Source organism: Microtus oregoni, unplaced genomic scaffold, assembly GCF_018167655.1.
Source record: "Microtus oregoni isolate MIOR12 unplaced genomic scaffold, Mior012 000150F_ref0000365, whole genome shotgun sequence".
Classification (NCBI taxonomy): Eukaryota; Metazoa; Chordata; class Mammalia; order Rodentia; family Cricetidae; genus Microtus; species Microtus oregoni.
In genome coordinates this window covers 1,243,623-1,315,540 of record NW_024544800.1, presented here as the reverse complement: position 1 = coordinate 1,315,540, position 71,918 = coordinate 1,243,623, and the positions used below count along the sequence as shown (strand labels likewise).

The window sequence follows — 71,918 nt, the reverse complement described above, 5'->3', positions numbered from 1 at the left end:
CTCGGGCTCCGGCTCGGGCTCCGGCTCGGGCCCAGGTTCGGGCTCCGGCTCGGGATCTCCCTCTGGCTCTGGCTCGAGATCTCCCTCTGGCTCTGGCTCGATATCCCCCTCTGGCTCGATATCCCCCTCTGGCTCTGGCTTGAGATCTCCCTCTGGCTTGAGATCTCCCTCTGGCTCGAGATCTCCCTCTGGCTCGAGATCCCCCTCTGGCTCGAGAGCCCCCTCTGGCTTGATATCCCCCTCTGGCTCTGGCTCCCGCTCGGGCTCGGGTTCAGGCTCAGGCTCAGGCTCAGGCTCAGGATCCCGCTCAGGCTCAGGCTCAGGATCCTGCTCTGGCTCAGGCTCAGGCTCAGGCTCCCGCTCGGGATCCCGCTCTAGCTCAGGCTCAAGCTCAGGCTCCCGCTCGGGTTCGGGCTCAGGCTCCAGTGGTGGTTGTTTGGAACTTTTTCCAGGGGCCCCTATTTCACAAACATCAGCAGATGAAGTAGCCCCAAGAACAACACAATCAATTTCTTTTTCGAGAACAGGCATTTGGCACTCATCACTAGAAACATCTTTTTTCTGCTCAGAACCCTTTAAATTGGGACTGTCATCTTCATCATCGATAACAATTACTTGAGACTTCTGATCGCTGGAGCCCTTAACGTTAGAAGACTCATCAGAAGAAGACTCGTCAGAAGACTCATCTGAAATTCAAGAGACATCTATAAATATACTCCTTCTATCCAACCCACTCTGTATATACAGACATCAGCAGGTTATTGAGCACAAATTAAAAAAACTGAGTGTTTGGACATTCTGAATCACAGTTAAAAATTATACTTATAGATTGTTTTCCCTGTATTTTGTGTTTTACTAAGAGTAATGACAGATAAATTAGCAATGAAAGTATTATGTATGCTATGCCCACTTTAAAATCACATTGTCTAAACAACATGAAGTATTTGCTCAGTTGTTCCTAAACACAAACCTGCTGCCTTGTGGTTCACAGCAAAATGTGGGCAATTACATCAATAAAGTGGTATCTCATTTATATCAAGTTAAAGTTCTCTAGCTTAAAAAACTTCTTTATTTAGTCCTATGACGTAGCTGGACTTTTGGTGATTTCTACCTTATACAAATAGTGTATAGAGTAGATAGTAGTTGGTACCTCCCCCAGCTCCAGTCTCCACCAAGCTGGAAAGAGGACTGAGCCATGCCTCTCACCCTCTCCTCTTCCTTGTCATACCCACCTATAAAGGATGGAAGGAGAGGAAGATGGAGGAGTGGAGTCTAGGCAAATAGAACCCTAAGGCAGCAGAAGAGTTGCAACTGTGTTAGGAAACAGATCAAGGTGAGGAACCCAGCCATAGTTGGGCAGTGGTGGCTCAGGCCTTTAATCTCAGCACTTGAGAGACAGAGGCAGGTGGATCTCTGTGAGTTTGAAGCCAGCCAGGACTGTTATACAGAGAAACCCTGTCTCAAAAAAAAAAAAAAGAAAGAAAAAAAGAAAAGAAAAGAAAGAAGAAGGAAGCCAGCCATACTGACATCCAGCACATAATGAAAAAAGGGCGGCACTGGCCTCAAGGTCATTATAAACTTAAAAATGTGCAGAGTCAGATCCTAAAACTGCCACATGTGACAAGGCTTCAGAGCAGCTATTTCTCTAAGCAAAGATGATACTTGCCTTCACTGCTTATTTCACAGATCTTAGATCTCTTTTCCTCATAGAGAGAGTCAGAGTCTGAGTCAATCACCACACAGCTAAGTAATAAGGTGGAAAAAAACAAAAGAAAAATATGAGCATAAATATTCTTTCCTTCTGGGCAGTTTCCATATTTTCTACAATAAGCAGGATTACTTGTTAAGTTTTGGTTGTTTCCTACTACACTAACGCTATTCCCCTTTATTGGAACTACAACCTTTCAATTATTCCAATTACTCTATACACCTTTCCCCTTTCTTACAAACTTCCCAAAGGAGGCGTCTGTCGGCTACAAAAAGTAAACTGGGTCTTGTCAGAGTGCAAGTACTCAAAATAGTTTTGGTGGCAGGGAAAAATTCATTGGGAGCTTATCATTCTTCAACTCTGAGATGAATTTGTGTAAGAGAGCCAAAGAGCAAAGGTTCTCACTGACCCCTTGTCAACTTGACACAAAGATATCACTGGTAAGATAAAACCTTTCCTTTCTTGTTCATCAACAAGATCACATATTAATAAACATTACAATATAAAACATTACAAAATTTACAAGTCCCGGAGTATTTAAAATTCCAAACACTTAAAAAAATTTTAGTATCTTTAACATATCAAATCTCTTAAAATCCAAAGTCTTTGTAAATTTTCAAAATCTCTTTAGAAAGTTCAAAGTCTCTCAACTGTGGCCTTCTGTAAAAATCAAAACTAAGCACTATCTTACTTCAAGAGGGAAGAACCAGGGCACAGTCACAATCTGAATAAAGCAAAACCAAACTCCAACTGTGTAAATAATTCAATGTCCAATATCTGGGTTCAAGTCACGATCTTCTGGGCTTCTCTAAAGGACCACTTTTCTGGCTCCACCCACTACAGCCCACACAGATTGTCTCCTAAGATCAGGACGACTGCACTCCACTACTGTTGTTCTTGGTAGTTGTCCTATGGTACTGGCATCTCCAAAATGCGGAGGTCTCTTGCTACAATTGCGCTGTAGTTTCACCAATAGCCTCTGCTGGGCTCTCTTCAGGGACTTCAGCCCTGCCACACAGTGCCAAGTCTCAGCTGCTCTCCACGATACCTTCATGACTTCAAAACCAGTACCACCTGGGTGACTCTTATACACTACCAGGTTCTGCTGCCAACACAAGGTACAACCTAGGTCACCTCTGGAGTACCACTTCTGTGTGCTAATTCTGAGAAAACACTTCCCACAAGATTTCACCTCAGCGATGGTGTGTTCTTAATCACTGCTGATTTCTCAGCTCTAGTTGTCCAGCATCAATTATCCCAGCAAAGCAAAGGTTTTTTTTTCACTTTAGTGGTTTTGGTATCTTGATAATCACAACCAATTCTTCCACACACAGATTCTTAACACAAGATACGTTAACAGCCCTAATGAGAGTCTTTAAGTGATTTCAAATCTTCCCTCTGGAACTTCAAAAACCACACCTCCATCATCTGCATTTCTCTCAACACTAATCTTTCAAGTTCCCATAGAACATTTCACTAGGCTTTGAACACTCAATGAATTTTCTGGCCCCGAAGTTCCAAAGTACTTTCACAATCGACCCCCAAATGACATGGTCAGGTCTGTCATAGCAATGCCCTATCCTGGCACCAATTTCTGTCTTATTGCTGTGACGAAACACCATAACCAAAGCAACTTGGGGAGGAAATGGTTGATTTGGTCTATACTTCCACATCAACGAAAAGTCAGGACAAAAAGTCAAAGGAGTTTGGAGTCCTGGAGGCAGGAGCTAATGCAGAGGACATGGAGGAGTGCTGCTTACTGGCTTGCTCATCATGGTTTTTCTCAGCCTCCTTTTTTATAGAACATAGGACCAACAGCCCAGGGATGGCACCACCCACAATGAGCTGTGCCCTCCCACATCAATCACCAAGAAATGTCCTACAGGCTTGCCTGCTGCCCAATCTTATGGAGGCATTTTCTTAGTTGAGGTTCCCTCCTCTCAAATGATTCTAGCCTGTGTCAAGCTGACATAAAATTAGCTAGCACATACTCTTTATCCCAAGATATAATACTGGAACTCAGAGAAACTCTGCCTCAGCCTTCCAAGGGCTCTGATTATAGCCACAAACCCTCTGTATGATATACTTTTTAAAAAGTCATCATTGTAGGGGAAGTATATAATGTGTGTGGGTGTGTGCATGTACCACAGAACACAATTGGAGGTTACAGGACAACTTTGTGAAGTCACTTCTCTTTCACCTTTATATGGATTCTGACGATCAAACTCAAGTCATCAGGCTTCTGTGGCAAGTACCTTACTTAACCCAGTGATCCATCTCCTGAACATGAAACATTTTTATGATGAATGAAAAGCACTCCAAATACCTGTTACTATATTTTTTTGTATCCATTATAGATACCAAGGCTAATCTATTTCTACTGTACATGATCTCTTTTTTTTTTTTTAGTTTTTCGAGACAGGGTTTCTCTGTAGCTTTGGTGCCCGTCCCGGAACTAGCTCTTGTAGATCAGGCTGGCCTCGAATTCCCAGAGTGCTGGGATTAAAGGCGTGCGCCACCACCGCCCAGCTGTACGCGATCTCTTTTAAGCTGCCAAGTTGATGGGCCTTTGCTATCCTATTTACTATAACCTTAAAGAACCTTTCTTTGAGGCTGGGTGGTGGCACATGCCTTCAATTCCAGCACTCTGGAGTCAGAAGCAGGCACTCACGTGGTAGCCTGTAACTGGTTGTAATTCTGGTTCCAGAGGGTCCAACAACCCTCCTCTTGCCTTCATGGGTACAAGGCACACATACATAACAACAGGCAAATGCTTATACACATAAAGATAACTAAGTATTTTTTCTTTTTAGAGTCTTTTTCCTGGTCATGGTGGCACATCTTTAATCCCAGAATTCAAAAGGCAGAGACAGGTGGATCTCAGTTTGATGTCAGTCTGGTCTACATAGTGAATTATAGGACAGTCAGAGATACATAGACTGTCTCAAAAAAAAAAAACTAAAAACTAAATGGCTTCTCTTAATTTCTAGCACATGGTCATCTTTTGGTTCTCACCCGATTTCTATGCATTCCTTACTCACTTCTTTTCCTACAACTTACTGGGCCAGATCATTGAAAGCTCTAACTGCTAGGTTAAAAACCTTGATTTTTATATGATGAGCTATTTGAATTGGGCATCAATATAATTTCAGTACACTCAGCATATTCACCTAGAGGCAAGATGCAGACTAGATCACAGACAAAACGTCTTTTTGACTGATGGAGACTAAAAAATCATGGTTCAAAGACATTTTAAAAATCAAACTAACTGAGCATTCATTTAATCCTAGCACTTAGGAAGCAGAGGCCACAAGTTCAAAGTCAACCTTATCTACATAGTAAGTTCCAGGTTAGCCAGGGCTACATAGTGAGACCCTGTCTCAAAAAGCCAAAAACTAGCCATGTGTGGTGGTGCATGTCTTTAATCCCAGCACTCAGGAGGCAGAGGCAGGCAAGGCAGATCTCTATGAGTTAAAAGCCAGCCTGGTCTACATAGTGTTTCAGGAAAACCAGGGCTACATAGTGAGATCAAGTCTTAAATAAGCTAAAAACTATAAATAAATAAAAGCAACAAACAGCTAAACAGTTAAAAAATGGCCCAAGACTAGAATCAGATACTTTAAAACTGGTTATAAACTCAAACAACCATCGTGATTCTGTAAGTACCATATAGTGTTTATTCTCAGAGAAAATGAAATGTTTACTCTTAAATTTTCTTACCCAGAATAGTGGATACTTCTGATAGATAGATAGATAGATAGATAGATAGATAGATAGATAGATAGATCATGTTTCAACAATTCTCCTTACCTGGCTTCTTTCTGTGGCAATTTAGTCACAGCTATAAATCAAAGAAAGAAAAAGCATTAAGAAGCATGATAAAACCTAATAGCTCATGTCTTTTATTCCTGAAAAACAATTTATAAATTAGAGCTAGTGAAATTTACATTTTCCCAAAACTGGGGACATAGGTCAGTGGTAGAACATTTGCCTACTACACCTTGGGCTCTTTGTCCAGCAATGGAAAGAAGGTCAAAGAAAGGAAGAGGGGGAGGAAAATAGAAAAAAATAAAAGAATTTATACCCCCAAGAAAGATTGAGAAGAAATAAAAGATGACCCAGGAACCAAAAAGGAGTAAACAACACATTAAACACACACACAAACAAACACGAAGATCTGCTCTTGACACCAGGGAAATAAACTTCAACATCCCAAAGAGAACAAGACTAGGACCAAATCAAGCTAAGTATCCCAAACCTCATTTCAGTCATCTACAAAGATGCTCGATGTGCATTACTGTGGAAAGAGCGGGCTACTTACAGGTTTTGCTGCTGCTGCTGGCGCTGCTGCTACTGCTGCTGCTGTTGCTGCTGCCGCTGGTGCTACTGCCGCTACTGCTACTGCTGCTGCTGCTGCTGCTGCTGCTGCTGCTGCTGCTGCCACTGCCGCTGCTGCTGCTGCCACTGCCGCTGCTGCTGCTGCCACTGCCACTGCCGCTGCCGCTGCCACTGCTGCTGCTGCTTGAATCCATGTTAAGAATATAACTGGGGAAAAAAAGAGGCTTTTACAGTGAGGGCTAGGGAGGCAGAGGCAGGCGGATCTCTGTGAGTTCGAGACCAACCTGGTCTACAAGAGCTAGTTCCAGGACAGGCTCCAAAGCTACAGAGAAACCCTGTCTCAAAAAACAAAAATAAATAAATACAAAAACCCTGAACCTAATCTTTGGGGGGTGGGAGGGCAAAAAAAAAAAAAGAAAAGAAAAAAATAAAGTGAGGGCTACCAATAACACAGGCCATATAATATCAAAACTCTCCAATAAATGCTAAAAACAAGCAACTTCTGAAATGCAAGGGCATAAAATACTTTTAAGAGCTTATGTGCCGGGCGGTGGTGGCGCACGCCTTTAATCCCAGCACTTGGGAGGCAGAGGCAGGCGGATCTCTGAGTTTGAGGCCAGCCTGGTCTACAGAGTGAGTTTCAGGACTGGCTCCATAGTTTACTGAGAACCTCTGCCTCAAAAAACAAACAAACAAACAAACAAACAAACAAAAACAAAAAAAAGCTTTCATGTGTCCAGGTTGGCTTCAATAGCAAAATAATAATCTATTACATTAGATACTGAGGTGGCATTAAACCCCATGTAATATAGAACAAGACCTTGAAGTTTTTATCCTCCTGCCTCCTCCCTCTTGAGGATTGGGATTACAGTAGTATGCCTGCCATGCTCAAGTTTATGTAATGCTGGTGACTGAACCCAGAGTTACATGCATGCTAAGGTAAATACCAACTGAGCTAGATCACAGCCCCTATATGCACTTCTTTTTAAAAAGATTTTGATTTTTTAATTGTATCTGTCTGTCTGCCTATATGTGACTGCAAGTGCCTGTAGTAACCAGAGATATTAGAACCCTCTAGAGCTAGAGTTACAGGTGGTTGTGAGCCATCCAACACTGAGTTCTGGCAACCAAATTTGGGATCCTTTAAAGAGCAACAGGCACTTCTAACTGCTACAACATCCTTCTCAAGTCCCTATATGTATATATAACTGTCATCAAATGTAAGATGTGCAAATTTCAGAAATATGGAGATATTTCAGAACTGAACGGTGAAATAGCTTGATTCAGACCTCTCCAACTATGCTAATAACAGTCTGCTGTAAGCCGGCTCACCTAGACTTTCACAAGACAGGCTCTTGAGCAGTAGTTATAAAAGAACTGTTTCTTTCATAGGACTACTGTAAAAAGTAAACCAGAAAATGGCTGTCCTCTCTCTTCTCTACCCCTATGGTACTACCACTTCTGCCCATCACATTTTCTTACCACAATTCACTGTAAATGCTTATATACGTATCAATCTGCTACCCTAAACGGGAAGCAACATAATTAGGAAGTATTATGTGTTTACTTTTGGTCACTACAAAGTCAGAATAACTGATGCATCAATATCAAGGAGTGGTTCTAAAATCAGGTGGCTCATGTATATAGCCTCAACACTTGGGAGGCTTAAGGAGGAGACTGTCACAAGTTCCAGCCCAGTCATAGCCATCAGAGAATTCCAGGTCATTTTTAGTTATGGAGAAAGAATATTGTCACAAGTTCCAGGCCAGCCTTTAGCTATGGAATGAAAAAAAAAAAAAAAAAAAAAAACTTAATACTTTTTTTTTTGGATTTAAAACTTTTTTTTAAAAAGTGATTAAAAAATTTTAAAGTCTAAAAAGAAAAATAAAAGTGATCCCCTTTTTATTTATGATCTTCTAATCTTCATCACAAAACCTCAAGGTTTGAAAGGTTACTTTCAAGGTTTTTAAATTTTTATTTATGTCACTGTTTGCCTATGGCACAGTTTACCACCAAAAGAGCAGGTTGGATTCCCTGGGGCTGGAGTTAAAGTGGTTATGAGCTACCCAATTCTGGGGTTGTAACTCTGAAAAAGTAGCAAGCGCCCTTAGCCACTGAACCATCTCTCTATCCCTGAGAATCTTTGCCTACTAGATTCTACTGAGTACTCAATTTTCTCCAGGTGAATCTTTGCACTTCTCACTTCAGAAACCCAGATCCTCAATCCTCATCAAATGCTGGAGGTATGCCTGGTGTGGTAGCACACACCTTTCATCTTAGCACTCAGGAAACTGAGCAAGAACTCAGTTTGAGGTCAGTGTAATCTAAGTATTAAATTCCAAGATAGCCAGGCTATAGAGACCATCGCAAAAAATAGAACAAGTTGAACCTATCCCAGCACTCAGGCAGAAGCAGGCAGATTTCTCTAAGTTTGAGGTCAGTGTAGCCTATAGAGTGAGTTCCAGGCCAGCCAGTGAGACCTTGTCCCAAAAATACAAACACACACACACACACACAAAAAAAAAAAAAAAAAAAAACCCAGGGTTTCTCTGTAGCTTTTTGGAGGCTGACCCCTGGAACTTGCTCTATAGACCAGGCTGGCCTCAAACTCACAGAGATCCACCTGATTCTGCCTCCCAAGTGCTGGGATTAAAGGCGTGCACCATCACAGCCCAGCATAAATACAAATTTTTAAAAGTAAAAAAAGAAACGAGATAAAATAGCTTTTTGAGTTAAAGAAAAAGTACTAGTAGTGGAATTGCTGAAGAAGATTGTGAATATTTAAAATGGGGTATGGTGGCCCTGATCATTAATAGTAGAAATAAGGAGGCAAAGGCAGGTAGACATCTGTGTTGAAGCCTGAGAGTTCCGGGCCATCCAGCTCTACATAGTGAGATCCTGTACCAAAAATTGGGTAGAGGTATGGGTATTTAAAATACTGGAACTGCTGAACTTTCCTCTAAAAAGCTCAGTTTATATTCCACTCAATTCTATGGCTATAGACTACATAATGAGACTCTTAGGTCTAACCTGGGCTACAGAGTTAAAATTCTCCAAAACAAAATTCCCCAAATTATTGATTTTAAAAGTTTTTGTATTTTTAGGAAAATAGCCTATTATAATATAAAATGCAAAATTCACCTATCTTTAAATTTTTCTTTTAAGTCAAGGTCTCACACAAGTTCCAGGCTGGCCGGAACTCCCTGTGTAAGTCAGACTGGCTTCAACTACTTTAACAAGCTTCCCATCAACATAGCCTTTCCAGTGCTAGGAATTACACCATACCCATTTTCTTAAAGTTTTAGGGTTTTTGTTGTTTGTTTCTTAATATCTGTGTGAAACTTATTTTGGTATAAGGAGTGAATCAAGTAAGAATTACAACTTTTTTGACAACTTCATACACAGAAATGTAATGCACTTAGACCACATTCCCCTCCATTATCCTCTCATCTCCGTCCTCCTCACACAGAACCCCTTCCTTTCCTCTCCTACTTCCACATCTTTTGGGGGCACTGTATTTAGTTAGGGTTGCTTGAAAAAGCATGAGTGTGTAAACTTCAAGTTAGCAGGACTAATTCCCCAATTCCAACTTTTTTGAGTTGCTTTGTTTTTCTAACGCTAGTGATTAAACCTAGGGCCTTGAATATGTTCTAATTTGTTTTTTTTTCCCCAAACAGTTCATTGACTATCAAATTGCCTGCTGACTTATCTACTGCCTCCACTCCTTTCAAATATCATTTTCACCATGAACTAAACTTTCTTTGTATTTTATCTATTTCCCACCACTCTGCTCTGTACCTCCCTCCATATTTTATCCCCACGGACTGACATACTGCAGTATTTCAAATAAGAGCATTCAAAGAATGCTGAAGAGACATAGCTATTTTAAATACCTCTGTGATCATGATGAAAATCATTTTTCCTGAGTCTCTCTGGGGGCAGCACTATCAACAATGGAGTGGAAAAAAAAATCAAACAACATTAGATATGAATTTCAGAGTGACTTTGCAGGAATTATTCATACTCAATAATATGTTGTATGACCTGGGCAGTGGTGGCCCACACCTTTAATCCCAGCACTTGGGAGGCAGAGATAGGTGGATCTCTCTGAGTTCGGGGCCAGCCTGGTCTATAAGAGCTAGTTCCAGGACAGGCTCCAAAGCCAGAGAAAGCCGGCCTCGAAAATATATAAACTGTTGCATGCTTCATAGAATTATGAGTTTCTGGCCACTGACAAAGATATGTAAAACTCTGGAATTATAGAACCCAAGATTCTTATTTCTTTACAATTTTAAGACCAACCAAGTCCAGGCAAGTGAAATGGCCCAGCAATAAATGGTGCTTACCACGAAATTTAACAACCTGAATTTAATCCTAGGGCCGAATTTAATCCTAGGGGCCTACATAGAAGAAAACGAACTCCTGTAAGTTGTCTATCTTCTGCTCTCCATACATCCACCATTGCACATGCACGTCTACACAAAAATAAATAAATGCAAGTTTTTAAGAAGATTAACTGAGTGGTTCGGTGGTAGCACACACCTTTAATTCCACCACTGGGAGGCAGAGGCAGGAGGATCTGCAGAGTGAGTTCTGGCACAGCCAGGGCTAGCAAGCAGTGAAACCCTGCGTCAAACAAAAAATAAAATTAAAATTAAAAATATTGAGATAGTAGGGTATGGTGACTCAAACCTGCAACCTCAGTACTCAGGAGGAAAAGACATGAAAAGACATAAAGATCCCAAGGTAAAGGTAGGCCTGGTCTACAGAGCAAGTTCCAGGACAGCCAGGGTTACACAGAGAAACCTTGTCTTGAAAAAAAAAAACACAAACAAAAACCCCACACAGTCCCAAAAAAAAAAAAAAAAAAAAAAAAAAAAAGGCCAGGGTAGGCACACACCATTAATCCCAGCCTGGTCTACACTGTTGAGTTTCAGGACATACAGGGCTAGTGAGGCCTTGCCTCAAAAACCAATAAATAAATAATTCAGAAGGCAGAAGCAGGCCAATATCTGGCCTGGTCTACAGAGTAAGTTTCAATGAAACCCTGAACTACACAGGGAAACCTTATCTAGAAAAAATAAATTTAAAAAGCCAAAGGCATGTAGTAGTTAGCCCTTAATCTACTTCAAGTGCCACTTTAATGAGGCATAAAGAGGAAGACAAACCTCAATTTAACCTAGTTTTATTTCAATACGGGTCGTCTTTATCAATTTCTCAACCCCTAGTCTCTCATAAGCTGCTGTCATGGCCTCACATTCGCAGGGGCAGAACTCCCCCTGCAGCTCTGGCTAAGAGACTTCCTAGTCCTCACTAGGGTCTGATCCTGAGAAGTGAGCCATACCAGGTCTCATGACAGGAGTCATGACCCGGGTCGCTCCCGCTCCCACCGGCCCCTCCCACCCAGGCCAGTCGCTCCTGCCACCCCCCCCCCCCATCAGTCACTCTGTTCCCCGCTATTCGCCCCTGCCCACCCACTCCCTCAGGACGCGAGTCCCATCCCCGCCATCCGCTCCCCACTCCCGCCACCGCCCCCTCTTCTGGTGTTGCGCCCTTTGGGGGGGGCTCCCCCCCCGCCAGCCCTGCCCCCAATACTCCCTCCCCTCGCAGGAAACGCGCCGCCAGCAGCCCCCACCCCTGCTTTGGTGCCTCCAGTCCCCGTGCCTCACCAGCCAGCCCCGCCCCCGCTCACCCCCCCATTGCAGCGATCGGCTTTGGTCTCTCCAGCCCCGCCCCCGTGCCTTACCAGCCAGCCCCGCCCCCGCTCCCCCTCCCCTTGCAGCGACTGGCTTTGGTCCCTCCAGCCCCGCCCCCGTGCCTTACCAGCCAGCCCCGCCCCCGCTCCCCCTCCCCTTGCAGCAATCCAGCTTCAGTCCCTCCAGCCCCGCCCCCCGCTTGCCCCAGTCTTGCAGAGCTCAGCTCCCTCCAGCCACCCCCCCCTTGCAGTCCCTGGCGGCCCTTGCAGCCCACGCACTCAACCCTAACTCTAACCCTGCTGCTTTGCCACCAGCCAGTCCAGCCCCCTCCCTCCAATGCCTGTGCCCTTGCCCCCTCATCCGCTGTAGTTGGCCCGCCCTAAGTCGACCACGCCCCGCTTGGTCAGGGTCCCCTCCGCCACTATTGGACCCTGCCCTGTCCCCACTTGGGTCCGCCAACTGATTCCCACCCCATCTCCAGTGCAGTCCCGTTGGTCCCCTCCCATTCCCGCCAGCATCTGCCACTCAATGTCCCCAGGCTTCCGCAGCTTCCTATTGGCTGCAAAGCCAGGGGTTCTTTCAGGCTCCTCCCCCAACCCACCCACGGGCCTGTTTTTTGAAAAAATTAACACAATAGCTTCCCATTGGCTGAGCAGGCAGGGGCTCTCTCAGGCTCCTCCCCCCAATCCACCCAATGGCCTGCCCAAGTTTTGTGGAAAATTCTAGAAACAGAATTGGCACTCTTCTAATTCTAGAAACTTCCAATGAGACTTCTTCGACCCCTCCTTCTTTTCCCCACCTGCTAGGCCACTGGTTTACTGTCCATGATCCTCAAACATCTCCCCTCAGCTCACCAACAATCCCATACCCACTTGGACACCTCCAAGTGGGTGTGCGGCCATAACACTATGTGCAGACAGAGCTGCGCCATTTCTTCCACAGCATAAAAACTCTCTATGCCGCTGTTGTCCCACCTGTCCCCAGACCCGACCTCCTACCTCCTGAACCGGCCACCATGGCACCTGTTTGGAGCCAGAACTGCCCTCTTCCCACTACTCACTTGTCCCACTTGTCCCTCCATCCTCCCACCCCGAGACCTTCTCAAACCCCCTCAGAGGTTTCAGTCGAGGTCTCCGCACCCCAGCCACACCGCCATGCTGGTAACAGCTTTAAGGGGAGGGGGGACCGGAGGACCTTTCTGGCAGTGCCAGGGATGGTACTCAGCTACATTCCCGCCCACTCGACCCCTCTGCCCTTTTTCTGGGGGAAAAAGGGTCTAAGGGAACTTCAGTTCCATAGTTCCCGTGTTCACACACAGAAGCCGAGGTGAACAGTCGCGGTGGCGCTTTTAACAACATCCACCACACTAAATGAAGCCGCTGCCCCACCTAGGCCGCCTTCTCCGTACCTGCTCAGGCGGTGTCTGGCTCCGGCTCCGGCTCCAGCGGTGTCTGGCTCCGGCTCCAGCTCCAGCGGTGTCTGGCTCCAGCGGTGTCTAGCTCCGGCTCCGGATCCAGCGGTGTCTGGCTCCGCCTCCGGCTCCGGCTCCGGCGGTGTCTGGCGCACCACACAGCAGACCCTCAAAGGAATGGTCCGGTCCTGATGAAATGGCCACCAGCACTGACACAGCCAGCACCAACGGCTCCTGCACACGTCACAGCCACAACCAATGGCTCCAGCGCACGTCACAGCCACCAATGGCTCCACCAATGGCTCCACCAATGGCTCCACCAATGGCTCCGGCGCACGTCACAGCCCCCACCAACGGCTCCGGAGGCGCTCCCGCGCGCCGGAGTGGGTTTGAAAAGGCTGCCAGGCACAGTGCCTCTTATAAGGGACAACCCTCCCCCCACAGGAACTGACGTTTTCCCGCCTTCCTGTGCCCACCTATCACAGCTCATCATAGAGCAAATTTGCATGTTACTATGGAATCGGGCATACCAGCTTCCAGAATGGAATCCCGTACTGCCGAGATAGCGCCTGTGACCAAGATAGCACTTGTGACCAAGTAGCACTTGTCGTATATGTGCACCATCCATTTTGGAACAATTCTCACTGCCCCCATTTTTTTTTTTGCCCCCATTTTGTTTTTGCGATTTGATCTATGTAGTACGGGCTAGAGTAATGAAATTACAGATATATAGCTACCATGCCTGGCTTCTAATAACTTTCTGAGTGCTAAGAAAAACCAAACAATTCTTTAAAAAGTGAGAATTTGAAGGCTAGTTCTACTTACCTTGCTTAAATTGCCAAAAAAAATATTTTTTTTTGGTTGTTTGAGACAAGGTTTCTCTGTATAGTCCCACCTGTACCCGAACTCGCTGCCCTCTAACTCATTGCCTCCGCCTCCCGAATGCTGGGATTAAATGCGCCACCACTACCGGGTTGCCCAAATCTTTTAAACGTTTATCTACCTGGTTGGTCTTCCAACTACTCTGAGCGCTGGCTGGCAGAAAGGACCATCTAGTCCCCTCAATAAAAGTAAGAGGGAGCAACGCAAAACAAAAACATCTAGCAACAGAGATCTGTGGTGCTGGCATCCAGAATTGTCAGACCCTGAAGAAAAAAAAATGGAGTACGGTTACTTTAAGCTTTTCAGTACCCATTCAAAACGCAACAAGAAAAACAAGTGCTCCAAAGCTACACAGAGAAATCCTATCTTGAAAATAAAATAAATAAAGCAAACAACAAACAAAAAAAAAATCAAACAAAAAAAATCAAACACGAAGGGGCCAGGTACAGTGGTGCACACCTTTAATCCCAGCCCATGGGAAGCAGAGGCAGCCAGATCTCTGTTGAGTTCAAAGACAGCCTGGTCTACAGAGTGAGATCCAGAACAGCCATATAGTGATACCATGTCCTGAAAAGGGCTGGAGAGATGGTTGCTTCGGTGGTTAAGAGCACTATTCTTGCAGAGGATCTGGGTTTAATTCCTAGCATCAGTACAGCGGCTCACAACCACCCATTAACTCCAATTCCAGAGAATTTAAGGCTCTCTTCTGACCTCCTCAGGCACCAGTGCACACATAGTGCACTGACATACATGCAAGCAAAACCTCATACATGTAAAAGAAATTATAAATATAAAAAATTAAAATCTAAAAAAAATGTGTACATAAGCCTCCTAGACACTGGCATGCCACACCCTCGTCGCAGCTACTCAGGAAGTGAGACCGAAGAACACTTTGGGGAACCCATGAGCGTACCTAAACAACAAAAGGAAACTATTGTCTCTAAATAATTAAAAATTCAACGTTAGGGTCCAGGAAGATGGTCCAGTAACCAGGAAGATGATCCAGCATGTTCATGCTGGATCAGCATGAACATAGAGTACAGGTGTCTCTTTAATCTCAGGGCTGGAGATAGGGCCAGGTAAGTAAGGGATGGAAGATGGAAATAGTGAACTAGAAATAAGATGGAGCATCCCAGAGAGAGAAATAACTGACATCCATACAGAAACAAACATATATTACACACCCAAATTTTTAAAAATAAAAATATGGGGCTGGAGAGGTGGCTTAACTGTTAAGAGCACTGGCTGCTCTTCCAGAGGACCCAGGTTCAATTCCCAGCACTGGCATGGCGGCATGCAATCATCTGTAACTCCAATTCCAGGAGATTCAACACCCTCTTCTGGGCTCTGTCACCTCACGAACATACAAGCAAAGTACCCATACAAGACCTAAAAAGAAATATTAAAATGCAATGTTAACACTCTCATTTTAAGAGGCTAAACAACTAGAAAGTGGCATAGCTAGAACGCAATTGTAATAGCTCTAGTTAGTTCCAAAGTGCACGATAGATAGATAGATAGATAGATAGATAGATAGATAGATAGATAGATAGATAGATAGATACTAGGTAGATGAGTAAATGAATACAAACAAGCAGGCTCCTTGAACGGAAAAACAGTAAGAATAATAGTAACTCTCCTCCACAAAAATGAAGATTGCTTAACGATGTGGATTAGAAGTATAGGTCAAGAATCTAAATGGTAGGTATAAGAAACATAAGCCAAGAGTGTCTATATACGCTATACTCCCAGCACTTGAGAAGGGGAGGAGAGGTTCAAGGCCAGCCTGAGAAATGTTGTGAAATTACCTCAACAACAAAAAGCTTCAAATAAAAGTTAGAATTCAAATTAAACCTTCAAACAGTTCAGCCAAAGACAAAGACACATACCTGTAATTCCAGATCAGGAAGCTGAGGCAAAAGGATAAATGTGAAGACAAATTTGAAGCCAGTCAGTACTTAGTGATATCTTGTCAAATACAAAATACCAGTAGGATAAGAAGGCACATGCTTATAATCTCTTTAACATCAGCACCCAGGAAGCAAAAGCAGTAAAACCTGAAGTTCAAGGCTAGCCTTGGCTACACAAAATCCTCTCTAAAACTGCAAAAGAAGTTAAAATTCAGGCTGTTCAGCAATTACACAAATTTATTTAGTCTGTTCAAGGAATTTAGACTGAATGCAGGAGCCACCGAAGGAGATAAATGAAACAATCTTAACAATGAGGGTGAAAGACAGACTTACGACTAGTTGACTTCATCCCACACTACAGAGTGGTGAGGCCAACCTTTTTCCCATACCATCTTTTTTGTTTGAGACAGGGCTTCACTAGATAGCCTGGGATGCCCTTGAATCTCTAGTGCCTACCAATTCTGTCTCAGCCTACCAGTGCTAGGATTTACAGCTCTGAGTCAGAACACACACTCTAATACTATTAATCATTATGACCCAAAGTATCCAGATTCCAACAAACATAAGTCTCATTAGGGCTTTGGAGGTACAATAAGATTGTTAATTATATGAAAATTTACTTAATATTATTTGAACAGTTAAAGTATCTTATGTGTACGGGTTTTGCCTGCATGTATGTCTATGCACCATGTTTATATATATATATACTTAATTTTTAAGTGTTTTGCCTGTATGTATATCCATCTGTGCACCACGTGCATACCTGGTACCCAAGAAGGCCAAAAGAGGATATCGGATCCCCTGGAACAGAGAGTTACAGATTACCAAGTAGGTGTTGGGAATCGAACCTGAAGCCTCTGGAAAGTGCACCCAAAATTCTCAACTACTGAGACATCTCCAACCCCAAACATTTCCCTTTTATCTCTGAAAAAACTGGAAGCCAAACTTGTGACTGAGTTCAACCATTGTCCAGAGAGAAGGGGAAAAAAAACTGTAAGTACCATATTAAAAAATGAGATTATATGGGCTGTACCTGTAGCTCAGTATTTATGTACTTGACATGCATAGGGCACTCTGCTTAGTCCCCAGAATGGAATGTAAACAAAGAATGACCCACACACAAAAGTGTATACAGGTATTTGGGGCTCTGCTGATCCCTTAAAGTATTATTTAGTATCTCCAATCCTCCCATCAGACTTGGCAAAGAAAACAAAGTTAATTTTTTTAAAAAAAAAAAAAAGATTTATTTATTTATTTATTTATTATGTATACAACATTCTACCTCCATATATGCCCGCATGCCAGAAGAGGGCACCAGATCTCATTACAGATGGTTGTGAGCCACCATGTGGTTGCTGGGAATTGAACTCAGGACCTTTGGAAGAGCTGCCAGTGCTCTTAACCACTGAGCTATCTCTCCAGCCCACAAAGTTAATTCTTAACATCACACCTAAAGTAAGGAAACACTTCCTGGTCATGCTGTTTTGAGCTATTCAAGCATAGGTTTCGCCAGTAATACTTAACATAATGAGACAAAATACATCAAGCCACATTAAGGGGAAATCATCCATTTATTGTTTAAAGATTGCAAGACAACATCTGAATTTCTGGAGCACAATTTAAGTGCTTTACTTTTTCAATAAAGCAGAGTATAATAGAAAAAAACAAATTAGTTTCCAGTAATATCTATAACTCTATCAGAATTAAGTCTTCCACAGACATGTTACCTGGAAAGAAAAGCCTGTTACAATATGCAAAGCTTCAACCAGAGCGGCTACTTTTCGTGCCAGGAAAAAGTTCATCCCTATAGGAGGAATGATGTGCTATGTAAAATGGCCACAGATCACAACTTCAGCGGCCCTGGACATCTATCATCCAATCCCACATTTAGCAGTTCAGTGGTTTTTCAAAGTCAGTTTACCTGTAACCATGCTGGCAACCTTTAACTGAGATTTATTCAGTTAAAAAATAAATTAAGAAATCCCTTAACTGTTTTCCTTGATTTACATTACTAAAGGTACACAGTTCATTACAATGTAATTCTGCTTCAGAATTACACGCGAGACTCCTTGCTTAGGTTTTAACTAGCAGTAAAAAAAAAAATCACAAATTCAAGTTCTTTATTATCAACAACTTGTCAGCTAAGGTACATTCAGGCAACAGCTGCAACTACAGAATAGATGCACTGCCTAGGTGCTTTGGAAAGACGTAATCTAGAGCGCTAACAGACAAAACTGGTCAGTGGCTGGAGTCTGAGTGCAGGGGAGCAGCACAGAGTCCTATGGCCGCCTGTTTAAGCCTCAAGCCCTCTACCCTTTTATTGAAATGCAACTGTCCTTTATCACCAAGAACTCGAGCTCCAGGAGGGCAAATGAATGTCTAACTTGTCCTCTAAACCAAGTAGTGACACAAATTCACTACTATCAAGGCTGAATCCACAAACTTAGAGACTAAGTCAAGAAGATACACACTAACACAGTCTGAAAAATAACTGCTTGTATAGAGATGGTCCTTTCAGAGCTTTTACCTCAAAATCTGTCAGTGAACAGTATTTAATATACAGAAATAACTGCAACTTACTAATCAAATATTTGAATACTTATACTTACCTGGAATTTCATTTCTGCTGAAAGAAATAGGAAGAACAGGACTCACTTTAAAAAACAAACAAACTTTAGAAAGGAAAGTAAAAATCTCATCACACACTAACACTTTTGGAAGCAGCATAGGAGGGGCAGTCAAGGGCTTAAACACTGGTGAAATAGCTAAAAATTAGGCAAAAAAAATCTACATTATTATCAATAACAGTACCACAACTGTGCCCTTCATGATTAATATTCACTCCTTAAGAATTTTCATTTGGCACCAGATGGCGTGCTTAAGAGAAACACTCTGGGATGTTTGAAACAAGACTTAGTTTTGTTAGCACTCACAGGAGAATTTAAAGGAAGTGGGGGAAAAGAAATGGGAAAGAGGCTGAAAAAATCCTAAGTCACTGTCTAAATCAACAAAGCACTGACAGTATCAAGCATTAGGTCAGACACTAACTAAAACGACTGATATAGGCTCAAATGGTTTATAAAACCTATAAAAAGACTACACCAGCACGGTCCCTGTCACCCTGTCAGAGTTCAGACACTAAAACAGAAGCAACATTTTAGTTTAAAACCTTATCTCAGAAGAATCAAGATCACTTCACGTAAGTAAAAATACCTGAAAGCAAACATTTTTAAAAGCTCCAATACCCAAAATATAAAGGAAAAAAGGATCAGAAGACTCAATCTATCCATGGAATCACGAAATGGCTGGTCAATCTCTATCTCCCTCCACATTAAGCATCCCATGGAAGACCAAGGGAGACCAGACCTTCCAGACCTCTGCACCACCTGCTTACTGCAAAACTCTACAGAGATTCCTTGTGGAGTAGCAGTTTCTTATCTCTTGTATCTCCCTATCATGCAGGAAGCAAGTCTGGCTGTGCTATTCTATTATCGTTATATATCATCCATCTGCAACAAGGTACTGTACAGATAAGTACAAAGCATGTTATCTAGTTCCCTTTCCCCCAGAAGGTTGAGGCTCAGGTATAGGGGTAATTCTCCCGTGCGCAGTCTTTTATTCAGGCTGACTCAGTGACTTCAACAGGCTTAATCATGTGGTCAGGTTTGTTGCCGGCTGCATAATGCTCCCACATCTGCAGATAGAGCCGCTCTAATTCCATTGTGTACTGTTTGGTGTTGAACAGAGGACTAGATATTCTCTGTTTCCAGACTTTGCCACGAATTTTCTTCAGGCTAGGTAATAAAAACAAAGAGAACCTATTTTACAAATCAGAACAAAAACTCAGAACTAGATTCTATAGTCATTTTTGTGGCATAATAATATAAAAAAATTTTTTTCTGCTTGGCCTAGCAACTTGACACACATATCTGGGAAGAGGGAACCTCAAGTATTCATAAGAATGGTCTATGGGCATGTCTGTAGGTCATTTTCTTGATTCTTGATTAATGACCCAGGCCAATATGGCCAGTACCACCTCTAGCAAACTAGGGGGATCAAGCCAACTAGCAGTGTTCCTCCATTTCTGCACTTCAATTCTTGCTTCCAGGTTCTTGTCATGGCATCCATTCATGATGAACTGTGATATGGATATGTAAGGCAAATAAACCCTTTCCTCTCCAAGTTGATTTCGGTCATGGATTTTAACATATCATCAGAAATATACTGAGCTGGGTGGTGGCACACGCCTTTAATCCCCGAACTTGGGAGGCAGAGGCAGGTGGATTTCTGTGAGTTTGAGGCCAGTCTGCTCTACAAGAGCTAGTTCCAGGACAGCTAGAGCTGTCACAAAAAACAAAAAGCAAATAAACAAACAAAAAAAGGAAATATATTGAAAGTGAAAGTTGGCTGTCCATTGATTAGGCTCTACTCAAATGTATTCATAGTACTATCAATGCTTCCTTTCAAAAAAACAAAACAAAAAGACCCTATGGACTATGTGTATTTGGGTATATATGCTTGTGTTTGTGTGTGCATGTAAAGCCCAGAGGACAACAGCTGGCCTTGAACTCAGATCGCCTGCCTCTTCCTCCCAAGTGTTAGGACTAAAGGCATGCACCTATACCACACAGAAAAAAAATTAATGCTTTAAACAAACACCATAAAACAAAGGGACAAATTAGAAACACTATTTCATTGAATGGGCGAAGCTCCATTTACCTTAGCATGATCCCTCTAATTTCCACTCATTTTCAGTCAACTAAGCTTTTTTTGTGATTTTTGTTGTTGGTGGTGGTTTTTTAAAATACTATGAAGAAATGGATACTAGGCTAAAACATCTGATGCTTTGAAAGTTCTTTATTAAAGTCTAGTGATTACTTGAGAGTTTAGATTATGTCCCCTTCTATCCATAGAGCATACAACTTAATTCATCTATTTTATATCATCCTTAATTTATGACTTTATTTTGTCACATTTTCACATATAGTTTGTTCCTGGCAGTTTACTTACTATTCTAGATCAGTTCCTAGTTTCACAGCTATGTCTTCATATTCTTGTCTGCTTTTAGCAATGAGCTCAAGACATCCTAGGCAAGTGAGCTGAGAAGCCGCAACTCGAGAGGCGAGAGTCTCTCCTAGAAGGTAAAAATACTAATTGCTCATCTTAGAACTATAGGTCACATAGTCATCATTGGTAATTGCATTTAAGTATCTACACAGTACAAGACGAGGAGGATGGTGTCAAGTATTCAGGCTTGAGTAAGTCCCATTTTCTATTATCCTGCCTTAATTACTTCTAATACATATAATTTCACCTTCAAAAAAAAATTTCACCTTCAAGTACCCCTCGACCCAAAAGAAAAATGTTAACGAATAAAGAAGGATTCAGTGATTTGTCAGCCACTTACCTGGCATAGTCACCATGGGTGTTCCTGCCCAGAGAACATCCATTCCTGTGGTGTGTCCATTACATAAGGGAGTGTCCAGACAGACATCAGCCAGCTGACCTCTTCTGACATGCTCCTCTTTCGGAGCCACAGGTGAAAAAATGATACGATTCTGGGGAAGACCCATATTTTGTGCATATTGTTGAATATTGGGTTCTCCTACTGCTGGAAAACGCAACAGCCAAAGCACGCTATTAGGTACACGTTTCAGAATCTAAAAAAAAAAAAAAAAAAAGAAAGGAAAAAGAAAAGATTAATAGCACATCTGCCCTTTCCCAAAACCACTCAGAAAGTGCGACTGACCCCCAACACCACCTAATCTGGGCATTGTGGCACATACCTATGATCCTGGCAGAACTGAAGCAGGAGGTTTCTAAGGTTTCTAAATTCAAGAAGACTCTGCCATAAACAAGTGAAGAAGCCTGTTTGGGACCTAGGTCTTTTCTTTAAAAAGATGAATTAAATCATCTGAGTTACTTCTTTTCTCTTAGCTGTCCCCAGAGAGTTTGAGGACAGAGAAAAGAATTAGAAGACAAAAGTCAAGTTACTAACGGGTACAATCTGAGGCAGGAACTAATATAGGAAGTGGTCTTTGTTAAAGATGGGAATGTGGGTGTCTTTATGTTTGCTTTTTTAACTTACATTTCTTAAAAAAAAAAATCTTTTGACAATTCCATTCTATATTTTTGGAAAGAGTCATTTCCACCCTCCACTATTCACCCCTTCCATTTTTACTGAACCCCTCTTACCTTCACCTTTACCGTTGTTATTTTGTGTTTATGATCCACTGAAATTAGTTGGGATTGCTTGCATGAAAATGGGTGAGGTGAGTTACTGGAGGATGGGCAAATGCCCACCACAGAAAAGAACTCTCCCTCTGCAAGTAGCCACCAGGGAGCGCTGAGGCTCTGTAAGCCTCTACTCCTATTTTTGTTTTTAAGGAACAGGGTCTCATTAAGTTTTCCAGGCTGGCCACAAACTCATAGACTCTAGCAACTCTCATATCTCAGCCTCCAGAGTAGCTTGAAGTACCGGCACATTTTACCATACACAGTACTTCAAATTTTAAATCCCCCACCTCACCACATTACAAGAGTAACTTGAAAATTTGCCCAAATTGCCTAATGTCAACCAGAAGGCAGCATAAACTTCTATAAATGACCAGGGAGAAAATAGTACTGGCTTTTTAGTCACTGCCTGTTTTGTAGCTTGAAAGCAGCCATAGATAGTAAGTGTATAAACACATGTATGTGGCCATGTGTCAAAGTTTTATTTATAAAAATAAGCAATGAGAGGCTGGGAATGTACCTCAACGGTAGAGTACTTGCCTAGCATGTGCAAGGACCTGGGTTCCACCCCAGCATCAAAAAGTACCAAGCAACGAGCCAAGCAGTGGATTTGGCCTCCAGACCAGTTTACCTACTCCTGATTCAGAAGTGCATTTATTCAACATATCACAGAACTTCACACTTCCTTCTCTGAAAAATTTGAGAATAGACAAATTTCCAAATTCAGACTATTTCACATTTTTAAACATACAATGTACATACATTTATCTAACACTCTTGGAAGCAACTCCTTGTTTTTTTTAAACACTTTAGTATCTCTATATTGAGATGCAGGAATATTCATAAGCAGAATTTTTTAAAAAGTAAAACTAGCCTACTGTTAGGTAAGTTTTGGCTAAAGCGAGGATTCAGGGAAAATAGAGGCTTACTCATCCACTTCCTCTCTTTCTACATTACCCTTCCCTTTCAAACAAATAGAACAGATATGGGGAGGGGGGGATCAAGCAAGGAATGATTTCTTTCTAACAACATTAAGGTAAAATATAGCATTTCAGTTATACAAACTCAGGGCCAGCTGGCCGCATACACTCAGTATTGTACTTCTACAAACCAGGCTCATGAGCTGATTGCAAAATAGGGCTATTGACCAATTCTTTCCTGGTTAATGTCATAGAATTGCAAGGATGTTAAATATGGATGTCCACACAGCAAGTTTTGCTATCAGTTCAGGCCAGGGGTTAGGAAACTATGGCCTGAAAACCAAGTATGGCATACAGCCAGTGTTTAGAAATAAAATTTGATATGCTAAGCCATGGGTTAATTTATATAATATCTAAGTGTTTTCATTATATATATACTATAAATAAAAAGGAGAGATGACTAGATTACTTATTAAAAAGCTGAAAATTTCATTTACTAACTCTTTAAGAAGAAAAAGTTCGATGACATCAGGTTTGGACAAAACACTTTGAATAAACAAATAAATGTTTATTGCATGAAATTTTAAAAAAAACACAAGACTGAAACCAGGCTTGGTGGTACACAACTTTAAACCTAGAACTCAAGAGGCAGAGCAGGTGATCTAAGTTTGAAGCCAGCCTGGACTACATAGTGAGTTCTAGAACATTCAGGGCTATATAGAGACACTGTCTTCAAAAATGAAAATAAATACACCAAAAGACTGGGGATACAGCTCACTGGTACAGAGCTTGCCTACTGTGTATCACACCCTGACCTTGATCCCCACACACTGGAGGAAAATACAACAACAGTAGGTAAAATCAAAACTGAAGATGACTGTGGACATAGCTCAGCTGGTAGAGTTATTTGTCTAGCATGAAGGCAGCCCTGGATTACTTTCTAGCACCACATAACCAGATGTGGTGGCAAACCTGTGTTATCCCCGTACTTGGGAAGTACAAGAATGAACAGAAGTTCAGTATTATTCTCTGCTATGTAACAAGGCCAGCCTGGGATACATTGAGACCTCATCTCAAAAACAATACAAGTAGCATTATACAGAATGAGTGGATTTCATTTATATATTTAGGAATACACATGAATACACACACCATTAACAATTACTACTACTAAAAAAGAAGCACTGGGCGGTGGTGGTGCACGCCTTTAATCCCAGCACTCAGAAGGCAGAGGCAGGTGGATCTCTTGAGTTCGAGGCCAGTCTGGTCTATAAGAACTAGTTTCAGCAATGAGGACTACTGAGAACTCAAGAACAATGGCAATAGGTTTTTGATCCTACTGCACGTACTGGCTTTGTGGGAGCCTAGGAAGTTGGGATGCTCACCTTACTAGACCTGGATGGAGGTGGGTGGTCCTTGGACTTCCCACAGGTCAGGGAACCCTGATTGCTCTTTGGGCTGACAAGGGAGGGGGACTTGATTGGGGGAGGGGGAGGGAAATGGGAGGCGGTGGCGGGGAGGAGGCAGAAATCTTTAATAAATAAATAAATTTAAAAAAAACAATAAATAAAAAAAAAAGAACTAGTTCCAGGACAGTTAGGGCTGCTACAGAGAAACCTCTCGAAAGAAAGAAAGAAAGAAAGAAAGAAAGAAAGAAAGAAAGAAAGAAAGAAAGAGAAACAAACAAGCAAGCAAACAACAACTAAGGAAAAGAAAGCTGTGAATTTGAAAAAGAGAAAAGGGACTGGACCTGGGGAACATGGGAGAGAAGAAAGGGGGGGAGGGGATTATATTGGTTATATTATAATCTCAAAAAATAAAAATGATTTAAAACAGCTGAAAATGTCACAACTTTTGGAGCTAAGAAATGAGCATAATAGTCCATAAATGAAAGAAGCTTCAGCAAGGTAGCCCAAATACATAATCTTTACTCATCAATACGCATTAATTAATAACAAATCTACACATACTCACATTTGCCCACATCTGCAGGGTAGAAGGGTCAATTTTATATAACTGATTAAAGTTACAGTACACAATGGCATCTTCTGGTAGCCCGTACTGGGAACGGGTGGTTACAATAATGGTACGGGGAACCTCCTCTCCAGTTGCAGCTTTATTATTGATCTAGAATAACAAAAAGAACATGATTAAATTTAGAGTTAGCACTGGCCAAAGGGAATTGCAGATGTGGTTCAGCTGGTCAAGATGTAAGAAGCCCTGGTTTTGATTCAAGTGTTGCATAAACCAAGGCACAGCAGTACCCAATTATAATTCTAGTACTCAGGAGATGGGGGAAGAAGGCTCAGAGATCAAGATTTGAGGCTAGCCTGGGCTATATGAAAGCCCTACCCCAACAAGCCAAGAAATGGGAGTATATCTACATGGCAGAGTGTTTATCTGGAATGCACAAGGTCCTGGGGTTTCATCCAACACACACACACGTCCAGGAAGGCCTCACACTATGTACAGGCTTCAGTCAACAGTAAGACTTCCCAAATGCTAAGATTAGAGTGTTGTGTGTGTCCCTATGCCTGGCCTGTTTTTTTGTTTTTGTTTGCTTGTTTGTTTAAGACAGGGTCTCACTATGTAGCTTTGGCTAACCTGGAACTTGCTATGTAGACCAGGCTGGCATCAAATTTGTAGGCAGACAGATTTCTTATGACTCTGAGGACAGCCTGGTTTAACATAATTCATGGCTAGCCAGGGCAACATAGTAAGAGACAGATGCAGAGAGAGAGAATAAAAAGAGTGCCATGAGTCAGTGAGCTAGCTAGAGATGGCTCAGTTCTGTAAGAACACTAGCTGTTCTTCCAGAGGACCTAGGTTAGAGCTTCAGCACCCATATGGTGGGCAGCTCGCAAGCATCTATAATTCTAGTTCCAGAAGACCTGATGCTGTCTTCTGGCCTCCCTAGGCACAAGGCATGCACATAGTACAGACATATGTTCAGGCAATATCGATACACATAAAATATTTTTTTAGAAAAAGAATCAATTCAAAATATATAAAATGGTATAAAGATTTTAACTTCTGTCCCTGAACTGTAATGAGAAAATATTTTTATATAGTTTACTTTTTTAAAAAAAGATTTATTTATTTATTTACTTACTTATTGTGTATACAGTATTCTGCCTACATGTATGCCTGCAGACCAGAAGGGGGCACCAGATTTCATTACAGATGATTGTAAGCCATTATGTTGTTGCTGGGAATTGAACTTAGGACCTTTAGACGAGTAGGCGGTGCTCTTAACCACTGAGCCATCTCTCCAGCCCTATAGTTTACTTTTAAGACATAAAAAGTTACACCATTACTTTGACTTAAGAGTAACTGCCCTATGAAAAGAGGCCAGGCCGGGCAGTGGTGGCGCACACCTTTAATCCCAGCACTCAGGAAGCAGAGCAGGCAGATCTCTGTGAGTTCGAGGCCAGCCTGGTCTACACAAGCTAGTTCTAGGACAGGCTCCAAAAACTATGCAGAAACCCTGTCTTGAAAAACCAAAAAAAAAAAGGGGGGGGGGCGCTGCCAAGTTTGAGAACAGCCTGGGTTACATAGCCAGATCCTGTTTCATGGCTAGTGGTGGTAGCCTTTAATGCCAGCACTTAGAAGGCAGAGGCAGGTAAATTTCTCAGCCCAGGGTCAGTTTATTCTATAGAGTTCCAGGACAGCCAGGGCTCCAAAGAAAAACTCTTGTCTCATAAAACAACAACAACAACAACAACAAGTACTAAAAACCCCATAACCAACAGTAAAGCTTCTGCTTTTTTTTACTCTGTTCTTCATGGATGAAATAAATGCTCTTCTCCAAATCATATCCTCTCTCCAAGGCAAATTTCAATTACTCCTCCCCAAAGGGTCTCTTCTCCCCAAGACTCAAGACTCCCCCTTACACTGATGGTCAAGTCCTTCAACTACAGTTTTATTTGCAAATCCCATACTTGTCAAAGACTGCCTTATGCTGTTACATGAGTATGGGCATCTCAATAATGTTGTCAGCACCTAAGAAGTCTAAGATTCCTGCCCTATGTATTTGCCTCTTCCAGTATGCATATCTCTCTCTCTCTCTCTCTCTCTCTCTCTCTGAATGCATACTATATTATTGGGGCTAAGACATGAGTTCTAAAGTAATTCCATTTGCTGAAGGATACAAATACAAACATTACACTGCACTATGCTGAATGTAACAATATACCCCAAAACAACAGAAGCACAGGAGACAAGTACCAATGAGTATGGAAAGAGAGGCAAAAGATCAGTTCAGTAACTGGTTCCCATAAGAACTATCTGAACTGAAAGGCGAGGCAGGATTTGGCCAGGAAAAGGGTGAGTTTACAGAAGCAAGCAACCATATGGTGCCTAGAGGTAAGAGAATAAAGGCAGAGACAGGCAAAAACAAGCATTAGCACAGTAGGCACTCACTAAGGAGCCTGATGGTTGAAGCCGAATGACTTTCAAGACCAGACACAGCTACAAGAGCAAGTTTCCAAGAAGCTTATTTCCTCCTCTGTAGAATAGAGTGGTTATAAGGCTTCAAGGAAATGATGCATGGATGGTGGCACATAGTTAAGGTCTTTCCCACCTGTGTAGTTGCCAGTCCATTGCTAATACTGAATCCATTAATTGTTATCTGAATCTGTCCTCTGTTAATCATTTCAATAACTGCTTCTGCAATTGTATTCATGGGAATGACAGGCATATTAAGAGCTGTGTTACTGCTGTCTACATTGTCACCTCCATCAGGACATTTCATCTGAAAACAAAATCCAAACAGAAATGCATTATAAGAAAAAATTAACAAATTTAGTTCATTTCAGTAACAAATGCCGACTGGGTTCTGACCTTGACAATCTTCACATCTGGTAGACTATCAAGAAATGCTTTGAGATCGATGCCATTCAGAACTATCCGATTGTCGTAAATGTGCCCATTGGATTTAAAATCGATGACTGCTTTTTTCTAATGGAAGAAAAGTTGACATGCCTGTCAGGGTGCATATGGACAATCCAAGGGGAAAAATGAATTAACCCCATAGCATTATTTTCTGCCTACCTTCAGGTGAGGGAACATATTAGCATGATCACCAATAAAAAAAGTATGAGGCATGTAAGCCAGTTTCTCAGAATACTGTTCTGCAACTTCAGCTGGGGAAGTTTCCTGATCAGTGATGATATAATCCATAAACAGTGCACCACTAGTCCCAGGGTATCCCAGCCACATTGCCTAAAAAACAATCAGACCGAAAACTAAGAACTTTTATCCATCTGTAAACCTACCAAATTATTCCAGTTTTTCAAAAGAGGATCTTCATCTAAAGGCTCCCAAATCACTTATGTACATATATAAAGGAGGCTGACTTCTTTGGCCAAGAGAAATCCAGCAGCTTTTCAGACTAACCCTGTAAGTGGTAAGGTGTTCTTCAAATATATTAGACAAAGGAGCTATTTATTATAAAACCATGAAATGCTAGTCTCCATTGACATTTTACCTGTGGGCACTGGGTCTACACCCAAAAAACTATCCTAGTACATACAAGAACACTCAAGAATGTCTATCCTGTTGTTTTCAAGGGTAGTTAGCCAGATGGAAGAAAACCAAAAACCACTGTCTTTTTAGTACAATAAACATTGTGAATGATTATTCTCTTACCTGAATAGGAGCTGGCCTGAGAGCAAAGAGCTCATTTCGAGCCCCCTTGGTATACCCATTCATATTTACAAGGATGTGAATTCCATCTTGGTGAATGCGGTCAGCTGCTTTTCCATTGCATGGAATCTACAGGATAAACAGTAAGAACTATGTAGAATCTCAAGATTAATTCGATTGGTTTTAATAGCATTAAACAGAATTCAGACCTAGATGCAAAAGAGGTGAATAAACTGGGTATAGTGGCTCACTCTCATAATCCCAGCACTTGGGAGGTAGAAGTAGAAAGATCAGTTAAACAACAGCATCAGCTACATGAGACCCTGTCTCAACAATAAAGGAAGCAGACTTTCCTTCTAAATTGGATGGATTAGTAACAGGGTTACAGAAGGGAGCGAGTATTTTAAATGGGCCTTCAAAGATGAACAAGAGGCTAAGCATATTTGTTACAAGACTTGAAGGCAAGGATTCAGGAAACCTGAGACAAAATCATGAGTTTCCACTAGCCAGAGCTAAACAGATTCTGTCTCAAATCAATCACAACAATTACTAGATGTTTGATACTCTATAATCTCAATGAGAAACAGTATAAATAAGATGAGAGATGACTCAGTGAGTAAGAGGACCTAAGTCTGGATTCCAGCACCCACATAAAAAGCCACATATGACCACACATGTGCACCTGGAACCTCAGCTCAGGTCTGTGGGGGTTGGAGACAGGAAGATGAGTCAGTTTCAGTCTTGAGAAAATAAGGCCAAGAGTGGAGGAGCAAGATCTCCACAGTTGGCTGGGTAGGAAGGCACACACCTTTAATCCCACAATCTGGGAGGCAGAGAGAGCTTACTTGGAGGCCAATCTACACAGTGAGTTTAGCTGACCTTCAGAACAGCCAGCCAGGGCTATGAAGATACCCTGTCTCAGAAAAAAAGAAGAAGAGGAGGAGGAGGAGGAGGAGGAGGAGGAGGAGGAGGAGGAGGAGAAGAAAGAAAGAAAGAAAGAAAGAAAGAAAGAAAGAAAGAAAGAAAGAAAGAAAGAAAGAAAGAAAGAAAGAAAGAAAGAAAGAAAGAAAGAAAGAAAGAAAGAAAGAAAGAAAGAAAGAAAGAAAGAAAGAAAGAAAGAGAGAAAAGAAGCCAAAGATATCCAACATCCTACTCTGAGCAACATATGAACCTGCAAGTACACCTACATGTACACTAATCACAATACACATACACACATGCCAAAAATGGAAAAAAATACAGCGACAGGTGCTTATAATCCTAGCATCTGAAGACTAGATTGACTACCTAGTGAGACCCTATAGCAAAAAAGGGGTACAGGGCTAGAGAGATGGCTTAGTGCTCAAGAGCACTGAAGGACTGACTACATGTAGAACTCAGCACCTACATGGTTAACAACCATTTGTAACTCCAGGGCATCCAACTCCTTTTGACCTCCAAAAGCACCAGGCACAAACATAATGTACATATATGGTGCACATATAAACAAGCATAACACACATAAAGATAAATCTATCAAAAACATTCAAAGCCAGGTAGTGGTGGCTCACTCCTTTAATCCCAAGGATCTCTGTAAATTCCAGGACAGTTTCAGAGGTCTACACAGATAGTCCCAAACGAACCAGGAACACATAGTGAGCCTGCCAAATCAATCAATAGATGGCTAGATAGATAGATAGATAGATAGATAGATAGATAGATAGATAGATAGATAGGCAGGCAGGCAGGCAGGCAGATAGATGAGGGAAGAGTCGTTCAAGATATCTCTCATTTGCAATTCTAGCACTAAGAAGGCTGAGTTCAAGGCTAGCCTAGGCTACACTGGGAGTTTACAGGCAGTTCTGATCACATAGTTAAAGTTTTGCCTCAGAAAAATAAAAATCAAAGCTGGAAATGCAGCTCACTGGGTAGAATACTGCCCTAGTTAGTATGTACCAGAAGTGTATGAGACTGCTCACAGTAAGAAGGCCAGCCTGGGGTACCGTGAGACTCTGTCTCAAAAATCAAAAGCAGACCAGACATATTTTTGAAGTAGTAACCATGCTACAAAAGATACTGGTATGCAAACTTTATTAAATGAGATAACTCTCCCAACCCATCTAAGAAAATGTCTATTATTTACTCATTCAGTTAGTTATTTATTGGTTATTTGAAACAGGGTCTCCCTATGTAGCTCTGCCTGGCCCGGAACTGCTAAGTATATCAGGCTGGCCTCAAACTCAGATCTACCTGCTAGGAGCTACACCATCCCTAGCCTTGTTTTTGAAACAGGGTCTCTAGCCCAGGCAGACCTTGAACTCTACGTAGCCAAGGATGACCTTTAACCCTGATCCTTCTGTCTCTGTCTCCACCTCCAAAATGGTGAGATTATAGGTATGAGTCACAACACCCAGTTTATACAGTACTAAGAATCAAACCCAGAGTTTTGTGTATAATAGACAAGCCCTGTACCAACTGAGCTATGTCCCCAATCCCATTATTTACATTTAGATGTGTGTCTACATGCAAACACACTTATTCATATTCATGTCTAAATATGTGACTAACAGAACCCATAGCAAATTTAATTCTCCCATAGGTTTCAACTTTAACTCATCATAAAATTTACAGAGGAAAAAAAATAGAAACAAAGACAAACAACCAGTAGGGTATGGTGGCTGAAGCAGGAGGATTAACAAAAGTTCAAGGCCCACTTTGTGAATTACAAAAGAATAAAACAAAAAGACCATACACACACACAAATGCAAAAACTCAAAAATAGATGGGCTTTTTGCTGCAGCCCCCTCCTTTAAAAAAATGAGATGGGGGGGTCTCACATAGCCTAGTCTGTCCTTAAACTAGCTATTTAGCCATTTACCCTTCTTGATTTTGTTCAGTATGTATTAAAAGTATCTAGAAAAGTTATATATCAAACAGAGTTATATCACATTTCTATTTTATGTACAACTTAAAAGTCATGCCAAATAAAAATGTAAATGACCAAGGAAACAAGGGCAAATTGCCCAAATACAGTAGTTACTCCTTTTAATACCCATCATCAAAAACTACAAACATGAGACCCTCCATTCAACTCCTAATACAAAAAAAAAACCCACTTTGTACCAAAAGGGTTTTTCTTTTTCAAATTTACTCAAAATTTAAAACATAAAGGCACTTGCTGTGCTTGCAGAGGACCTGCATTTGCTCCAGCACCCATGTGACACCCTGTAACTCCATGTCTGGGCGATCTGACACCCTCTCTTCTGGCCTCCTTGGGCACCTGTCTTCATACAGGCACATCCCCACATACCATACCAAACACATATACTTAATTATGAAATCTTAAAATCTGAAGAAAAGAATCTGTGTTTTGCCTACCTGAGAAAGATCAATGAAATGATTGGCTTCTGCCATGACCTTCACTCGGAAGTTTGTACCGTCATCTGGGCTCAGGGCATAACAGAACACCTAAAAGACAGAGGAGGGCATACTTAATAACCTTGGCTCCAAGCCTCTCAAAACACTGGGCTTAACATCAAAGATGACAGAAGAAAGTCACCAGAACCTACTCTTACCTCAAATTTATCAGGATTGTGCATGCCTGGAATAGACTGCATAAGGTGAGAAGTAGGGTGATTCCCAAAGTCAGAACTCACATACCCTACACGCAACCGGCCATCACTGAGCTTCAAGTCTTTTGGATGCTCATATGGTGGTTTATGAAGGACATTAATCTACCAACAGAATACAATGGTCGTTAACAAAGTCAAGTCATGTGCAAATTTTTATCTAAAAGAAAAAACCGATAACAGGGACTTGTGATTAGTAGTGTGTTTTGACTAGCGTGTATAATGCCCTAAGGGTTCTGTCCCCAGAACTACATAAAGAACAGGCATGATAGTACCATCATTGATCCCAATCATTAGGAGGTGAGGCATAGTTTGAAGGCTGAGTTTGAAGTCAGCCTGGTCTATGCACTGAGTTACAGGAAAGCCAGTCTGACATAGTGATCAAAACAGAACAAACAACAAAAAATAAATGGACATGTTGGTGCACTCTTGTGACCCCTGCAATTGGGAGGTGGAAGCAAAAGGGATCAGAAGTTCAAGGTAATCCCCAGCTACATAGAGAGTTTTAAGGCCAACCTGATATACATAAGACCTGCCTCAAAAAAAAAATTTAAGTGAAATAAATGAAAGTAGAATCTAAAATCATATAGACCCATAATTATGAAAAAACTTTAGTGGCCGGGCAGTGGTGGCACACACCTTTAGTCCCAGCACTCGGGGGGCAGAGGCAGGTGGATCTCTGTGAGTTCAAGGCCAGCCTGGTCTACAAGAGCTAGTTCCAGGACAGGCTCCAAAGCTACAGAGAAACCCTGTCTAGAAAAACCAAAAACTTTAGACAGCAAACTTCACTTATGTGGCCAGTTTAATGGCGCCTTCGAAGGTAAACAGCTGTGTATGGTGGCTGCATAGTGCTCATGCTTCATATCTGACCTGAAGTGTAGAAAATATGCCTGAACAGACTCCAACATGAAATATGGATAGAGTATGATTATTTTAGGAAATTCGACAAAGAAGCATTTTTGTATTTAAAAAGGAGGAGGAGGAGGAGGAGGAGGAAGAGGAGGGCTGGCGAGATGGCTCAGCGGTTAAGAGCATTGCATGCTCTTCCAAAGGTCCCGAGTTTAATTCCCAGCAACCACATGGTGGCTCACAACCATCTGTAATGAGGTCTGGTGCCCTCTTCTGGCATGTGGGCATACACGCAGACAGAATACTGTATACATAATAAATAAATAAATATTTACAAAAAGAAATCTTAATTTACCACTGTTTCCTAGAACAGACCCCAAACTCTATCAATTCATATTCTAATTCTGAAAGTTGAGTATATAATACCATACACTCTGTATTTAAACCCTATTGGGGCTTTTGTTGTTGTTGCGTTTAGTTTGGTTTTTAGATGTTCGTAGTAGGTGGAGGTTTTTGTTGAGATTATAGATTTATAATCTCAACTGGAATTATAGGTTTGCATCATCATGTGTAGCTGTGAGTTTCACCTTAAGAAAAATACCACTATTAAACTTGTTCAGAGTTTGAAATGAAAAGTCTCTCCAGGCAGTGGTGATACATGCCTTTAATCCCAGCGCTTGGGAAGCAGAGGCAGGCGGATCTCTGTGAGTTCAAGACCAACCTGGTCTACAGAGATAGTTCCAGGACAAGCTTCAAAGCTACAGAGAAACCCTATTTCAGGGGGGAAAAGAAGAAATAAAAGTCCCCATCCTTTGGATTGAAGGGAGTTCAGTTGAAGACAGGACACATTAGAAAGTGACTTCTGGAATAGCTAAGAAAGCTTTATTTCTTAACTTGGGTGATGTTGACCACATGCTGATTGGCAAAACCATACTGTACGTTTGATTTGTACAATGTTTTTATTTATTTGCATTTGAGTTTATAACAGAAAAAATGAAAGGACAAGTCACCTTATCCAAGCAGAGATTCCCATGCCTCTCTGCAATAGCCTTCCTGAAGCCATGAGAAAGAGGGTACAGCATGCTGTGATGAGGATGCACAGAAGGCAGCCTATTCTTCTCTAGCTGCTCAGCTACAATACTAACCAATTTCTTCATTCGCTCATCATAGTCTGTCCAATCACAGACAATCTAGAGGAAGCAAAAAGAAATGATCACCCAGAAAACCTACCAAAGGATTTATTTTGCAAATATTTGACTTCCTAAAAGTGTTAGATTACCTACTAAAAATATGATCTTGGGGCTGGCTCAGTGAATAAAGGACAAGAATAAAAGGCAAGCCAGACAATTGGAGTTAATGCCTGGGACCCACGTGTTATGAGAAATGACTCCTGAAAACTGCCCTCTGACCTCCACTTGCTAAAAAACAACAATCTCCAGCCAGGCTTGCATTATTATGGCACATAAAAATTAAAAAGTGGTAACAATACAGAAAGAAAAACACTAGACTATTGTTCCTTACCTGTAGGCAATGAGCCAAATTACAATAGGCATCAGGAAAATCAGGCTTAAGTTTCAGAGCTGTGCGGTAAGAAGCTATTGCTTCTGGGATATTCCCTGAATCCTGGAAAGAAAGCAAGCTTGTAAGGAGTTTCCTATAATGAAACTTCAGTGCTAAGGTGCCCATGTCACAATAAGCAGCATTACCTTGTGAATGGAAGCCAGATTGCTGTGTGCATCTGCAAAGGCAGGATTAATCTGGATGGCACGAGTATAACACTGCAAGGCTCCCTGAACATCCTGCATCTCCTTTAGAGTGTTTCCCATATTAGAGTAAGCATCAGCAAATGTAGGACTGATTCTGAAGGAAAAGACAAGGGTTTGATTATCTCGTGTAAAATCCTTGTTGTTGTTAAAGCATTGGAGGAGGGAGGGGGTTTAATGTGGTTTGGTGGCACAGTACTTGCCTACCAAGCATGAGGCCTAGCTTGAATCCCAAAGGCAGGGAATCATTTCAGCAGCTGCCAAATGCCAACCTTTAATTATTAATTAATAAGAATAAATTATTAAATAACAATAAATTATTTAATAGTTGAGACTCAGCAGTTAAGAGCTCTTAATATTCTTTTAGAACTGAGTTCTCTTCCCAACAACAATGTCCAGCTACAGAGAATCTAACACCTTCTGAATTCTGAAGGGATTTTATATACATACTTAAAAGTAAGATAAGCCTAATCTCAGCACTCAGAAAGCAGAGACAGGCAGATCTCTGAGTTCAAGGTGAGCCTACTTTACAGAGTAAGTTCTTTTTTAAAAAAATATTTATTTATTTTGTATATAATTTTCTGTCTACATATATGCCTGCAGGCCAGTAGAGGGGACCAGACCTCATTACAGATGGTTGTGAGCCACCATGGGGTTGCTGGGAATTGAACTCAGGACCTTTGGAAGAGCAGGCAATGCTCTTAACTGCTGAGCCAACTCTCCAGCCCACAGAGTAAGTTCTAGGACAGCCAGGGCTACACAGAAGGAAACCCCGTCTTGAAAAACAAAAGAAAAAAAAGTAAAACAAATCTTTTTCAAAGATGACAATAAAATTTTAAACCACAAAAGAGATGGCTCAGCAGGTAAAGATACCTGCAATCAAGCCTGACATGAGTTCAAACTCCAGAACCTATAACAAAGGATAGAAACAATGCCAGTAAATTGTTCTCTGACCTTCACATGGGTACCACAGTATATGCCCACATTGCTTCCATGAACACAAAATAAATAAAATATATTAAATAATGTAAACCAGGAGCCAGGCGGTGGTGGCGCACTTTTAATCCCAGCACCTGGAAAGCAGAGGCAGGCAAATCTCTGTGAGTTTGAGAACAGCCTGGTCTACAAGAGCTAGTTCCAGGACAGCCAGGGCTGTTACATAGACAAACCCTGTCTCAAAAATAAATAAATAAATAGACAGACAGACAGACAGATAAGATAGGAAGGAATCAATGAGTAGATGAATGGATATGGATGCATGAATGAATAGGGACATTAAATTATACACACCTTTAATCCCAGTACTTGGGAGGTAGAGGTAGAAGGATTTCTGTGAGTTCTAGGCCAACCTGGTCTACAGAACGAGTGAGTTCTAGGACAGTCAGGGCTATGTAGAGACCCTGTCTCAAAAAAATTTAAAATAACTAAGTGAATAAATAAATAACAAAGGGCTAGAGGTAGCTCAACACTTAAGAGCACTGACTGATCTTCCAGGGGACCTGAGTTTTTTTTTTTCCAGAACCTACATAGTGCAGCTCACAACTACCTTTACTCCAGCTCCAAGGTTTGCTAATGCCCTCTTCTAGCCTCTGTAGCAGGTATCTACATGTACTACAGAAACCAGGCATTGAGGGGCTGGAGAGATGGCTCAGGAGTTAAGAGCACTGGCTGCTCTTCCAGAGGTCCTGAGTTTAATTCCCAGCAACCACATGATGGCGCACAACCATCTATAGTAGAATCTGATGCCCTCTTCTGGCATAAGGCCAGATATGCAAACAGAGCACTCACATACACAAAATAAATCTTTTGTCAAGTGGTGGTGGCAGCGCACGCCTTTAATCCCAGCACTTGGGAGGCAGAGGCAGGCAGATCTGAGTTCATGGCCAGCCTGGTCTACAGAGTGAGTTCCAGGACAGCTAGGGCTGTTACACAGAGAAACCCTGTCTCAAAAAACAAGAGGAAAGGGGGGATGGGAGGAAAGAAGAGAGGAGAGAAAGAAGAGAGCGGAGGGGAGGGGAGGGGAGGGAAGGGGAGGGGGTAGAAGAGGGGAGGAAGAAGAGAAGAGGGGAGGGGATAGGATGCTGAAGTGGATTAGGGCAAGCCTCAGTCCAACACAAAGAACTACAGGGCATCTAAGGAATGCTGAGAGCAGGAGAAATATTCTTCCCCAGGGAAGAGTACACCAATTGGTTATCCAATCCCAAATGGTCAGACCTGAAAATATACATCTGAGTAACATTATACATAACAAATTATGTTTAGAAACATATCTGCATATAAATAAATAAATAAATATATATATATATATACATCTCGCAAGAATTAATGGAAGAGGAAGTCATGAATTTGAGAGCAAGGAGAAGTATATGGGAAGGTTTTGCAGGGAAGGGAAGGGGAAATGATGTAATTATACTATAATCTCAAAACTGAAAATAGAAAAAAGAAGCTATAAACTTCTTACCGTATGGCTTCCTTATAATGCATCAGTGCTTCCTGCAGCTTCCCCTGTTGTTGCAGTACACTTGCTAAGTTGGAATGTGCAGCAGCAAACTCTGGGAAGACCTAGAGAGTCACGATCACGGCTGACATTAAATAGCAGAATCTCCCAATTATCTCCCACAACTCTTTTTCCAAGTTTACTCATTCTTCGGGTCTAGTAGCTTAAATTCTACTGCTTCCTCCATTTTATACCTATGTTCATTTGAAATGTGAAGTAGGCCTCTCTTCCTGTTACTCACACTGAGTAATGCAGCCTCTTTTCTAAACTCCTACCACACCTACCAATCACTAGACACTGACCTGAGCTCTTCATTTTAATAGCTTTACTCAGTTTACTAGTCATTGGCTTTGTCCAGATCTCATCTATGCACAAAGTAATGAACTCAATGTAGGGACGTCTGGCATTGTCATAGGACCTTACATAGGTAATGAAGAGGTGAACAGCAGGCAAACTTAATTGCTTTCCCTCTACCGTCAAACAGGCTAGACACCCAGTCACAGTACTCAACATACTTCTAATGCTTTGCGATATAGGCGGACCGCCTCTTCAATATTGCCCTGTTCCCGTTTGATATTGGCGAGGTTATTCAAAGAGTCTGCATGGGTAGGACATAGACGAAGAGCTGTGTTATAACAATCTTCTGCTTCAGCAACCTGGAAAATAAAACAAATCATTCAGATACTACAGAGAAGAATCAGAGAAACCACTTATGTTCTAGTAATTTAAGTAACTGCATCATTTTGAGCCTAATGGCTGGTAAATACACCACAAAATGGATACTTTTCAGTATTCTCCTTCCCATCAACCAAAACTCCAAAGAAAACCAATATTACTTAATATGTACAATGAAGACTTTTCTACCATGTAACAAAGAAATAAAAATAGACTGAAAATCCTTACGCTGCCCTTCTCTTTGAGTGCATTTGCTAGGTTGCAGTAAGCATCTGGGAAATGTGGCTGCAGTTCTATAGCTCGTCTGTAGGTATCGATGGCCAAGTCTATTAGGCCTTGCTCGTAGTACACACAAGCCAGATTGCCATGCACCACCGCATGATTTGGGCTCAAACTTAAGGCACGAAGATAAGCTGCTACAGCTCTGTGAAAAGCAAAAACATACAAACTCATATACACAAATGCCACTAATATTAAATATATTATTATTATAAGTTTGTCTATGACATGAACAGATTGGTAAATGGCAAAAACCACGGTACACATGTGGAAGCCAGAAAACAACTTTCTGAAGTTGGTTCTCTCCTTCCACTACGGGTTCCAGGGATCAAATTCAGGTCAATATGATTGCATGCCAGGCACTTTTACACACTGAACCATCTCACCTGCCCAAATCCAACTAACTTGAATGTGTATTTTGTTACAATTAATTCCAGATATACTATACCAAAAATGCCATTAACTAATAACAATTAACTTATGATATATTTTACTGCATAACAAAAATATCACCTTTATAAAATATATTTTTTGGGGTGCCAAGAACTGAACCTAGGGCCTCGTGCATGCTAAACAAGGGCGCTACCACTGAGCAAATTTCTCGGCCCTCCACTTTTGAGTGTGTGGTTCAGTTTGTTTTTGTTGTTGTTTGGTTTTTCGAGACAGGGTTTCTCTGTATAGCTTTGGAACCTGTTCTGGAACAAGCTATAGACTAGGCTGGCCTTGAACTCAGATACCTACCTGCCTCTGGGATTAAAGGCGTGTACCACCAAGAGCCACTTGTTTTTTTTTTTTGTTTTTTTGTTTTTTGTTTTTTTGTTTTTTTGAGACAGGGTTTCTCTGTAGCTTTAGAGGTTGTCCTGGAACTAGCTCTTGTAGACCAGGCTGGCCTCGAACTCACAGAGATTCACCTACCTCTGCCTCCCGAGTACAGGGATTAAAGACGTGCGCCACCACCACCCGGCTGAGCCACTTGTTTTTTTTTTTGTTTTTGTTTTTGTTTTTTTTTTGTTTTTTTTTTTTTTTTTTTTGGTTTTTCGAGACAGGGTTTCTCTGTGGTTTTGGAGCCTGTCCTGGAACTAGCTCTTGTAGACCAGGCTGGTCTCGAACTCACAGAGATCCGCCTGCCTCTGCCTCCCGAGTGCTGGGATTAAAGGCGTGCGCCACCACCGCCCGGCTGAGCCACTTGTTTTTTAAGACAAGGTTTTACCCTATAGCTTAGGCTGGCTTGAAAGTCTGAGCAAGCCCTTCTTCCCTTGGCCTCTCAAGAGCTGGTATTACAGGAGAAAGCAACTACAGCCAGGCAGGCCCCTGTTAAGTTTTTTAAGAGAAAGTATTGCTCTATACCCCAGTTAGGCCTTGAACACACAGCAGTCCTTCTGCTTCAGACTCCCAAGTGCCAGGCTATAAAACATTTTCACAGGAAAACAGTTGTCTATTCCCACTCAAGATGTACATTTTCCTTTGACAAAAAAAGTTAAAAGTCGGGGCTGGAGAGATGGCTCAGAGGTTAAGAGCACTGGCTGTTCTTCCAGAGGTCCTGAGTTCAATTCCCAGCAACCACATGGTGGCTCACAACTACCTGTAAGATGTGGTGTCCTCTTCTGTCATGCAGGCAGAACATTGTATACACAACAAATAAAATCTTTAAAAAAAAAAAAAAGTTAAAAGTCAAGTGCTAGAAAAAATGGCTCAGAGGACAAGAGCATTGGCAGCTCTTCCAGAAGACTGTGATTTGAATCCTAGAACCCAAATGGTAGCTAACAGCCATCTGCAACTCCAATTCTAGAGGATTTGATACCTCTTCCAACTTCTGCACATAGTTCACAGACATACATGCAGGCAAAACACCCATATACATAAAATTTTAAAATCACAGGGCTGGGAAGCTGATCGGTGATCAAAGTGCTTGGTGTGTAATTATGAGGACCTGAGTTTGGATTCCTGCCCCCATCTACCAAGCTTAATGGTCATGTACATATATGCAACTTCAACACTGGGTGGAGGGGCTGTGGCAGGAGGACCACTGAGGCTTACACTGCAAACCTAGCCCAGATGTGAGCCCCAGGCTCCAGGAGAAACTGCCTCAAAGGCAGAAGGTGGCAAAATAACAGGATTGAGAAGGACACCCAATGTCTTCTTCTGGATGGACTCCAATGTGCATATAGCCCCTCTCACAAACACACACAATTAGAAAAGCAGTTTCTTCAACAAAACAGTTAAAGTCAAGTTTTACTTAGCTTTCTGAATCAAAAACAAAAAAACAAAAAAAAAAAAAAAAAACAAACTTAGCCCAAAAGGTAATCATCATTTCTAACAGTTTACAATAAAGGAAATTTCAACAGAACTAAGTGGAAGGATAAAAGCATTCAGGAAAACCAACAAGGAAAAGTCAGCCAACAACATCTATAAGTAAAACAGAAGAAAACAGCTATCAGGAGGGAAAAACTATACTCTAGGAAAATGTACTTCAAGAAGCTGTTGTCACATTTTAGTTCAAACTCTGAAAAGACAAGAAAATTCATCAAACAGAACATTCTCACCTGTCAAAAATGCGTGCCTCTTTCAAGACATTTCCTAAATTGATATAAGCATCCAGAAAATTTGGGTCAAGGGTGACAGCCTAAAAATTACAAGACAGTTACTTAGAAAAAGAAAGGCTTTTGTCAGATTAACTTCTCATTAAGCTTTTATTCTAAAGTCATTTTAGATATCCAATTACATTTTCTAGAAAACTCATTTTGTTTTTAAAAACAGTCCTCATTTAGTTCCCTTTCATCGATAAGCCTCATTAATATCAAAATAACTGGAGAAAGGGGCTAGGCATGTAGCCCAGTGACAAAGCACTTCCTACTAGACTCCATTCCCTGCATCACAAGAAAGGAAAACCTCATGAGCAAAATAAACTCAACTTAACTAAGCACAGTACTTCCTTCCTTTTATCTGTTTGTTTGTTTGGTTGGTTGGTTGGTTTTTTGAGACAGGGCTTCTCTGTGTAACAGTCCTAGCTATCCTGGAACTAGCTCTTGTAGACCAGGCTGGCCTCGAACTCACAAGGGATTCACCTGCCTCTGCCTCTGCCTCTGCCTCTGCCTCTGCCTCTGCCTCTGCCTCTGCCTCTGCCTCTGCCTCTGCCTCTGCCTCTGCCTCTGCCTCTGCCTCTGCCTCTGCCTCTGCCTCTGCCTCTGCCTCTGCCTCTGCCTCTGCCTCTGCCTCTGCCTCTGCCTCTGCCTCTGCCTCTGCCTCTGCCTCTGCCTCTGCCTCTGCCTCTGCCTCTGCCTCTGCCTCTGCCTCTGCCTCTGCCTCTGCCTCTGCCTCTGCCTCTGCCTCTGCCTCTGCCTCTGCCTCTGCCTCTGCCTCTGCCTCTGCCTCTGCCTCTGCCTCTGCCTCTGCCTCTGCCTCTGCCTCTGCCTCTGCCTCTGCCTCTGCCTCTGCCTCTGCCTCTGCCTCTGCCTCTGCCTCTGCCTCTGCCTCTGCCTCTGCCTCTGCCTCTGCCTCTGCCTCTGCCTCTGCCTCTGCCTCTGCCTCTGCCTCTGCCTCTGCCTCTGCCTCTGCCTCTGCCTCTGCCTCTGCCTCTGCCTCTGCCTCTGCCTCTGCCTCTGCCTCTGCCTCTGCCTCTGCCTCTGCCTCTGCCTCTGCCTCTGCCTCTGCCTCTGCCTCTGCCTCTGCCTCTGCCTCTGCCTCTGCCTCTGCCTCTGCCTCTGCCTCTGCCTCTGCCTCTGCCTCTGCCTCTGCCTCTGCCTCTGCCTCCTCTGCCTCTGCCTCTGCCTCTGCCTCTGCCTCTGCCTCTGCCTCTGCCTCTGCCTCTGCCTCTGCCTCTGCCTCTGCCTCTGCCTCTGCCTCTGCCTCTGCCTCTGCTCTGCCTCTGCCTCTGCCTCTGCCTCTGCCTCTGCCTCTGCCTCTGCCTCTGCCTCTGCCTCTGCCTCTGCCTCTGCCTCTGCCTCTGCCTCTGCCTCTGCCTCTGCCTCTGCCTCTGCCTCTGCCTCTGCCTCTGCCTCTGCCTCTGCCTCTGCCTCTGCCTCTGCCTCTGCCTCTGCCTCTGCCTCTGCCTCTGCCTCTGCCTCTGCCTCTGCCTCTGCCTCTGCCTCTGCCTCTGCCTCTGCCTCTGCCTCTGCCTCTGCCTCTGCCTCTGCCTCTGCCTCTGCCTCTGCCTCTGCCTCTGCCTCTGCCTCTGCCTCTGCCTCTGCCTCTGCCTCTGCCTCTGCCTCTGCCTCCTGAGTGAGCGCGCCACCACGGCCTGGCCCCCTTTTATCTGTTCTTTGAAACAGGGTTTCACTATGTAGCTCTGGCCAGGCTGCCTCAAACTCAAAGATCCACCTGCCTCTGCCTCCCAAACGCTGGAATTAAAGGAATGAAGCAGCATACAAGCAGACTATTTCTAATGATTGGCCCAATTTTATTCAGTCAGTCAGGCTAACATTTCTAAAAGATGGGGGCAGAAACAAGCAATGAGCTCTTAAGTATGTAACTCTGTTACATAAACACACGACCCAGCAAGTCCTTACTAAGATATGTAATTAGAACTGTAACATTAAGCCAAGCAAGGCACAGCCTCTAATCCAAGCAGTTGGGAGGTGGAAGTAGGAAGATGTGGCGTTCAGGTCATCTTCAACTACAAAGTGAGTCTGAAGGCAGCCTGGGGCTATATGAGACACTTTCTCCAAATAAGCAAATGATAGTCTGGTGCTCATTGGTAGAATGCTAGCCTAGTATACCTATACCAAGAGCTCTAGAAAGATATCCCTCTAGAATGGTAAGTATAAATTTAACCAAAACACTGAAAAGATAAATGTAATAATTTTAAATATTTTAAAAATTCCTAGAAACACTTCTTTATATAGATAATAAACAAGTCTCTATCAGATAAAGGCATGACACACTTAGCTTAGATTATCTATAGTCATAGATATCTAGCCTGAAAACTTTAACTTTTGCTTTGAGGAAAGGTCTAACTCTATTACTATCCTAGAATTTACTTTGTAGCCCAGTGTGGCCCAGAACTCACAACAATCCTCCTGCCTCAGCCTCCCAAGTGCTAAGATTAATAGGCATAAATCACACCTGGCCCTCTTAAAAATTTCTTGTAGGCAACAAACACATGTCATGGCTCATCATCTTTATAAATTCAACAATCATGCTGGCTTTCATTTATTATGTATCTACTCCCCTTTCCGCCAGATAATTTTGAAGCAAATCTCAAACATCTCATCCCATTTAAAATTATAAATTCTAGCCGGGCAGTGGTGGCACACACCTTTAATCCCAGCACTCAGGAGGCAGAGGCAGGTGGATCTCTGGGAGTTCGAGGCCAGCCTGGTTTACAAGAGCTAGTTCTGGGACAGGCACCAAAGCTACAGAGAAACCCTGTCTCGAAAAAAAACAAAAAAAAATTATAAATTCTAGGGAGGTGACAAGAATGTTTTCTCACTCAAACATACCACACTATCATTATCTTAAAAAATGAACTGGACTTGGTGGCAAGTGCCTTTAATACCAGCACGAAGGAGGCAGAGACAGGCATGTAAGTGGGGTGAAGAGACAGCTCAGAAGTTAAGAGGACCAGAGTTCAATTCTTAAATTTCTAGCAGGAGGCTCAACAATCACTTATAACTTCAGGAAACCCAACACTTTTTTCTGGCCTCCAATGGCACCTGCACATTCGAACACACAACCACACACACACACATAATTAAAAAGTAAATCCAAGCAGTGGTGGTGCACGCCTTTAATGCCAGTACTCAGAGGCCAGCCTGGTCGACAGAACTTAGTTCTAGGATAGCCAAGACTACTCAAAGAAACCCTGTCTGCAGCATGATTAATTTAAAAGAGAGAGAGAGTGCTAATAGGGTTCACCCTGAAGATTAGAAAAGCAAAACAGAGCCAGGTGGTGGTGGCACACGCCTTTAATCCCAGCATTTGGGAGGCAGAGGCAGGCATATCTCTGTGAGTTCGAGGCTAGCCTGGCCTACAAGAGCTAGTTCCAAGGCAGGCTCTAAAACTACAGCAAAACCCTGTCTCCAAAAACCATTAAAAAAAAAAAAAAAAAAAAGCTAAACAGCCAGCCACTGGCATTCATCTCTACCTCAGTCTGAAAATGGCAATCCTGCCTCCAGGAATCTCAGAATGAGATTGTGTGTGAGAGCTGTCTCCTCCCATTTTAAATTCCTCTCTGGAGCTGGGATTAAAGACAGGACTATACATATACCTGAACTCACAGAGATGATTGCCTCTGCCTTCTGAATGCTTGGACTAAAGTCATGTGGCACCTGGATATTTTTTTAAATGCTTACAAAAAAGAAAACATAGGGAGATAGGTCAATGGTTAAGGATGCTTGTTGGTCTTTCAGAGAACTGAGTTTGGTTCCCATGACCCATGTCAGGTGGCACACAAGAGCTTATTAACTCCAGCCAGGGGATCCCACACCCTCGTCTAGCCTCCATGAGTTATCTGCACACATGTGCAGGCAAGTACACAAATACATCGCCAAATGAATCTTTTTGTAGGCCGGACAGTGGGGGGGGGGGGGGGCGCACGCCTTTAATCCCAGCACTCAGGAGGCAAAGGCAGGCGGATCTCTGTGAGTTCGAGACCAGCCTGGTCTACAAGAGCTAGTTCCAGGACAGGCTCCAAAACCACAGAGAAACCCTGCCTCGGAAAAAAAAAAAAAAAAAAAAAAAAAAACACCAAAATTTTGTCGGGCAGTGGTGGCGCACACCTTTAATCCCAATACTAGGGAGGCAGAGGCAGGCGGATCTCTGTGAGTTCAAGGCCAGCCTGATCTACAAGAGCTAGTTCCAGGACAGGCTCCAAAAGCTGCAGAAAAACCCTGTCTCGAAAAAAAAAATTGTAAAAACAAAAAAGCAGCCAGCTGCGTGGTGGTAGCACAGGTCTTTGATCCCAGTACTTGGGAGGCTGAGACAGGTGGATCTCTGTGAGTTCAAGGCCAGCCTGGTCTACAAAGCAAGTTCCAGGACAGGCTGCAAAGCTACAGAGAAACCCTGTCTCAAAAGAAACAAAAAAAGAATAAAAGCAACTTTATTTAGAATAATGTAACAAGAGCAGTAGGCAATGTACTAAAAGAAGTACCTATCTCTTTCAATCATCCAGATTGAAGGTGATCCTGCACCTTGCTGAAAAGAAAACTCAGATCAGTGTCCTATCAGCTCATAGTTGACATTTTTGCTGATGAAACCCCTCAGCTATCTTTTAACATGTCTATCTGCTCCATACATATCCTAGAAACTTTTTTTGGTTAGTTGGTTCGTTTCTTGTTTTTGTTTTATAGAGACAGGGTCTCACTATGTGACTCTGGTTGTCCTGGAACTCACTATGTAGACTAGGGTAGATTCGAACTCATAGAAATCTGCCTGCCTCTGCAGGATTAAAGGCATGTGCCACTAAGACCAGCTCAACTTTTTTTTTTTAATATGTATGGGTGTTTTGTCTGCATGTATCTCTTCTACTTACATGTGTGCTTGGTACCCTCGGAAGACAGAGAGGGCTTCAGATCCCCTGAAACTGGAGTTACAAGAGGTCATATACTACCATGTGGGTGTTGATAATCGAACCTGGACCCTCTGGAACAACAGCTAATGCTCTTAAACCCCTTAGCTATTAAGTTAGCTTCTCAAAGACTATAGTTCCAAGGGCAGGTTCCAAAGCTACAGAGAAATCCTGTCTCGAAACACCCCCCCCCCAAAAAAAAAACCAACCCTGTTTCAGCTCACAGCACCCACATGGTGGATCACAATCTGTAACTCCAGCTCTAGTGCCTCTGCAGTGCACACACACATGGTGACAGACATACTTCCACTCACACACATAAAAGTAAATGAGTCTTTAAAGAGTTAAACTGAAAGCCTTACTTAGCTATTGGGCCCTTTTTAAAAAAAAAATAAATAAATAAAGATAGCCAGGTAGTGGTGGCACACATCTTTAATCCCAGCACTTGGGAAGCAGAGACAGGTAGATCTCTGTGAGTTGGAGGCCAGCTTGGTCTACAGAGCGAGTTCTAGGACAGGCTCCAAAGCTACATGGAGAAACCCTGTCTCGGAAAAAAAGAGAAAGTCAAGTGTATGAATAAGTGAATAGATACTTCCTTGCCTTCTGGTATGACAAGTTATTCCAGACAATGCTGCAGTGTGTCCTATTCTAGACTTGGAAACAGCTTTTTCAGCAGGATACTCTGAACCCTCCAGTATTCTCCCTCATGTAGCAAACATCCCTCTATAAGCCGTACTATCGCTTCACTCTGAGGAAAAACAGAGTCATTTTAAAGCCAGATGTGGTAGTTCACTTGTGCACTCAGGAGGCTTAAGGACTGCCACTAGGTTGAAGGCCAACCTGAGACACAAAGTAAATTCCAAGCCATTCTATACAGAGTGAAACCCACTCTCAAAAGAAAAAAAATTATAATAAATAAAAAAGCATTTTCAATATAAATCTCAAAAACCTGTCATATTATATGCCACCTGCAAATGCTGCAATACTATCAAGGAAACAATATTACACAGCTGGTTAAGCAAATGCCTACTGTTTTATTCTAGTAAGAACATTCTGTACACATAAACATTTTATAAATATCAATTATTAATGACTAACCTTTTCAAAGTGATGAATTGCTAGCCAAATCTCCCCTTGTGCATTGAAAACACAGCCGAGATTACTCCAAGCTACTGCAAAGTTTGGTTGCGTCTCAATTGCTTTCAAATAACATGCCTTAGGAGGGTTTAATGAAAGAAGACGAGAAGGGAAGGAGATAAGGGGAAAGGGGGAAATTTGTAAAGGGGAAAAAAAAAGATTGGGGAGGGGGAAGAAGGTGATATCATTATTTCTTCCCTGACCAGCCAAAAGTGACCCTGCAGCATAGGCTCGCTTGCGCCAAAACTAATGCGCTGCCACAGCTGGCTGCTCCTGCGCCTGCGCCACCAGAACCCAAGTGCAAACCACCATGTTCAGTTCTGCCAACCAAAGAGTAATCCTCATAATAGGACTCATCTGGGAGGTTGGGTGCTGCTAAACACTAACGCTATACTCTTATCTGAACACCTATGGGCTCTAGAGACTGATGATACTTGACAGGGCACCATGAAATCTAGGCTTCCCCAACCCACATTTCCCAAAATGTGTTCTGTGAAATGCTAAGACATATCACAGAAAAAAGCAACACCAAAAAAGGCACCCAATTTTATAATCAAATAACAGGAAAATAGAAAACAGGTTTCTTAAACTGGATATGGGGGGCACAGGCCTGTAATCTGAGCACTCGGAAGATGGAGGCAGGAGATCATAAACTTGAGATCATCCTCAGCCACAAAGTGAGTTGGAGGGTGGGGGAGGAGACAAAGCAAACAACAAAAAGTTTCCTAGAGAACTTCCCAAAGCCTTCAACCTCTAATCAAGCATTAGGAAACCAAAAGAGTTGACGGAAATGCTTCTCACACCATAATGTTCTCCTTCCTTAAGATTAAAATTAAGCTACTGAGGGGGCTGGAGAGATGGCTCAGAGGTTAAGAGCACGGATTGCTCTTCCAGAGGTCCTGAGTTCAATTCCCAGCAACCACATGGTGGCTCACAACCTTCTGTACTGAGATCTGGTGCCCTCTTCTGGCATGGAGGCTGAACACTGTGTACATAATAAATAAATCTTTAAAAAAAAAAAAAAATTAAGCTACTGAGCCATACAAAAATGTTTCTGCCAAGTCAGTCATCATTCAGACTTCAAGTTTCAGAATCTGCAGACTCACAGCACATGCCTCTCTTCTGAGGAGGAAGAAAATAAAACCTCACATGACAGGAATGCACCTAGGTTGAGGTCCCTGTAATGCAAGCGCAAACATCGCTGGCGCCACCTAACAGCATCGCACTGCGCAAACGCTGCGAACTGCTGCGCTCCATGGAACACCCCTAGACGCAGCAAACGGCCAACCAGATCCATTAATCTACTAGACAGGCCCGTAGAGAATATTTGCTTAATGAGATTAGTTGGACTCGAGGTATGTTAAAACCCAATTTTATCCAAAAAGGCTACAGAATAGGACTGAGAGAGCCAGTCAATCAGATTACTCATCTAGTCAACCGTTCACAGGGGCTCATTCGCACGCAATGCGCATTAACGCTGCGCAGCCTTTGCGCTACTGCAGGGTCACAGCGCATCATCAGAAGAGCAGAATGCTGCAATCCAAACAAAGAAGAAAAAGGAAAAAAAATGAACAACAAGAAGAGTTAGAAGCTTTTACTAGTAAATTATCTAATAATTTTATTATCTTAATTAAGTTTTACTTATTTTTGACAGAATTGTGGCTATAGTATAAAACATTCTTTTACATAACTTGTAAATAAAATTATTTTAAGCTGTTTCTGAAGCCACAAGACAGAAGATTCAGGCATGGAGGCAAATTGTTTTGCTGTGGCAGTTACAAACCCGTTACCATATTTCTCATCATGTGACTTTTCGGTGCGTTCCTTGCTGGAAGAGGAGGAGGAGGAGGTTGTGTGTCTGCCCTAGATCCAGGCCTCGAGCTCCCTTCAGCGAGGCACCTTACGCATGGAATAGGAGGTTTCACCCACCTGAAACCTTCTAAATACAATATCAATGGTGAAAAACCAAAAACAAGAGAGAAAATAAAAACAAGATCATTAGTAAAAGTTCAACAAAGCAATTGAAATTCTTTGGATGTCTATTACATATGGGAATGAGGACAGTCTCAAGTCTGTAACATGGGAAACATGCAGAAGGGAGAGGGTTAATCAGGGCTATTGCATACAGCAGGGATTTTTGCTGGAAGAAAGGCTCTTCATTTTCTACAAAGACAACTTAATTTTGCTGCCATCTACTAGGAATGTATGCTGGCTTGAATTTTCAAATGCACTGATTACAAAAGAAACACATTGCATTTCACTCAAGAGTATTTTCTGGTTTACTAAGTTCTCACAAAAAAAAAAAACAAAAAACAAAAACAAAAACAAAAATAAAAACCAAAAAAAAAAAAAAAAAAAACCAGAATGACATTTTTCAAACTAGGTGTCTCCAGAGCTCTGAAATAAAGAAGTCAGCAACCTAAGGCAGGCGCAACGTCTCAGCCTAAATCGATGTCTAAAGCTGCAGTGAAGTGCAATTCATGTTAGCTGTCCGCTTGGTGGAGTGACAATTGATAGGAGCATATCAGATATTTGTTCTAGAAATTACCAATTGCTTTATCAGCTAAGATTGAAATCAACATAGTTAATCAGCTGGAAACCTACATAAGGTTAATCCATAGTGTTGGTAGAATTTTTGCACTTAAAACTAGTGCTTTTAACATTAAGTGGTGCTGCAAAGCCTTCTCCCTCCCTGGATGAACAAACAGACAGCTACGCTGCGCATACACTCCACGCATTAGCATGCGCGTGGGGCTCAGAGCAACAGGTGGGAGTTTCAGAAGCATTCTGGTTTCTCCCCACTCCTCACCCCTGCAGCGCGATTGCGTAAGGTGGCTTGTAACAAGACAACTGCATTTATAAATTTAATTGTAAATTATACCAAAAGCTTTAATTAACCCAACCTAGAGTTCAAATTCATTATTTGGAAACACAGAATGCTAAAAGCCACCTTTCCACTTTGGCAAGTTTTCTTTCGATCAGTCCATTTCCAAACAAACCAGCTTTGTCCTCATTTTTTTTTTTAAGGAGGTGGGTGGGGAGGGATAAAAGAAGGAAGTGAGGAAGAAAAAGAAGGTAGACAACTAGGATTGGGGAAAAAGGAGGAATTTGGGGAGGAAGTGGGGACAAGAGGAGCAGGAGTTTCCAATTATTAATTTGCAATATTTTAACAGCCTTTCTTCCACTGTAAAAAGGGTGAGGAAGATGAAGGGAGGAAGGTTAAATAAGAATTTTAAATGCCAGTATTACAGGGTAACATTGGATGAAATTCTTCTCCACTTACAAGCCACAAAGGACTTAGAAGAGCAGCGTTTTCAATGGCACCTGCATTATATAGGCGTCTTGAGCCAAAAATCACTAGCAGGCAAGCCTCAGATTTGAAGGAATGTTATTGATTCCCACATAGGTCATGATGGAGCCCATTGTTATAAAGATGATCTAGCTCAGCAGAAGGCTCCACAATGCTCATGTTCTTGCTTTACCCTCAGATTTAGAACAGATATGCCAAAGCCTGGTCCTGCTCTAGTCTTGAGGCAAGTCATGCTGACGTTTTCCTCAGTTTCATAGGACTATTTTATGAAGATAGCTTAATGAAGAGTTGAAGACTTGGCAAAAGGTACAGGTTTTCAAAACTAATGCTTAAGTATGTTCTAGCAAACACCTACCTTGGCTTCTTCCAAGCGACCCAGGGCTTTGAGCAGGTTCCCCAGGTCACTACGAACACAGTACAAATCCTATAAACCCAGAGATAGTAGTATTAATTATATTGTTTTCTCAAAAAAAAAAAACAAAAAAACAAAATCCCAACATCACTTCTACACATCTAGCGCTGCCATTTTCTTGTCAGTTTAATGCAGCACTTAAACTTAAGCACAGGCTCCCAACTCCTCCTATTCTAATTCCCAGAAAATACAAAAGGAGCCCGAGGGGGACAAATCCAACCAGAACTTAAAAGATATTTACAGAATTTATTGCTCTTCCTAAGTCTGAATACTATCTTTGACTGCACAAATATGTGTTTTGCTATCAGCTGCTGCTCCAGTTCTGGCTGGGAGATCTGTGACACTATTGTCTAACATTCTTTCAAATGCATTTGGCCTCATCAGTTTCAAACACAAGACTACAAGACCTTTCTAGAGCCTCTCTCCTCTCCAAATGTCACCCGTAGGAAAAAATGATTGAATATTTATTCAACTGTTTTATTCAAGGTTATGATGAATCATTCCTGTATCAAGGACCAGAAATTTTCCACAGCAGGAAAAACAGCACTGCACTTAGCAAGTGATTACCTGTCAACAAACCTACCCTTTGGCTCTCAGGCTTATTTAGAAACCTTGATTTCATTTCATGCCTAGGCAGAAGGATTACCATCCAACCATAGCCTCAGTCCTGCACCTGCCACTACATTACTCATTAGTATTAAGTACCATCAGAGCTGAGTGGGCGAGTAATGAAAAGCGGCTGACTCTGCGTTTTATTAGCAGCTCAACTGTGCTGCTAGTCCGACTCACCAGTCCATTCAGCAGGAGGACATGCTCAACAGACAGTAAGAATCTATCAGTCGCCGGGCGGTGGTGGCGCACGCCTTTAATCCCAGCACTTGGGAGGCAGAGGCAGGCGGATCTTTGTGAGTTCGAGACCAGCCTGGTCTACAAGAGCTAGTTCCAGGACAGGCTCCAAAACCACAGAGAAACCCTGTCTCGAAAAAAAAACTTAAAAAAAAAAAATCTATCAGTCCTCTTTTCCATCTTCCTCTCGGAGAGGCAGCTTTGCTTCTGCCTCTCTCCCCACTTCTCTGCCTCTCCCCTTCTGTCTCTTTCTCCTCTTCTCTCTCTCTCTCTCCCTCCCTCTCCCTTTCTGTCCCCCCCCTTCACCCTTCCTCCTCCATAACCCCCTGAATAAACATTCAACCTCACCCTGCAAAAAAAAAAGAATCTATCAGTCAATAACAAGCAGAGATAATGGCAATATGAGTCACGTTTATCATCCCAAACTGTTATGTGGGTGAAAGAACCTTAAATTAAATCCTACAAAGTAAAATTTTATTAAATATTCCAAAGAATTACCATGTATATTGGTTTCCAGAATTAGTAGTTAGTTTTACTGATAAACTGACTCTGTATTGTTTACTGGCATTCACTGGATGAACTGAAAGGTCTGCCAATAAGGTAATGACTGGCTAAACTGGGACAATTCCACGATCTACTTGAGTTAGTGCTGTCCCTCAATCAGTGACTGATGCTTTGGAAAAGTATGGTTATCTTCTAGTGGCCTTAAGCACAGGCTGATAGTAATCCTCAAAGCCTCTCATGTAGCAGGCACAGTAACACACACCTGTAATCCTAGCACCTGGGAAACTGAGGCAGGAAGATGGTCCTAAATTCAGGTGCCCAACCCCACCCCAGTTATATCATAGGGAGTTCTAGACCAACCTGCACTACAGAATCAAGACTCTGATGATGAATGAATGAATGAATGAATGAATGGATAAATAGTGCATGAATAAATAAAAAAGCAAAACAGAAAAACAATTCACAGGTACCAATAATCTTATTACCGACTAATCGCCTTCTGTAATTAGTCTAAGTACTTTGGAATACTATTTGTATTTTGAGAAATAATGAATTCTATAATCTTGCTATCTACTTTGTATAGGTTTCCTCCTCTGAACCTTAACAAGGTAGCCCTCTGTCTGATGGGCTATGTCTGAAAAACCTAATCTGCTTACCCAAGCTCCCTCTACCATTTTTTAGTGGGTGGTATGTATCTTTAGACCTTCACCAATTTCAATGGCTGTTCTAAGCCACAAATCAGAAACACAATAACTGACTAAAAGCTGCATTTTTAAAGATATGTTTTTATTATTTTTAATTTCAAATATGGGGTGTGCACATCAGTGCAGGTACCTTCAGAGCCTAGAGGCTTATTGCATTCTCCTGGAGCTGGAGTTACAGGTGGCTGTGAACTGCCTGACATTGGTACTGGAATTTGAAATTGGGTCCTCTGGAAGACCTGAGCCATCTCTCCTGCCCCACCTATATATTTTTACCCACCATTACATAATTTTACCAGCTAGTTTCCATGAACTCTTAGATGCATGACTATATTTAGTTATATCATCTAGATTCATCATTATCTTATAGACTGGCAATGTAGGTCAGTTGGTAGAAAAAAATTAGCCAGTATGTCAAAAGCCCTAGGTTTGATCTCCAGAAAATGATAATATAAATACCTTCAAGATTACAGTGAAATAATTAGTCCACTTTAGCAAAAGGCAAAACATATCCTATTAAGTGGACTAGTTGAGTGGCTGAAAGTAGAGCTCCACTTGCCCGGGATACAACAAGGCCTTGCGTACCTAGTACCACAAACACAAACGCAACAACTTTCAGCTGGCATGGTGGCACATGTCAAGTGGCATGGTGGCAAGTGCTCCCACTTGGGAGGTGGGAGCAAGATAATCAAGAATTCAAGGTCATTCTCAGCTACTCAGTCAGTTCAAGGTCAGCCTAGACTAAGTGAGACTCAGTCTCAAAAATGCCAAAATAGGGCTGGAGAAATGGTTAAGAACTACTTAACCATTAACATGCTACTCTTCTAGAGGACTTGAGTTCAATTCCTAGTACTGTAAGCTGTCTATAACTTCAGCTCCAGGGGATCTGACACCTCCTCCGGGCCTCCATGTGCACAGATACAACAACACAGATACATAACAACAACATTTAAAACACCAAAATAATAAAATAAACAAAATCATGAGATCCAAATCTACACACACATGAATACACATAAGATTACTTAAATGTCGCCGGGCGATGGTGGCGCACGCCTTTAATCCCAGCACTCGGGAGGCAGAGGCAGGTGGATCTCTGTGAGTTCGAGACCAGCCTGGTCTACAAGAGCTAGTTCCAGGACAGGCTCCAAAGCCACAGAGAAACCCTGTCTTGAAAAACCAAAAAAAAAAAAAAAAAAGATTACTTAAATGTCTACAAAGTATAAGAACACTACAATTCTACAAAAGTCCATTCAAAACCTTGTGTCAAATTCTGCTTCATGTCAAATCAAAATGGTATCTAAGAGAATTACTTTGTTTAAACCTTACTCCTCTGTTCATCCCTAATTAATACTTATGGAAACATTAACTTAATAATAGACCTAAAACCAAGAAAAATAAATTAGACATACACACTCAAAGGACAGATTTTAAGCTGGGCCTTCATAGATGAATAGAGACTTAATAAAGGAATAGGGCATCAAAAACAAGGAAAACACAGTACGATTAAAGGAACAAAAAGGTGTTCCTATGTAACCATCCCTCCTCTCCTAGTCTAACAACTGCTTCCTGACTTTCCTCTTAATGTTCCACCTCTGGACCCCCTTGACATCACTCTACATATGCACACATTGAGGAAAATCAGGCCAAGAAAAACCTACAGTGGTTCTCAACTGCCTCTCAAATTAACTTCAAACTCCACAGCCTCTATTCTTCTGAAATCTTCCAATTGACTCTGCCCTGCTCCACTCACTCCTCACTACTACTTGACTCACCACTTCAGTCTGGGAAGTCTACTTGCTGTTTACCTTCCTACAGAATGCTGAGGTCCTAAGCACCCTCTCAAGAGAGTCTTCTGATTAATACTCTCCAACAATAATCACCCGAGGAGCTTACATCTTTTTCCTTTATGGATCAGGTCTGTCTCATGATAACCCCTCCAGAACACATTCCCCATCTCCTCACCAAGCACTGGACACAACAATAAGCACTTGAATATTTAAATGTGACCCTTGCCAGACAACCTTAACAAAAAGCAGAGTGGAGAGAAGTAGATAGAAACGGAAGGTTTTCTCATACTTCAGCTATCTGGGACTCTCAAAACAACAAAATCAACATGACAGTAACACATGATGGGATGTCAGCCACTCTCAGCACTGTGTTATCATCTACCATTCAAGCAGAAAACAACTTCTCAACAACTTTCGCACTCAGGCTCACAGCTATCACACAAAGGAGAACTGTATGCATAATTTGTAAAGGGATTGCCAAGTATGGGTAATTCTAACAAGCAACATGAGAAAGAACACCAGAAGAAATAGCACCTTAAAATATGACAAGCTAAGCCGGGCGGTGGTGGCGCACGCCTTTAATCCCAGCACTCGGGAGGCAGAGGCAGGCGGATCTCTGTGAGTTCGAGACCAGCCTGGTCTACAAGAGCTAGTTCCAGGACAGGCTCCAAAACCACAGAGAAACCCTGTCTCGGAAAACCAAAAAAAAAAAAAAAAAAAAAAAAATGACAAGCTAAAGTTTCAGCAAATGTATTAAGCCATATAACATTACAGAAGGCAGCTCCAAATAGAAAAATATAAAGCAGCTCTATCTCAAAGCTCCTGGCAGGGCAGTGGTGATGCACGCCTTTTATCCCAGCACTCAGGAGGTAGAGGCAGGTGGATCTCTGAGTTTGAAGCCAGCCTGGTCTACAAGAGCGAGTTCCAGGACAGAGAAACCCTATCTTGAAAAACCAAAAGAAGAAAAAGAGAAAGTAGCACCTCCTCCTACAAAAAAGAGAGCCAGGTGGGAACACACCAATGTCATTAAGAAGTAAATTCATTGTTTTAGTGCTATCTTGCTTTGAAAGTACATGATGCTAAGTTTCCTGTTAATAGGTTAGACATTTAACAATACAAACTATGCACAGTATATATTTAGATAGTAGCACAGCTTTGTCTATCATTTTAATTTTCCTTTCACAATATAATGCTGTGATATACTGTCTGCAGAGGTAACGCCCTACTACACATACAAGCAACTAAAAACCTGAGCCAGGGCTGGGGATCTAGCTTAGGTGAAGAGTGCTTATCTACCATGCACAATGTCTGGTTTCTATCTACAGTACTACATAAACTGGGCATAGTGGGACATCCTATAATATAATCTCAGCACTGGGAAAGCGGGGCAGGAAAATCAGAAGTTGAAGGTCATCCTCAGCTACTTAATGAGTTAGAGGCCAGCCTAGGCTACACAAGACCCAATGTCAAAATAAATTAACAAAATTAACCAAGATTACAAGTATGCTAGAGAGACAAACTAAATTTACAAGTCAGCAAGTAAAGGATAAACCTAGCCCTAATTACTGAAGGAAAAGAATGTACTATCCTGGCCCTTAGAAGAATCAAGTTCAAGCCTTGCAGGTAGACCTTTCAAGGTTAGCCGCCTAAAACTGTTAGTAACTAGATAGGACTGCAATAAAAATTACAAATGCACTCTAATTTCTTTTTTTCTTCTTTTTTTTTTTGGTTTTTTAGACAGGGTTTCTCTGTGTAACAGCCCTAGCGTGGAACTCACTCTGCAGACCAGGCTGGCCTCGAATTTGAACTCACAAAGATCCACCTGCCTCTACCTCCTGAGTGCAGAGATTAAAGGCATGCACTACCACCGCCTGGCTTCACTTTAATTTCAAATATGCATTGAGTACCTCTGAAAGAATATGTAAGAAATTACTTTCATGGGGCTAGAGAGATGGCTCAGTGGTTAAGAGCAATGACTGCTCTTCCAGAGGACCCGGGTTCAATCCCCAGCACCCACATGGCAGGTCACAACTATCTAAAGATCCAGTTGCAGGGGATTTGACACCTTCACACCAATGCACATAAAATAAAAGTTAAATAAACCCTAAGAAATTACTTTCATTATCTGCAAGCCTATGTAATTTCTCGCTAGATTAAAAATAGAATGAATAAAAATCATTTATTATAATGAACTCACAAATTAAAAGCAACATGTAGCTAAGCTAAGGTAGTCATTCCAATGAGCAACTGGCCCAGATCCAAACTCTATACATCGAAATGAACAATTAAAACAGCCATTACATATAGTGGGTTTTTTTAATCTTTTTTAAAAACTAAAAGAAAAATTTAAACTTTCAAAATTAACTTTAAAATTGTTTAAACCGGGGGCTGGAGAGATGGCTCAGCGGTTAAGAGCATTGCATGTTCTTCCAAAGGACCCGAGTTCGATTCCCAGCAACCACATGGTGGCTCACAACCATCTGTAATGAGGTCTGGTGTCCTCTTCTAGCAGGCATATACGCAAACAGAATATTGTATCCATAATAAATAAATAAATATAAAAAAAATTGTTTAAACCGGGTGGTGTTAGCACACGCCTTTAATCCGAGCACAGAGGCTATGGATCTCTGTGAGTTCAAGGCCAGCCTGGTCCACAGGAATTCCAGGACAGCCAGGACTGTTACATAGAAAAACCCTGTCTCTGGGGGGAAAAAAACTGTTTAAAAGATATTATGATGGAAAATAGTTAGAAAGCTTTGGCAAACTACTAAAATAAGCTTCAATTTGCTTATTTTATAAAACTGGAGTTAAGAGCCAGGCAGATAATGCAAAATGATTTCCAGGCTGTGCACAAGGGCAGCCTTTGGCCACAGAAGGTCCTTTTCAGATTTCATTTCTTGTTCATGTCAACATTTGCTTCAATAATTCAACTTTAAGCCGGGCGGTGGTGGCACACGTCTTTAATCCCAGCACTTAGGAGGCAGAGGCAGGCGGATCTCTGTGAGTTCGAGACCAGCCTGGTCTACAAGAGCTAGTTCCAGGACAGGCTCCAAAGCTACAGAGAAACCCTGTCTCGAAAAAAAAAAAAATTCAACTTTAAGTTTCAACATCCAGTTCGCCATTGCTAGCTACGTGATCTCAAGAAAATTACATAACCCTGAGTCTGTTGGGGTTTTTATATTGGTAAAACTGGAAACACTGTCCTCTTCGTGAAAAGGATCATGGTAAAGATTCAGAAAGACTTATCTGAAGCAGCAGTGTCTGAGCCTATAGAAGACTTTCGATAATGGCAACAGTAGGAGTTAATCATTAAGCGCTTCCCCAGGGTGGTTGCAAAGTCAATGTTGATGGAGCTCAAGTATATGCTGATGCTGCCAAGACCCACCCCATCCCTAACACTTATCTCTTAAAAGTTTATAGCCACTTTCCCTTAATTACATTAACAGTTTCCAGGGCATGTGTTACATCCCTGTATTTTACTTAAAATTTTTTTGTTCTGCATTTTGAACGTTCCCAGACTGTAATACAGTATGAACTTAATGTCTGTCAACCAGGATACACTTGCTCCCTGAAAACATATGCAACTCAAATCAACAAAGAATTAAAGAACTAATGCAAAGTCTAGTCTGAACATGCAATTGCCTTAATTCTACTACTTCTAACTTGATCGAGGGAGGGGCTATATTGAGATCATTCTGTACTCTAGTTTTCATGTCACTAATATACTAGCAACAACTTTTAAAAACCATTTTATACTACAAATTAAGATCTTTAACCCATCATTCCTTGAAAATCAAGAATTGTTATAAATACCCATCAGAATTTTCCCAAAGTTCACTAAAATAGCACAAAAAAAAAAAAAAACATGTGTCTTGTGCTTTATTAGTATTACCAAAAGAATTGATGGGAGTTTTTTGGTAAGGATAATTTTATGCTATTTAAATAACTTTTTAAATAGGGCAGACCTTTATGCAGACCAAGTAAAACCAATTTCATCATTTCAAGTGCATAAACATATTAAACATCTCAACTATTGATTTTCTTTCATAAAAAAAACCTATTGTCTAAAGTATCAAACGATGTTTGCTTGTTTGCTGGATTGCTGTAAAAGGAAAACAACTGATAAACTTTTACTTACAGGATTGTACTGAAGAGCAGAGACGTAAGCTTGTACTGCTCCTTCCATGTCACCTGCTGCTACCAATGCTGCTGCCAGGTTAATATAACCATCAATGAAATCAGGCTTGAGCCGCAAGGCATGTCGATAATGCTCAATTGCTTCCTGCAACTGCCCTCTTTCCTTGTACACATTCCCCAAATTCGAATAGGCTTCTGCTAGGAGGGGATTCTGTTTAATTGCCAAGGTGCTAAAGTGAGCAGATCTGGAAAAGTAGAAAGCGTTGACACATGAGGATATGCACGTTAGAAAAAAAGGAGGCATGGCTCATATGCAACCGTTAACAGTTCCTGAAACCCTGTGCTATGGAACATTAGCTTTTAACCAGCAAAGTTTGAAAACTAAAACTTTGCTAAGATGAGAATATCCAGATTTCAAAAAGGAAAGTTGGTTCTTATATAAGAAAATTCTTATTAGACTCTTATTACCAAACTGCCACATTGTATAATGTGATCATTAAGATCAAGAATAAAATCTATGTACATGAATCTCATTTTCCATTTGTTGTTAATATGACACACATCTTCAATGCCTAAGTGTGCCAAAATGACAATTTACTAAAAGATCTAAAGCACAAATTCTTCTTTTCATTAATTCAACTGATTAGCTAAAAGCAACAATTTAGTGAGGGTATTTCTAACTTGAACTACATATGCCCCTCCTTACCAGTATATCAAGCTGACAGGTCTAGATGCCCAAATTTATACCAAGACTAATTATCTGAAAAGAATTAATAAAGCAGCAGCCCCAAATAATGATAAAATCTAGAAGAAAAATCTAGCCATACTGATAATGTGCTCACCCCCACAAAACGGGGGAGAAAAACTAGGAGCTAGGCAAGTCAAAAGGGAGCAAAAGAGCACCTGTGTGTTGGTGGCTCAGATGAAACCCAGCAATGGAAAGCTCTGAAATGCAAATATTTAGTAATCACTTTTTAAGTTCAGCACCCAGAGGCAGGTTACCCCGACATCTCCTACCTGTCCAGCCTTCGACACTGGAAGTGTATAGATGAAAGTAATAAAAGGACACCAGTATTGTCAGGCTCTTGTCTCCAGAGCTGCATGCAGTGTCTCTCAGCTGCCTCAAAATCTCCTGCCTGATATTCTCGATGTGCCAACTCAGCTAACCCTTGGAAGGAAAGCATACGTTTCGTTGGTTCTGGAGAATCACCAAAACATTTGAGGGAGGGAGGGGGGAAAACAAAAAGTTAGAAATGCAAACCAAAAAAAAATGTAAAACTATGGTAAATTAAACTTAAAGATGAAAATGCTTGAAACTATGTAAAGCACTAGAGTGTTCTGCATATTATTAAAGCCCCATCTACAGAATCCATCTCTTCAAATTCACCCATTCCTAAAGCTTCCTTTTCTAAACCACAGTAAGTTACAGCCAAATGAGGCCCTTAATTTTGTAGTTTTAAACTATAAATCATAGGCATAGTCACTAAACTAAGTTAACACAAAACATTAAACATGAAACCTGCAAAAGTTACAAAGATTTGTGAGAATAACCTAGTGCTAACAATACTTCATTAAACTACATTTCACACTAGGTTTGTAAGGGCTGGGGTATTCTTAACACTTTCTCAGTGGATGGGACACCAGGTGTCTCCAGAACTCTTTATATTTACGTTTTTGAGTTTTACAGCTTTATCTTTTTAGGAGCACCGATAAAAACAAGCCTAAGGAAAACAACTCAAAGTGCTGCTTTCACTTTTAAAGCAGCTGATATACAAGAGTATCTGTCCAGGGCTAAAGCATAGAACAGGTTCACCACACATTTTAACTAAACAAAGACCCAAAGGTTGCTCCTCTACTGAGGACCACTCTGGAGAAGACCAAATTAGCTAAACCCCACCCCCCACCCCACCCCACCCCACCCCACCCCACCCCCGCTGCCTTAGCGCTAACATTTTGCGCTCTTTTCCTTGCTCTCACGGAAGGACTGGGACATTGAAAACAACCCTGTACAATATCCAGGCAACCAACCATTTCAATAGTTTAAAAATGCTATAATATAAAATACTGAGTAAAATATAATAAATGACAAAATTATTTTGTTCTATGAAACTTGGTTTGGATACATAATGAAACGCTGAAGCCCAGGGACAGTTCTAGGGCTCAGCTGTAAGCAGTTCTCTTCGTGACACAGTAGGAATTCAACCAGAACGAACACCCTACCCTCTAGTCTAGATGGTTAGAATGGGAAACCACAGACCGAGTACATCATCTTACCAAGGTCATGGGGACAGGCTCAAATTTAAGGCAGGCTCCCCATATCAGAGCTGACGAGTGCTCTGGATACTCTAGAAAGTAATTTCCTGACAGAAGGCAGCTGACCACAAAAACAAAGACCGGGAAGATTTGTGTCCAAATCCGAGGTCGGAGTTTTAAGATAAACTAGAAAATTAGATTTGAGACAAGAATGCTGCACTTGCTAGCTCCTAAATTTAGCACAGTATTTGTCGGCACTTTTCCAAGCCGCTTATCTGCTCTTTTAAAACTGGAAATGGCCATTTCCTCAAAAATAGTTAACAGTCAGAAAAGGGCAAGCTCTTACAAAAAATCTAACACGGAATCTTCAATCTTTGAAAACCACTGTGAGAAAATGGGAAGGCGGGGATCGGACTAATTATTAATCCTACTCCCGTCAATTATGGATGAGATATTACTGAAGATTCATCTATTTATTGCAGTGCCCAAAGCCAGCAACTAAAACCTTGACATACCGCAACTACGAAACAACAACAGTATATATACTCTCGGAAACCTTAGAACCGCAGCCCAGTTCCTCACTCCATCCCTCCCCAAATAGCCTCAATCTGGAAAGGCAGTTGAAGGACACTCCTACAATTTGGTTGTTTTCTTATTTTTCAGTAGCGAAGGCTCGGGAATGAATTGTCGGAAAAAAGGTGGGGGGGCAACCTCTTTTCACTTGTGCAGCTACACTCCAGGTGCTTTACAAACTCTTCAAGCAAGGATGGAAACTTTAAAAAAAAAAAAAAAACAAAACACCCTATGAATAAAGAGATAACTGGGCCAAAGAATGGGGATGAAAACCCAGAGGTGGCGGCGGAAGAATACATTCAGAAAGTAACACAAAGAGAGAATTGGGCGGGCAGGGTGGTCAACGCCAAGCAAGGCACCGAGGTGGTTTCTTCTCCAAGGATAGGAAACGACCGTGGGGCTGGCACACTTGCGGAGGAAGGGTGTGGTTGCCACCAGCGGGGAGGGCCGACGGGGTGGGAAACTCGGGACGGGGGCAGCTGGTGCAACTGGGCGATGGCTAAGAGAACCCCTGGAATTTTCCAACCTAAACCGGGACCGCTCAACCCAAGAACACCAGAAGGCGCTGGCCCGCAGGCGTGCGGGCTCAAGGTCCCCTCTTCTTGAGGTTACTTGGAAGCCCGTCGATGAGCTTTCGCTAGTCTTTGCCTACGCCTGATGCAAAGTGAGGTTAGAATTACATCAAAATAGCACCACGCCCCAGACTAGCAGAGGGCGACTAAAAGTGGCCAAGGGAAAAAGGCTGGCGGGGGAAGAGGTGGGAGTGCGTGCGTGCACGAGGGGTTTACAACGAGCTGCAATTGAGGGAGAAAGGAGTTGCGATGGAGACAGAAAGAGTAGAGATTCCAATGCAGCCCATTCCAAGACAGTCTAGGCGCGCACGTGGACTGGAAGCGTCCCGAGAGAGAAGGCTAGAACACTGGTGGGAAAAAACAAGGAAAAAGCCCAAAAGCAAGCAAAATGCAAGCAAGCAACGAGGAAATGTTTACGGAACGGACGACAGCACCAAACCCGATCAGATGGCAGTAGAACTCAAGAGAGTTCAGCAGTGCCACTGATGGGGATGGTTAGTGGGAAGGGAGTGATGAGCAATACAAGACGGCGCCAGACCCCAAAGGGACGTCTGCCAAAGTAGAATGGGACACTGGTACCTGTGCTGTCGGCCACGTTGCCCACGGAAGACGCCATCTGGAGCTTCTTGAAATAGAGCAAGGGGGTAATTGACTTCTACTGCCGCCACTACTGGCAAAAATGTTTCTAGAGGTAGCAGGAAAAGGGCAGCAGCCGTATCAGTGTTTTGGAAGGCTTAAGGGGCGGCAGCAGATACTGGACTCGAATCTTAGCAACTCTTGCTAGACATCTACCTCTCACTGTCTTGAAATGGCGGCGACTGCTCCTCGACCGAAACAACACGGGCCGGAACTACTTTCGGCTATAATCAAGTGCCCCGCGGAGGTAGCGCGTAACAAGACTACCGACGAAATGACTGTAATCAAAGTCACTTGCTCTTACGTAACCTTCCGCCCAAGGTCCATTGCGACAAACACGACTATAGAGAGCGCATGCGACAACCCTGTCAAGGCAACTCCGGGTTAAGGGCACCCTGTGGGACAAGAGGCTGCAAGTTTTTAAAAGTGAGGCGGAAAGGCAAAAAAATGCACGTCGATTACATTTTTTCTTTTGCAAGCGCTAAACTAGGAGTCTAGTGTACCTGGTCATTGATGGCAGGAATGCCAGAGACGTCTAGAAAAGTTTAATCAACTCCATTCGTAAGAAAATGGGTAGTTTACGTGGCCAGTTTGTCAGTTCTAGACAAATAAACAAATAAATGCGAAAAATTGTATTTCCGAGTCGGAACTGTTGAAAACGATGGTGGAGCCGGTTCCGATTTGAATGCTTCTTGATTCGGACTCCACCCATGAATTTAAGTACTTTGATGAGAAGGAATGATACTTTCCCTGGACTGAGTGAATCCAAACGTGTCCGATATGAACCATATAGCCCGAAAATTCAAAATCGTTGTGGTATTCGGGAGAGTAATAGTCTACAGTAACAGGGTAAATGCTCACTTACTCAGGGACCTGCTGCGAGTTTGCATGCCAAAAGCAACCATAGAGATGTTAAAGATGATTCGTTTTCGTCAAAATTCCTGATTCTGAGTTGTGACTTTGTTTAGCCAAACAGCTCTGCCAATCATTACGGTCCGCGAATACCTTTGAGTTTAAGGCAATTCAACAATGCTAAATGCGTTCATTTGCCATCTGCCTAAACTACACATCTACATTGACTCCCGAATTGCCTTCCTTTGACAAAAGAGCTCTTAGGAGCCTCCTGCGGTTCCAAGTGCCGCGTACGGACATTTTGTCATATTGTTATTAATTTATGTTTCGTGCCTTGTTCCTAGAAAATTTTAAGATAACTTGTCACATCAGCAAGCAATTATTACAAGCCATTAGCGGCTATAGATAGATCTTTTAGTCTTTAAAAAAAAAAAAACTCTGATCTAAAAAAAAAAAGCAGTGAGCTTGTGTAAAAATGTTTGCTGGCTAGTCCCTTGGCGACTTAAATAAATAAATAAATCCTCAAATGCTGCTTCAATTTCTTGAAATCACTGACCAAACTGTGAACTTTGGATATGAGTGCACAGAAAGTTGATAATATTAATTTCTTTCGTCCCAAAGAATCATAGCATGTAATGCTAAAGTTCACCACACAAACTCTCCTGGGCACTGGCCTTATCTTTTCATTTGATTTACCTGGCAAGCCTCTCCCCCGGCAAGTGCGCCGCCTTCGGTGAAAGCGCTCAGCTTTTCCGCTTTAAGAACAGGCGGCTCAGAGCCATTCTAGCAGCAGATGTTTAGGCCTTCCTGATTAGTGCAAGTTAGTTCAGTAAGTAAAGCTCGCTAAATGCCCCAGTTGGACAGCTATTTGACTCATAGAAAGCTGGTCCCTGTTTCCCTCATCTGAGAGAGAGGTCTCAGGCTGTTATTAGACACTTTGCTGCTATGGGGAAAAAATGTTTTGTGCGGCTCATGTGGCTCAGCAAGGAAAACCCTTTCAAAGACTCTGCCCAGGAGCCGGCCCAGAATAGCGCCTGGGTGGCTTGGTTCCGAAAATTTAGCAGTCAAGCATACCTTCTCCAGCCAATAAAGTAACATTTACTAAAATCTCTATATTCGATGCACTGTTTGAAACAAAATGGAAAAGACAAAAATCTTTGCCCTCAAGGAACTTCAAGTCTGGTTAGCTAAACCCCAAAAGTCACTTAACAGTAATACTGAGGATTGTTTTAATGACGTACATTTGACTCTGCTGTCGGGAAAAGGGAACCTACACCTCAGACTAGAGGGCATTGCGGTGAAGGTGGTGTTTTTGTACTCTGACTTTCCCTTTTTTTTCTTTTCTTCCTTTTATATGCAGAAATTCTAAATTTGGAGTCATTTTGTAAATATACCAGCTGCTTCAATTCTAATTCCAGGCACCGCCACACCAACACCAATGATGGTGAATTACTTTCCTAGCCCTTGTAACAGCCCCAGAAATCTACTGGCTTAAAATCCACTTTTTGCAGGAGGAGGGAGCCGAGAGAAGCACTGCCATTTGCAATCACTGGAAGAGTGTTCCAAAGGTTAATGAAGCTGAATAAAATACATTGATGAAACACCCCAGGCTCTCCGGATGTCTGGGGATACTATTCTAGAGCCCCTTGAATTCTGCAACCAGTCACAGTGAAGAAAACTGGTCTTGAAACCTTCCAGAAAGAAAAAAAAAACTCCCAAAATCTTCTTTGTTGTTTTGTTCTGTTTGTTTTTCGAGACAGGGTTTCTCTGTAGCTTATGAAGCCTGTCCTGGAACTAGCTCTTGTAGACCAGGCTGGCCTCGAACTCACAGAGATCTGCCTGCCTCTGCCTCCCAAGTGCTGGGATTAAAGGCGTGCGCCACCACCGTCCGGCTATTTTTGGGTTTTTTTTTGTATTTTTAATGTATTATTGTTTTTTTAATGTATTATTGTTGTTGCATGTATGGTGTGTGAGGGCGTGTATGCCACAGTGTGCGGCAATGGTATTGAACTCAGGCCATCGGGCTTGCATCTTCACCATCTTCACCAGCTGAACCGTTTCCCTGGTCTCCCCTAGTTTTTTAAAACTGGAATAAAATTAAAGAAAAACAAACTGGTTTTATGGTAGTGTGGCCTTCATTAGTGAGTGAACTTGGGAAGGGAGGATTTCTGATTTCTCTGATTTCAACCTGCTGTGTTGAAAACTGTGACCAGCTGGAAAAACAACGGGAATGGAGGGAAAACAGCACAACTGTTAACAATGAATGCCTAAGAGATACATTATGAAAGGCAACAATCTGCAAAACAAAAGCTGAAAGGCCTGGGAAGGCACCCTCCTGAGCCCCACCTAGGGAAGGAGTTTTCCTTGGGGCCAGGAGTCTTTAGAGTCTTGAGAGAAATAAGAACACCGGGGCTCAGAAGGCCAGTTAGGTTCACGTACTTCTTCAAGGATCACTTGGTTTCCTTCTTAACCTAAAAATTCTATGGAAATGCACATCAAAATGAAGGCAAAGCCGAGCCTGATCTTGGTCGTTCAGGCCTGGAATCCCAGCACTTGAGAAGGGCTCCGTGCAGGGCTATATGAATGTGTTCCAAGTTAGGCAGAACTACAGTGTGGAACGCCTTCTCAATGAAAAGCAACAACAAAAAAGAACAAAACAAAAATAAAGTGGGAGGCCAAAACCTTGGTTTATCCTTCCAAACCAAGTCTACCATGTAGTGTGGTCTGAAAATAGGTTCGCAGTCTACAGCCTAAAACCATTTGCAAAGGGTGGGAGCGAGAAACTAAATAAATCAATCCACAGAAGAGCTCGGAATTTCAGAATAGAGACTTGCTTCTTCTCCTGTGACTATGTGCCTGTAGCACTATTTTCTGTGCTTGTAGATAAGAGGCTATTGTCTGCTCAGTTCTCTTCCTATTCTTCTCAAGTGGGAGCAAACTCTTCCCCAGAGAAGAGAATCGTGCTTTACTTATTGGCACCAACAAGACTCACTGCAGAGCCCTGGAATGAGTCACGCTGTCCCACTAGTTTGCCCATTGCTACCTCCAACGCAGAATAAAAAAAAAAAAAAAACCTCCCAAGGAGCTCTGAGGGCTCTCCAGCCCTGTCTGTGTCTGAGAGGACAAGCTGTCCTCTTCCTGTGGCTTCGGTGCCTAGCAGTCATGTGGCACTGAGAAGCCCTCCAGAGGAGCCAAACAACACTTGTAGAGAACAAGGGTGGTAGTGGGGACAAATCAATCTAGAAGACAGAGGAGACAATAGCACAGGTGCTAGATGGTGCTTTTGTTGCTGTTCTTTCTGGGTGGCTCTGATGACCACTATTTTTTAAGCGTGAGCTTTTGTGTCCGTGCTAAGCACTTCACAGTAGAATTGAAGACTCAAATGGCGGATTTGGCTTTTATGAATAACCAGATGTCGAAGGACAATGGTTGGTCTAATTGAACATTCAACAAGGGGCTCTGGAAATAGAGCTTTTTGTTATTCAAGGTGTCCTTTGTCTGAAGATGCGATTTCCTCTGTTAGATTGACCAATCCAGTATCATCGGTCCTGTGCCATTCACATTCTGTCAGTACATCCTAATGGACATATTTCCAAGGCTGTCTTACCAAACAAAGTGGAGAATTTTTTGGCATTACTGAGAGATTATGAAAAGTGCACCTTGGGGGCTGGAGAGATGGCTCAGTGGTTAAGAGCATTGCCTGCTCTTCCAAAGGTCCTGAGTTCAATTCCCAGCAACCACATGGTGGCTCACAACCATCTGTAATGAGATCTGGTGCCCTCTTCTGGCCTGCAGGCATACACACAGATAGACTATTGTATACATAACAAATCAATAAATAAATATTTAAAAAAAAAGAAAAGTGCACCTTGCCCTTTGTAATCAAGAAAAAGAGGTTAAAGCACAAGTTAACAGACTACTTTTTTTTTTCTTTCTTTTTTTCTTGGTTTTTGAGACAGGGTTTCTCTGTAGCTTTGGAGCCTGTCCTGGAACTAGCCCTTGTAGACCAGGCTGGCCTCGAACTCACAGAGATCTGCCTGCCTCTGCCTCCTGACTGCTGGGATTAAAGGCGTGCATCACCACCGCCCAGCAAGTTAACAGACTTTCAGTGCTATAGAAATCTTTTGCTGAGCTCTGTGAGTTCGAGACCAGCCTGGTCTACAGAGCTAGTTCCAGGACAGGCTCCAAAGCAACAGAGAAACCCTGTCTTGAAAAACCAAAAAAAAAAAAAAAAAAAAAAAAGAAAGAAAGAAAGCTTTTGCTAGCTGGGCAGTGGTGGTGCACATCTTTAATCACAGCCCTTGGGAGGCAGAGGCAGGCATATCTGAGTCCAGCCTGGTTTACAGAGGTCCAGGATAGTCAGGGCTACACAGAGAACCTCTATCTTGCAAAACCAAAAAAGAGGGCTGGGGAGATGGCTCAGAGGTTAAGAGCACTGGCTGCTCTTCCAGAGGTCCTGGGGTTCAATTCCTAGCAGGCACACCGTGGCTCACAATCATCATATAATGAGATATGGTCTCCTCTTCTGGCCTGCATGGATAAATTTAGGCAGAAAACTATCTATGTAATAAATAAGTCTTTTTTTAAAAAAAAAAAAAAAAAAGAGCCGGGTGGCAGTGGCGCATGCCTTTAATCCCAGCAGAGGCAGGTGGATCTCTGTGAGTTCCACAAGGCTGCATAGAGAAACCCTGTCTCAAAAAAAAAAAACAATCCTGGAACTTGTCTTAAACTCACAGAGCTCTTCCACAGTACTGAGATTAAAGGTATCTGCCACCACACCCAGGCCACAGCCTGTTTTGTTTTTTTCCTTTGTTTTTTTTTTTTTTTTTTTTTTTTTTTTGAGATGGGGTTTCTCTGTGTAATAGTCCTGGCTGGGAATAAAGGCGTATGCCACCACTGCCCAGTTGAGCCTTCTTTTTTTTGTTTGTTTGTTTGTTTTTTTGCTTTTTCGAGACAGGGTTTCTCTGTAGCTTTTGGTTCCTGTCCTGGAACTAGATCTTTTAGACCAGGCTGGCCTCGAACTCACAGAGATCCGCCTGCCTCTGCCTCCCGAGTGCTGGGATTAAAGCCGTGCGCCACCATCGCCCGGCTTTGAGCCTTCTTCTTATACTGGCCAGATTTTAAAATGTAAAGCTACTTTTAAAAATACACAAAACAGTTGAGCAGTGGTGGTGCACACCTTTAATCCCAGCACTCAGGAGGCAGAGGTAGATGGATCTCTGTGAGTTCGAGGCCAGCCTGGTTTACAAGAGCAGGTAGGCCTGGGTTACACAAGGAGACAGGTTCAAAAACGATGGGGGCGGGGAGGGACTGGACTGAAGAGATGGCTCAGTGATTAAGAGCATGTGCTGCTTTTCCAGAGGCCCAGAATTCAATTGCCAGCACCCATACCAAGTGGCTCTGTGTAGCGCCTGCTCCAGGGCAGTCAACTCCTCTGGCCTTCATGGATAACTCCACACACATGCAGATGCAGGCTCACACACACACACATACACACACACATACACACACACACACACACACACACACACACAGAAGTTTACATAGATTAAAAAGTGAAAAACTTGTTTTTGATTCTTTTTAAACTAGTAATTTGGGATCTTTTCTTCCTGTGACTCAATCATCAGGAGGACAGTCCCCCCACCCCCACCCCCCACCCCCACCCCCACCCCCACAGTTATTTTCAAAAGCGCAGCCTTGCAATTTAGCGCTTTGGGAGGCCTGGCTCAGAAATTGTTCTAGTTCCCCCAGCTTTAAAAGCAAATGTTTCCTTTTCAGATGAATAAGTAACTCTGACAACTTCTCCCTCCTCCCTGTCCAATCGCTCCCACCCCCTCACTCCCAAATCCCAACAAAAAAGACTGTGAAGAGGCTGGCTTCCATGAAATGGGATTTAAAAAAAAATTACAAAGAAAAAAAAAAGCAGCCCAGCACTCTGAGTTCTGCCTTATTCTCCAGCAAGCCTCAGGACGGGAACAAACAGCTGCTGCAGCTGCACAGCCATTGCTGATTTCCCCAAAAGCTGTTTAGTATTCCTAGCAATTAATTTGGATAGCCCTTAAGTGAAGAGTCTGAACCACACTCAGGTGGTCCTATTTATTGGCAACAAAAGGAATTTTCTACCAGAAGCCTACTTCTCCTTTCATTGTTGTCTGTTATAATACTTTAATTGTATATCTGACAATACGGCCTCTTTTATGTTGAAAGACCCCCGTGGTAGGCAGTCTTTCAGACTGGGGAGACCCTCCCAAGGAACAGCGAGACCACTCTCCGGATGCAAACAGCAAGAGGCTTTTATTGAGTACACAGGTACCTGGGGCGGCTTAGTCTTTCGGGAGACAAGCGCGCGCCTGCAGACTGGGGGAAGGTCTTTTTATAGGAAAGAGGGCAGCAGAAGCAGATTACAGAAGCAAATGCATCGTTAGTGGTCAGTTGGAATGGGGCAAGGGGCACAGGTGGTTTTTCCTCTCCCAGCACAGATGTATGGGAACAGATATCCTGTTAATTGATGTCCTGTCCTAATCTATGGATATAAAGATCCTGTTTTGCAGCCAGGGACCCTGACCTTACTCTGCACTTACAGTCGTTCGTCAAAAGCTTTGTGAAATGACGTTACAGCAGATAAGCTGGGATCTTTCATAGGGGGAGTTGTCTCTTCTGTGAATTACTGATATTCTAAGTTGGGCACATGTGCTGACTATAGGCATCCTGTTTCCCTAAGCAAACGGGATGTTCTCATTAGAGCAGGCCAGCTGCGGGTTCCTTATCGCTTGGGGCCAGATGGCTGACCGGCTGACCGCAGATATCTCGCCTGGCTTCTCCGCCCTTGTTCTCAAGTCGAACTTCCCTGCTCTAATTACTTGCGTTGCTCCAAAGTTTAAGCCTTGCAAAATGGCGTTACTGCTGCTTAATGAGTGGGGGTCTTTCATTTCCCCCTTTTTTTTTTTCATGGATTTAATCATAAATCCATGTGTTTAAAGACCTCTACGTCATTCTGCTTTAATATCTGATATTGCTGGGAGAGTACCATGGTTTGGATAACTGAAAGTCTGTCTTTTATAAATTGCACCAGGCGATTTAAAATGTAAGGGCCGATTGTAAAGATAAGAAGTAAAATAAGTAGGGGCCCAGCTATAGTGGAAATTAAGGCTTTTAACCATGGTGATTTATTAAACCATCCTTTAAAATATCCTTGTTGAGGAGATAGTAGAACATCTCTAGGGTTTGCAGAATAGCTCTTAGCAAAACTATCTGAATGAGGCTTGAAAGTAACTACATGGTAGACATTGTGAACCACTGTAGACCCGAGAATAGCACCCAACATTGTGGCAATAATAGTCTATTGACTACAAAGAGCTTAACTCAGCCCTAAGAAACACATGGATGCCTTCTCCTAAGAGGCAAGTTTAGTATTATGAAGACAAATCTCTTTTGCTGTAGACACCGGGAGTGTTGTTCCTCAGCTCCAGAGAATGTGCCGGAGAAGTCAGTTTCGGTCCAGCTGGCACCACATGGCATTTACGAGTTTCCATTGCATCCCGTAGCATCAGCTTTATCCAAATGTACAGGGTTGTGTCCATTGTGAGAACTTTAACAAACAATGAGAGAAAATGCAATACAGGATGACAAATGTTTAAAACAAAACAGAAAGCCCTAAAGCCAGAGGACAGCCAATGAGGACATAAATATCTTTTTGAGACTGACCTTACCCAGGCTTCACATTTGTAAGTACAGCATTAAAAAGTTTTAACATCCCATTGATATCTATTTTATCATTAAAACAAGATTTTCCTGTAGAAAAACAAAACCTGTCAAGAGGTAAGGAGGCTTTAGGTGTGTTTGCTTCTCTCTGCAGTTATCTGCACAAAACGGTCTGATCTGGAAAAGTCTCAAACTGTACTAAATAATTCCTGTCAATAGGTCCCAGACACACAAAGGAGGAACAGAACAGAATTGTCTTTTGCTTCTGCTGTCTGATATTATGCTTTAAAAGACATTAAAAATGAGCAGAGCCCTGTGGGTTTCTGACTTTAGGAAAGAAGAGCCTTAAAGGTGATGTAAGCCCATCTTACAGCAGATGTGCCTGCCCTGTGCAAGCCTTGAGCTCAGGATTCCATCATCAAGGTCAACCATTGTCAGCAGATACATGAGCAGCAGCTAACTAGCCAGGCAACAGAGCTAGTGGCAACGATGCCGGGGTGTTTTGATCCCAGAACAGGACAGGAGGGAGGGAGGTCTGTCCAGTCATTTTTGCTGGTCTCCAGGGCCAATTATA

General features: G+C 42.3%; 2 protein-coding genes across 3 annotated transcripts in view; both read right to left on the bottom strand.

Moving 5' to 3' along the window:
- LOC121444959 (protein TsetseEP-like) overlaps positions 1–6,071 on the bottom strand; it is a 6,674-nt gene extending 603 nt beyond the window's left edge. Inside the window, exons 1-4 of the mRNA XM_041646920.1 lie at positions 6,030–6,071; positions 5,519–5,549; positions 1,667–1,743; positions 1–686 (exon numbers count right to left, since the gene is read on the bottom strand). The exon at positions 1–686 is cut by the window's left edge and continues 603 nt beyond it. Of these exons, the coding sequence (XP_041502854.1) occupies positions 1–531 (531 nt within the window). The 5' untranslated portion in view covers positions 532–686; positions 1,667–1,743; positions 5,519–5,549; positions 6,030–6,071. The remainder of the gene's footprint in view (positions 687–1,666; positions 1,744–5,518; positions 5,550–6,029) is intronic.
- An 11,426-nt stretch (positions 6,072–17,497) lies between these two features.
- On the bottom strand, positions 17,498–62,979 carry Ogt (O-linked N-acetylglucosamine (GlcNAc) transferase). 2 transcript variants are annotated; one of them, XM_041646897.1, is made up of 22 exons: positions 62,735–62,979; positions 59,775–59,955; positions 58,759–59,002; positions 50,723–50,791; positions 47,019–47,135; positions 40,960–41,039; positions 38,366–38,561; positions 37,978–38,118; positions 37,427–37,527; positions 34,909–35,062; positions 34,724–34,825; positions 34,213–34,392; positions 32,300–32,458; positions 32,103–32,192; positions 28,749–28,874; positions 28,152–28,322; positions 27,942–28,058; positions 27,682–27,852; positions 25,074–25,226; positions 21,353–21,605; positions 20,956–21,079; positions 17,498–19,739 (listed from the first exon to the last, which is right to left on the bottom strand). In XM_041646897.1, the coding sequence occupies exons 1-22, from the start codon at positions 62,769–62,771 to the stop codon at positions 19,565–19,567; spliced, it is 3,141 nt and encodes a 1,046-aa protein (XP_041502831.1). In that variant the 5' UTR covers positions 62,772–62,979; the 3' UTR covers positions 17,498–19,564. The 2 variants fall into 2 exon arrangements, with proteins under 2 accessions (XP_041502831.1, XP_041502832.1); XM_041646898.1 differs by having other exon boundaries at positions 59,775–59,925.
- Positions 62,980–71,918: the final 8,939 nt, after the last annotated feature.

Bases quoted from the DNA above. Each gene is read 5' to 3' on its own strand.
- Ogt (XM_041646897.1), bottom strand. From the start codon at position 62,771: ATGGCGTCTTCCGTGGGCAACGTGGCCGACAGCACAG. The intron at 41,040-47,018 runs GTTAGTCATTAA...TGTAATTTTTAG, and splicing joins CAATTCATCACTTTGAAAAG to GCTGTCACCCTTGACCCAAA. The intron at 28,059-28,151 runs GTAGGCAGAAAA...TTCTTCCATTAG, and splicing joins ATATGTTCCCTCACCTGAAG to AAAAAAGCAGTCATCGATTT.